The following is a 72,089-nucleotide window of genomic DNA, read 5'->3' as shown; positions in this document are numbered from 1 at the left end:
TAATGCTGCAGAGATAAGAAAAATCCACCCTACAACCCGTTTCCCACCACTTTTACCCTAGCAACGCTACATGCAGGGGATGCCGGTACATCTCTGGCATCCACTGTTGCTAGGGAGACTGATGGTGGACTTAAAATTTGAAAAGCAACCCGTTTGCTGGTTGGCGCGATGGCTGTTGATATATTTGATAGTTAGTCAGCACTCAACAAATTCAGTGATCTCATCAGTAAATTGGGGGGCGATTGGATTTCTGTGGGACTGCTCCCGATCACCCGTCTTCAGCAACATTTATCCCACTTTGCTTCAGTTTCCGTAGATAAGTCTTGTAGAAACCCAATGTGATGTTGTTCACATTCATCAATAAAGAAAGACCTTACATATCAATAGCGCCTTTAACAATCTCAGGATGTCTCAAAGCCCTTTACAGCCAATGAAGTAGCTTTGATGTATAGTCACTGTTGTAATGTAGGAAACACAGCAGATTATTTGCACACAGCAAGATCCCACAAACATCAATGTGATAATGGCCAGAAAATCTGCTTTTCTGATGTTGGTGGAAGGATGAATATTGGACAGGACACTGAGGAGAACTCCCCTGCTCTTATTTGAATTAGTGGCCATGGGATATTCAATGTCCACCTGAGAGGGCAGATTGTGCCTTGGTTGAACGTCTCATTTGAAAGGCAGTACCTCTGACAGTGCAGCACTCTCTCAGTAGCGCTCTGGAAGTGTCAGCCTGGATTATGTGCTCCAGCCTGGAGTGAGACTTGAACCCCCATGACCATCTGACTCCAAGGTGAGACCTCACACTGTGTTATGTTTGTGGGGCCAATGCGCTATCACCAGTAATAAAGCCCTTATTAATACACAAGCTGAATAAAGTGTCCACTCTATCTTTAAAGAACTAATTTTTCTCGTGTTATCCATTTTATTTACATTTTCTTACGATGCTCCATTCCAGTTTGGCAACTAGAGACTAGAGACTTTGGGTAGCACAGTGGTGCAGTGGTTAGCACCGCAGCCTCACAGCTCCAGCAACCCCAGTTCAATTCTGGGTACTGCCTGTGTGGAGTTTGTAAGTTCTCCCTGAGTCTGCGTGAATTTTCTCCGGGTGCTCTGGTTTCCTCCCACAGCCAAAAGACTTGCAGGTTGGTAGGTAAATTGGCCATTATAAATTGCCCCTAGTATAGGTAGGTGGTAGGGAAATATAGGGACAGGTGGGGATGTGGTAGAAATATGGGATTAGTGTAGGATTAGTATAAATGGGTGGTTGATGGTCGGCACAGACTCAGTGGGCCGAAGGGCCTGTTTCAGTGCTGTATCTCTAAACTAAACTAAACTTGACAGGCGTTCATACTGCGACTATAAAATTCTCTTCTACAGGGAAAAGGGAATAGAACATCGGGAGCTCACCGTTTAATGATTGATTTTCTTACCGTCCACAATGTTCTCCTCAGAGCCTGGGCAAATCTGTTGCTTCTCAACAAGCATTCCTGAACCATGCTGGGTCCTGGGTAAAATGGAGGGATGAGGTTCCGTTGTCTAGATCATAGTGAAGAGTCATTAGAATTTACAACATGTGCCCATCAAACCAACAGTGGATTTTATTTTCATTTGAGAAAGAATATAAACAATGATGGTAACAGCGGTATGGTAGTATAGTGATTATGTTACTGGACTAGTAATCCAGAGGCCGGAACTAATAATGTGGAGACATGAGCTCAAATCCCACCATGGCAACATAAATCTGAAATAAAAATGATGACGAGGAAACTACCAGATTGCCATAAAAACCCATCTGATTCACTAATGTCCTTTAGGGAAGGAAATCTGCCGTCCTTACCTGGTCTGGCCCACATGTGACTCCCAGACCCACAGCAATGTGGTTGACTCTTAACTACCCTCTGAAATGGCCTGGCAAGTCACTCAGTTGTATTCAAGAAGGGGGCTCACCACCACCTTCTCAAGGCTAATTAGGGATAATTAGGGCCTTGCCAGCAATACCTACATTTTATGAATGAATAAAAAAATTAACGCAGTCCTTATTAGTCCAAATAAATATCAAAAGTATTGCATCAAGTGTGCACTTCCTGATTTTCACTCCTATTTTGTGTTGTCACATTCTTTCCATCACTTTTGCTGTCCCACCTCTGTTGTCACACTCAAAGTAAAACATTCTTGACAAATCAGAAACAAAGAGGTAATTTCAATAACTGAAATTTCTCATGTTCAAGGTTTTGAGCAAAATTAAAAAGATCAAAAAATACATGGTTTGCAATCGTATGATTCAGCTCAATTATAAATTTGACTTTTGTATCTTTGAATACCTTCATTATTTGAATGCCTTATCCTCTTCCCAAAAGCCATGGCTCGGAGGTGATTTTCTGCGCAGACATGTGACTGTGTGAGCTGCAGGCCGATCGTACAATCTGAGCATCTATAGTGTGCTCAATTTGATGGGATGCATATGTAGCATTTTACCAGATCAAGTGAAAATGTTTCCCTCAGCCTCTGGCAGAATCTGTTCGGTTCCTTTTTCAACATTAGGGAACTTTTTAAAATACTGAAGGGTTTTGATAAGGAACACAGGAACAGGAGTAGGCCATTCAGCCCCTCGAGCCTGTTCCGCCGCCATTCAATGAGATCATGGCTGATCTGTGATCTAACTCCATATATCCACCATTGCCCCATATCCATTAATACCTGCTGTTAACAAAAATCTATCAATCTCATATTTAAAATTAACAATTGATCAAGCATCAACTGGCATTTGAAGAAGAGAATTCCAAACTTCCATCACCCTTTACTTGTAGAAATGTTTCCTAATTTCACTCTTGAAAGGCCTGGCTCTAACTTTTGGACTACATTCCCTAGTCCTAGATTCCCCAACCAGCAGAAATAATTTCTCTCTATCTACCCTATCCGTTACCCTTAATATCCTGAAAACTTTGATCAAATCACCCCTTAACCTTTCAAATTCTAGGGAATACAACCCTAGTTTGTGTAATCTCTCCTTGTAATTTAACCCTTGGCGTCCAGGTATCCTGAAGTGAATATAAGTGACACTAAAATCAGCATCTAAACAAGTTATCCTATTTTCTGAGCCATTGATGATGGTCAAGTATTAGTCCATTTTCCTCCTCCCATTCATTGCCTCTCAGATGATTCCGTCAGCCCTCTCAGGTAGACATAAAAGATATCATGGCACTATTTCAAACAACAGCAGAAGAGTTCGCCCCAGTGCCCAGGATAATATTTATCCCTCAACCAATATCGCTAAGACAGATTATCTGGTCACATCGCATTGCTGTTTGTGGGATCTTGCTGTATGCAAATTGGCTGCTGTTACATTTCAACAGTAACTACTCTTTAAAAGTCCTTCATTGGCTGTAAAGCACTTTGGTATGTCCTGAGGTTGTGAAAGGTGATATGGAAATGCAAATCTTTCTTTAAATACAGCAAACTTATAGTCCTGGTTCATTTTGCACCATTACAATAAGCAACATTCCAGGAATATTACCAGAATGGGCTCTCAGCCTCTCAGCACCAGCACCATCAATACAATTTATCAGCTATAATAGGTGCATCCTGCAGCAAACATATCCAATATTAAACTTCAGAGTTCAAGACAGGCAAGTTGAAAATGATTCCGGAAAAGAAAAAGGGGAATGGAGAATGAGCAAGAGGATTGGGAATAAACAGTGAGCATGGCCAACAAAATGACACCAGTCTCAATGCATCAAGCAGTCGACTCCTGCTCATATAGTTTATCAGAAATTGGAACCTAATGTTAGAACTACTTGCAGAAGAGTGAAGAAACCAATGTTGTTAAATGTCTCACATGGGCAGAAGCTAAGCTCAGATTCCAGTTCTCTTAGACTTTTCTAAGTTTATTTTTCCAGTCAATTCTTGGGGTGCGGGCATTGTTGGCAAGGCCGACATTTATTGCACATCACCAGTCGCCCTTGATAATGTGAGAATGAGCCAACTTCTTGAACCGCTGCAGTCCGTGTGGTGTAGGTACACCCACAGTGCTGTTAGGGAGGGAGTTCCAGGATTTTGAGCCAGCAACAGTAAAAGAACAGTGATATAGTTCCAAGCATGGACAGTGTGTAACTTGTAGGGGATCTTGGAGATGGTGGTGTTCCCATGCGTTTGCTGCCCTTGTCCTTCCGGGTAGTAGAGGTCGTCAGGTTTGGAAGGTGATGTTGAAGGAGCCTTGGTGAGTTGCTGCAGTGCATCTTGTAAGATGGTACACACAGCTGCCACTGTGCACCAGTGGAGAAGGGAGTAAATGTTTAAGGTGGTGGAGGGGGTGCCAATTAAGCGGGCTATTTTGTCCCGGATGGTGTCGAGCTTCTGTCATGTTGGAACTGCACTCATCCAGGCAAGTGGAGAGTATTCCATCACTTTCCTGACTTGTGCCTTGTAGATGGTGGACAGGCTTTGAAGAATTATGAAGTCAGTGACTCATTACAGAATACACAGCCCAAGCTCGACTCTTGGAGACATGCTCTTGAGATGTCTGGTCTAGTTCAGCTCCAGTGGAGCTAGCTCGTGAGTTACGAGATAATGGTGATCAGCCCCCTCCCCTCAAGATGTTCATATTAATGCCATTCAAGGTCAGAAGGCAATGGCTAGGTTTTCTCTTGTTGGGGATGGTCAGTGCCCCAGCACTCTTCTTTTGGGCCTCCTTATCTCGAGAGACAATGGATACGCGCCTGGAGGTGGTCAGTGGTTTGTGAAGCAGCGCCTGGAGTGGCTATAAAGGCCAATTCTGGAGTAACAGGCTCTTCCACAGGTGCTGCAGAGAAATTTGTTTGTTGGGGCTGTTGCACAGTTGGCTCTCCCCTTGCGCCTCTGTCTTTTTTCCTGCCAACTACTAAGTCTCTTCGACTCGCCACAATTTAGCCCTGTCTTTATGGCTGCCCGCCAGCTCTGGCGAATGCTGGCAACTGACTCCCACGACTTGTGATCAATGTCACACGATTTCATGTCGCGTTTGCAGACGTCTTTATAACGGAGACATGGACGGCCGGTGGGTCTGATACCAGTGGCGAGCTCGCTGTACAATGTGTCTTTGGGGATCCTGCCATCTTCCATGCGGCTCACATGGCCAAGCCATCTCAAGCGCCGCTGACTCAGTAGTGTGTATAAGCTGGGGATGTTGGCCGCTTCAAGGACTTCTGTGTTGGAGATATAGTCCTGCCACCTGATGCCAAGTATTCTCCGAAGGCAGCGAAGATGGAATGAATTGAGACGTCGCTCTTGGCTGGCATACGTTGTCCAGGCCTCGCTGCCGTAGAGCAAGGTACTGAGGACACAGGCCTGATACACTCGGACTTTTGTGTTCCGTGTCAGTGCACCATTTTCCCACACTCTCTTGGCCAGTCTGAACATAGCAGTGGAAGCCTTACCCATGCGCTTGTTGATTTCTGCATCTAGAGACAGGTTACTGGTGATAGTTGAGCCTAGGTAGGTGAACTCTTGAACCACTTCCAGAGCGTGGTCGCCAATATTGATGGATGGAGCATTTCTGACATCCTGCCCCATGATGTTCGTTTTCTTGAGGCTGATGGTTAGGCCAAATTCATTGCAGGCAGACGCAAACCTGTCGATGAGACTCTGCAGGCATTCTTCAGTGTGAGATGTTAAAGCAGCATCGTCAGCAAAGAGGAGTTCTCTGATGAGGACTTTCCGTACTTTGGACTTCGCTCTTAGACGGGCAAGGTTGAACAACCTGCCCCCTGATCTTGTGTGGAGGAAAATTCCTTCTTCAGAGGATTTGAACGCATGTGAAAGCAGCAGGGAGAAGAAAATCCCAAAAAGTGTGGGTGCGAGAACACAGCCCTGTTTCACACCACTCAGGATAGGAAAGGGCTCTGATGAGGAGCCACCATGTTGAATTGTGCCTTTCATATTGTCATGGAATGAGGTGATGATACTTAGTAGCTTTGGTGGACATCCGATCTAATGTAATGTAATGCCCCAGCACTAATGTAGTGTGAATGTTACCAGTCACTTGTCAGCCTAGGTCTGGATATTGCCCAGATCCTGTTGTTCGGCTGGCTTGGGCTGCTTCATTATCAGAGTAGTTCTGAATGGAACTAAACACCATGAAATCATCAATGAACAGCCACACTTCTGACCCCATGACAGAGGGAAGGTCATTGATGAAACAGTTGAGGATTGTTGGTCCAATGATTCCCCCTTGAGGAACTCCAACAACAATGTCCTGGGACTGTGATGATTGGCTCATGGAAATCGTCACAGTTGAAACCCCTGGAACAACAAGCTTCAAATCCAGGCTGCAACTGCTTATGCTGAAATGATACAAACTGTTTATCAGTAAAAATTAACCAAATCCTTGCAATAAAATATTCCAGAGTTACCATCTAAAATGCTTTATTCCCCCATTGAGTATAATTAAGTGTTGTTCCCATTAACACTAGTTCAGAGGGATTCCAGGGATCATGGCATCTTAAGAGGTCAGGGCAAATGTATCATTACCCCTTTGCTCATAAGTTGCAGTGAGTTGTTTGTACAAAGCTATCTCATGGAAAGACTTAATGGCAAAAGGTCACAGCTGCAAACAGACAACATCCGAAGTAGATTCTAATGTTACTGCCATTTCTTTTTTTCTCAGATCATCCACATTCTTTATTTTTGCCATAAGTCATCATAAAACAGCTTCCACCACATCCTTTAATGTAAATTTAGTATATCTATAATGTATAAAAAGTCTGCATGCAGTCTCAGTCAACTTTATCCCATTATAAATTCCTATTCCTGTATTTATAATGGAAACTGCCTGTGTGAATTGGCAGAGGCTGTAATTACAGCGTGACAAGTGACAAGGTTACATAGGGAGTTACCATTATAAATAAGAATTCATCACAGAAATAGTAAAATGAGGACTTGTACTTGTACTTCTTTCAATGTAGTATACCGTATTCACTGCTCACAATGTGGTCGCCTCTACACTGGGGAGATCAAATGCAGATTGGGTGACTGCGGAACACCTCCGCTCAGTCCCCGAGCTTCCGGTTGCTTGCCATTTCAACACACCCCGCGCTCTCATGCTCACATCTCTGTCCTGGGCTTGCTGCAGTGTTCCAGTGAACATCAACGCAAGCTCGAGGAACAGCATCTCATTTACCGATTAGGCACATTACAGCCTGCCGGACTAAACATTGAGTTCAATCATTTCAGAGCATGACGGACCCCCCATTTTACTTTTATTTTTAGTTCTTTTATTTTTAGTTATTTTTTTTTCTTTTTTGTTTATTTTATTTTAGTTTGTTTAGTTGGTTTCTACTGTGCCTACCCACTGGTTTTTTAAATGTTTGTACTTGGAGCCTTTGCTGTTCATTTTACAGTCAATTGACACCTTCTCTGTACTAATGCTTTGTCTTTCAACACACCGTTTGCCTTTGCTCCATGACCTTCTGGTCAGTTATTCTCTGTGACCTTGTCCTATCAACACCTTCTCTTTTGTTATCTTTTGCCCCACCCCTGCTTTACTTGCTTAAAACCTTTTTCATTTCTAATATTTGCCAGTTCTGATGAAGGGTCACTAACCTGAAACGTTAACTCTGCTTCTCTCTCCACAGATGCTGCCTGACCTGCTGAGTTTTTCCAGCATTTCTTGTTTTTATTTCAGATGTCCAGCATCTGCAGCATTTTGCTTTTATTTTAATTAAATGAGGACAGAGTGTTGGTGTCTAATAAGTTCTGTTAATGGATATTAAATAGCCAGTAGTTGAAGGTCATAGGGTGAACAGGTGATTTGTTAATTGTACTCAGATGTATATATAAAGAGCCAGCCAGCACTGGCTGGGTATTGTTAGGAATGGAGAAGTAAGCTCTGTTCCAAGCAATAAACAGTCTCCACCAAAGCATCCTAGTCTCAGTGTCTTCTTCACAAACAGGCTTGGAAGTTTCTCTAACACAGAGTACACAATTTTAAAATGGGAAGAGTTTCACCCCGCTCTGATAGAACCCCTGCTCTCTCAATCCACTTCAATAAAGGACCACACCTGGTCTTGACTCTCACACATGCTGGAAAAACTACCAGACTCCAAACAACTGTATTTTCTAATTATTTAACTCGTCTTCTGCAGTTCCTGCAAGTTGTTCTGTTCATTGCTTCTGGCCTCCATATGCTTGAAGGTGACTGGACAATAGTCATGTTACTGGACCAATAATCCAGAGAACATGAGTTCAAATACCACCATCGCAGTTTGTGGAGTTAAATTAACTTTTTTTTAAATTCTTTCATGGGATGTGGGCGTCACTGCCAAGGTCAGCATTTGTTGCTCAACCTTAATTGCCCTTGACTACTGAGTGGCTAGTTAGGCCATTTCAGAGGGCAATTAAGAGTCAACCACAACATTGCTGTGGGTCTGGAGTTGCATGTAGGCCAGACCAGGAAAATACAACAGATTTCCTTCCCCAAAGGACATGAGTGAACCAGATGAGTTTTTACGATGACAATTTCATGGCACCATTACTGAGATTAGCTTTCAATTCCAGATTTTTATGAATTAATCGAATTTAAATTCCACCAGTTGCCTTGCCATTAGCCTGGGCCTCTGGTTTACTAGTTCAGTGACATTGCCACTACCCCACAGTCTGCCCTGAAATAAAAAGCTGGGATCAGTAAAAGTGACAGTCAAGCTGTCAGATTGTTAGGAACCCGAACTGCTTACGAATGTCCCTCTAGGGGAGGAAATCTGCCATCTTTACCCGGTCTGACCTATATATAATTCTGGTCCCACACCAACGTAGTTGACTTTTAACTGCCCTCTGAAGTGGCCGAGTGAGACTCTCAGTTGTGCAACAACCACTACAAAGAATGACAAATGGCAGCGATTCAGGAAGGCGGCTGCCACTACCTTTTCAGGGGACAACTAGGGATGTGCAGCGAATTTCAGCCTTGCCAGAGACGCCCACAACTCCATGAATGAATAAAGAAACTGCCCCCAGTAGCTTTAAATGCGTAGCAAATAAACAGAACCGGCTCTCAGTCACCTGATTCCGAAATTTTACGCCGAGCCACATAAGGAGATACCAGGACAAATGGCCAAAAGTTTGGCCAAAGGGATAGGTATAAAGAAGCATTTTAAAGGAGGAGAGTGAGGCAGAGAGGTTTAGGGAGGGAATTCCAGAGCTTAGGGCCCAGTCAGCTGAAGGCACAGCCACCAATGGTGGAAGGATCAAATAAAAACAGAAAGTGCTGGGAATACCCAGCAGGTCTGGCAGCATCTGTGGAGAGAGAAACAGAGTTAACGTTTCAGGTCTGTGACCTTTTTTCAGAACTCAGATGCTGCCAGACCTGCTGAGTATTTCCAGCACTTTCTGTTTTTATTTCAGATTTCCAGCCTCTGCAGTATTTTGATTTTATTTTAGTGGAACGATTAAAATTGGAGATTCACAAGAGGCCAGAATTGGAGGAGTGCAGATAGGGCATCAGTATACTGCATTGGTATTTAATGTTTTAAAGTCATACAGAGTTGGGAGTAGGTTTAGGCCCTGTCTTTATAAATATCACCCCCATTCCTGGTATCACCCAGTGAAACAAAGGAACAGAGGAGCAGGAGTCGGCCATTTAGCCCATCGCGCCTGTCATAGAGTCATAGAGTCGTACAGCATAGAAACAGGCCCTTCGGCCCACTGCGTCCATGCCGACCATAATGCCGATCTATACTAATCCCACCTGCCTGCATTAATTCCATATCCCTCTCTGCCTTGCTCATTCAAGTACCTGTCCAGATGCCTCTTAAATGTTGATACTGTTCCTGCCTCCACCACCTCCTCAGGCAGCTCATTCCAGATACCCACTATTCTTTGTGTGAAAAATTTACCCCTTTGATCCCCTTTAAACCTCCTCCCTCTCACCTTAAACCGATGCCCTCTAGTTTTAGTCACCCCTACCATGGGAAACAGACTCTGGCTATCTACCCTATCTATGCCTCTCATAATTTTATATCCCTCTATCATGTCACCTCTCAGCCTCCTTCGCTCCAGGGAAAACAGACCCAGCCTATTCAATCTCTCTTTATAACTCAAGCCCTCCAAACCAGGCGACATCCTTGTGAATCTTTTCTGCACCCTCTCTAGCTTAATCACATCTTTCCTGTCGTGTGGCGACCAGAACTGCACACAGTACTTCAAATGCAGCCAAACCAACGTTATGTACAACTGTAACATGACGTCCCAACTCTTGTACTCAATGCCTCAGCCAATGAAGGCAAGCATGCCATACACCTTCTTCACCACCCTGTCTACCTGTGTTGCCACTTTCAGGGAACTATGTACTTGCACCCCAACGTCTCTCTGCTCAACAACACTCCCCAGGGCCCTGCCATTCACTGTATATGTCCTGCCCTGGTTTACCTTCCCAAAATGCATCACTTCACACTTGTCTGCATTAAATTCCATTTGCCAATCCCTTGCCTACTTTCCCAGTTGATCTATATCCTGTTGTAACCTTAGACAACCTTCTTCACTGTCCACTATACCACCAATTTTGGTGTCATCTGCAAACTTACTAACCATGCCCCTTACATTCACATCCAAGTCATTAATATATATGACAAACAACAGCACCGATCCCTGCAGCACACCACTGGTCACTGGCCTCCAATCTGAAAAACAACACTCCACTACCACCCTCTGCCTCCTGTCACTAAGCCAATTTTGTATCCAATTTGCTAGCTCACCCTGGATCCCATGTGTTCGAACCTTCTAGACCAGCCTACCATGCGGGACCTTGTCAAAGGCCTTGCTAAAGTCCATGTAGACAACGTCCATCGCCCTGCCCTCATCAATCCTCTTGGTCACCTCCTCGAAAAACTCAATCAAATTCGTGAGACATGATTTCCCACGCACAAAGCCATGCTGACTATCCCTAATCAGACCTTGCCTTTCCAGATGCATATAAATCCTGCCTCTCAGAATCCCTTCCAATAACTTTCCACCACTGATGTAAGGCTCACCGGCCTGTAGTTCCCTGGTTTATCCCTGCTGCCCTTCTTAAATAAAGGCACAACATTAGCTATCCTCCAGTCTTCCAGTACCTCACCTGTGGCTAACGATGATACAAAAGTCTCTGCCAGGGCCCCAGCAATCTCCTCCCTTGCTTCCCAGAGCATCCTAGGATACACCTGGTCAGGCCCTGGGGATTTATCTACCTTAATGCGCTTCAAAACCTCCAACACCTCCTCCTTTGTAATGTTGATATGCTCCAGGATATTGCTGTTCCCTCCCTTGAACTCACTAGCTTCCATGACCTTCTGCACGGTAAATACGGACGAGAAATATTCATTTAAGACCTTGCCCATTTCCCGTGGCTCCACACATAGATTACCACACTGATCCTTAAGGGGACCTACTCTCTCCCTAGCTACCATTTTACTCTTAATATACTAACAGAATCTTTTAGGATTCTCCTTTATCTTATCTGCCAGGGAAATCTCATGGCCCCTTTTCGCCCTCCTAATTTCCTTCTTAAGTGTACTCCTACATCCCCTATACTCCTCGAGGGACTCGCTTGATCCCAGCTGCCTATACCTGACATATGCCTCCTTCTTTGTCCTGACCAGACCCTCAATATTCCTCGTTAACCAAGGTTCCCTAAACTTGCCAGCCTTGCCCTTCCATCTAACAGGAACAAGCCGGCCCTGAACTCTTCCTATCTCACTTTTAAAAGCCTCCCATTGCCAGACGTCCCTTTACCTGTAAACAGCCTCTCTCATTCAACTTTTGAGAGTTCCTGTCTGATGCCATTGAAATTAGCCTTCCCCCAATTTAGGACTTCAACCTGAGGACCAGTCCTATCCTTTTCCATAACTATCTTGAAGCTAATAGAGTTATGGTCACTGGTCCCAAAGTGCTCCCCCACTGACACATCAACCACCTGCCCATCCTCATTTCCTAAGAGGAGATTGAGTGTAGCCCCTTCTCTAGTAGGGCCATCCACATACTGCTTCAGAAAACTATCCTGGACACACTTAACAAATTCTTCCCCATCTGATCCCTTAGCACTAAGGCAGTCCCAGTCAATATTAGGAAAGTTAAAATCACCTACTATTACAACCCTATAATTCCTACACCTATCTGTGATTTCCCTACATATATGCTCCTCCACTTCCCTCTGACTATTGATGGGCCTATAGTATAATCCCATCAAAGTGATCACCCCTTTCTTATTTCTAAGTTCTACCCATATGGCCTCACTGGACGTTCCCCCCGGGATATCCTCTCTAAGTACTGCCGTGATGTCCTCCCTAATCAATAGTGCAACTCCCCCTCCTCCCTTACCTCCACCTCTGTCACGCTGGAAGGATCGGTACCCTGGAACATTGAGCTGCCAGTCCTGCCCATCCCTCAACCACGTTTCCGTAATAGCTATAATATCACAATCTCATGTACCGATCCATGCTCTAAGTTCATCTGCCTTACCTGTAAGGCTTCTTGCATTAAAGTAAATGCAGTTTAGCCTACCAGACCTTCCACGCTCCCTGTCCTGCCCCTGCCCGGCCTGCCTACTGGACTTGCTTACTTTAACCTCTACATTTGCCTCAACTATCTCATTGGAGAGACTACTACTTTGGGTCCCACCCCCTGCAAGACTAGTTTAAACCCTCCCGAGTAGTACTAGCAAACTTCCCCGCAAGGATATTGGTCCCCCTCCAGTTTAGATGCAACCCGTCCTTCTTGTACAGGTTACCTCTGCACCAGAAGAGATCCCAATGATCCAAGTAGCTGAAGCCCTCCCGCCGACACCAGCTCTTCAGCCACACATTCATTTGCCTCATCCTCCTATTCCTACCCTCACTAGCACGTGGCACAGGAAGTAATCCTGAGATTACAACCCTAGAGGTCCTGCTTTTTAACCTTCTGCCTAACTCCCTATATTCACTTTGCAGGATCTCATCTCTCTTCCTGCCTATGTCGTTAGTACCAATATGGACCACGACCTGTGGCTGCTCACCCTCCGTTTTTAGAATGTCTTGCAGTCGCTCCGAGACATCCTTGACCCTAGCATCAGGGAGTCTCATTTGTAGCCACAGAAATGCCTATCTGCACCACTTATGATAGAATCCCCTACCACTATAGCTCTTCCAACCCTTTTCCTCCCCTGCTGTGCAGCAGAGCCCTCCGTGGTGCCACAAACTTGGATGTTGCTGCTTTCCCCTGGGAGGTCATCCCCCTCAACAGTATCCAAAGCAGTATATCTGTTTGAGAGGGGGATGGCCACAGGGCTTTACCTGCCTGCACCTACTACTCTGTCTGGTGGTCACCTGTGCAGCCATTACCTGCGGTGTGACCACCTCAATAAACATGCTATCCACAACGTCCTCAGCATTGCGGATGCTCCACAGTGAATCCACCCGCAGCTCCAGCTCCGTAATGCGGGTTGTCAGTAGCTGCAGATGGATACACTTCCTGCACACATGGTCGTCAGGGACACTGGAAGCATATCACGGGGCTGAGCTCTCCTGTCATGACTTACCCTTCGGTTAATTAGTTACTCCCTTAATTTAAAAATTACTAATTACACTAGGGGCCTTGTTCCACCCACTTCAATCTAAAGTCCTTAAAAAAAAACTTTAGTAGTACTCACCTTATCACCAGATATTTTTTTTCCAACAAAAAAAACAACTTTACCCTTTTTTTAAGATATTATAACAGCTGCTACTCACCAACCAATCAGCATGCAGCTCTCCTCTGACATCACTGTTTGCCCTTTTCAAAACTCTGGCGCGCTGCAAGAGCTCTGACTGCTCTCACACAGGTCCGCTCTGCTCTGCTCCACTCCACTCTGCTTCCGGAATGTCCCGCCATTCAATACGATCATGGCTGATCATCCACTTCAATGCTTTTTTCCCACACTATCCCCATATCCCCTTATATCATTGGTATTTAGAAATCTGTCAATCTCTGCTTTAAACATACTCAATGACTGAGCTTCCACAGCCCTCTGGGGTAGAGAATACAAAGATTCACAACCCTCTGAGTAAAGACATTTTTCCTCATCTCTGTCCTAAGTGGCTTCCCCCTTATTTGGAAATTGTGTCCCCGGGTTCTAGACTCCCCAACCAGGGGAAACATCGTAGCTGCATCTACCCTGTCTATCCCTTTAAGTATTTTGTAGGTTTCAATGAGATCACCTCTTATTCTTTGAAACGCTAGAGAATACAGGCCCAGTTTCCCCAATCTCTCTTCATAGGACAGTCCCACCATCCTGGGAACAAGTCTGGTGAACCTTCGTTGCACTCTCTCTATGACAATAATATCCTTCATAAGGTAAGGGGACCAAAACTGCACACAGTACTCCAGGTGCAGTCTAACCAAGGTTTCTATACAATTGAAGCAAGACTTCACTACTCCTGTACTCAAATCTTCTTGCGATAAAGGCCAACATACCATTAGCCTTCCTAATTGCTTGCTGCTCCTGCATGTTAGCTTTCAGTGACTTATTGACAAGGACACCCAGGTCCCTTTGTACATCTACACTTTCTAATCTCTTACCATTTAAGGAAATACTCTGCACATCTATTCCTCCTACCAAAATGGATAATGTCACATTTTTCCACATTATATTCCATTTGCCATGTTCTTGCCCACTCACCAAGTCTGTCCAAATCCCCTTGAAGCTGCTTTGCATCTTCCTCACAACACACATTCCCACCTAGTTTTGTGTCATCCGCGAACTTGGAAATATTACATTTGGTGTCCATATCCAAATCATTGATATACATTGTGAACAGCTGGGGCCCAAGTTCTGATCCTTGCGGTACCCCACTAGTCACAGCCTGTCAATGCAAGAATGACCCGTTTATTCGTACTCTCTGTTTTCTGCCTGTTAACCAATCCCTAATCCATGCCAGTATATTACCTCCTATCCCATGCGTTTTGATTTTGCAGACCAACCTCCTGTGGGGGACTTTATCAAAAGCCTTCTGAAAATCCAAGTATACTACGTCCACTGACTCCCCTTTATTATTTCTGTTAGTAACATCCTCAAAAAATTCCAACAGGTTCGTCAAACACGATTTCCCATTCATAAATCCATGTTGACTATGCCCAATCAGATCATTATTATCCAAGTGTCCATTTATCACATGCTTTAGAATCGATTTTTACATTTTCCCTACTATTGATGTCAGGCTAACAGGCCTGTAGTTCCCTGTTTTCTCTCTCCCTCCCTTCTTAAACAGTGGGGTGACATTTGCTACCTTCCAATCTGCAGGAACCGATCCAGAATCTATAGAATTTTGGAAGATGATCACCAATACATCCACTATCTCCATAGCTACCTCTTTCAACACTCTGGGATGTAGAATATCAGGTCCTGGGGACTTATCAACCTTCAACCCCATTAATTTCTCCAATACAACCTTCTTACTCATACTTATTTCCTTCAATTCCCCATTCTCCCTCGTCCCTTGGATGTCTGATTTTGAGAGATTTCTTGTATCTTCCTCAGTGAAGACAGACACAAAGTAATCATTTAGCTTCTCTGCCATTTCTCCATTCCCCGTTATAATTTCTCCTGACTCTGCCTGTAATGGACTCACTTTTGTCTTAGCCAAACATTTCCTTTTTACATACCTAAAGAAGCTTTTACAGTCTGTTTTTATATTTTTGCTAGTTTATATTCATATTCTATTCTCCCTTTATCAGTTTCTTGGTCCTCCTTTGCTGTATTCTAAAATCCTCTCAATCCTCAGGTTTACTATTATTTCTGGCACCTTTATAGGCCTTTTCTTTTAATCTTATACAATCCTTAACTTCCTTTGTTACCCATGGTTGACTGCCTTTACTTCTGGGGTTATTGTGCCTTGAATGAATGTATAATTGCTGTAAACTATGTAATATTTCTTTCAAGACTATCCATTGTCTACACACTGTCATACCTTTTAATGTATTTTCCCAATCCACCTCAGCCAATTTGCCCCTCATACCTTCATAATTTCCTTTGTCCAAATTTAACACCCTGGCCCCTTTCCATGGGTCCTAATACCCTTCCTACAATTGGATGCCCAGAACTGCACACATTACACTAACTGTGTAAAGAGCAGGAGAAAATGAACATATTAGATCAGGAGAAAGATCGAAAATGTCGCTTATTTTAAACCTTGAACCCAATCCAAGGAATACAAAAACAAGTTCCAGATAAAATACTTCACTACAGCAATGGCACAATACCATCTAAAGATAGGCTGCTGCGTGATATTCTCCACATTAAACAAATAATGCAATTGCTGAATTCCAACAGTAGCAATGATAAAGTGCGTGGGAAATATGGAGTCACGGGTGTATCCCCTCCCCCGCAGTGCAGTGCAACCCCTTAACAGACACAAGACTCACGAACATGTCTGATCTGCGCCAGTTGCTGCAACTGATTCTCGGGGCCTAGCAAGCTGCCTGAGGCCTAGACATGAGTGATCTATCCTTCCTCGGGATAGCAACTACACAGAACATGAAAGGTAATGACCCTCCTACATGGCCACTAGTTTGGAGGGGCTCCTCCAGCATCCCACCTTTTTGTACCCAGAATCGCGAACCAAATGCACGCTCTTGAGCCCCTGAACCAAACTCATTCTAATGCAAACACAGCCCTGCCGAAGAACTTGGAGGTTTCACAGAATTCTTTTTAAGAAGAAGCATAAAAATGCAGATATCATGGAAGGTTGTGAAATTGGAGGAGGTTACAGAGATAGGGAGGGGCGAGAACAAGGATGAGGGGCACCATAAAAAATATTGGGAATGTACACTTCTATGAATCTATATGAGAGTGGCTGCTTAAATGCACACTTTTGAGAACAGTTAAAAACATACAACTCCATGAAATGTTTACCTATTAGCAGAGCAGTTGTGATCCGTTAAGCACGTTGCTAAGGTCTGCACTGATGGCATAGTGGGTAAACGCATTCCCTACTGTGCAGTACCGAGACACGTAGCCCAGGGCGGTCCTAAGCTCAAATTCTGGTCTATGCTGAGTAAGCTAATCTCAACTGGCATCACCATTATACTCGGGCTGGCAAAGGAGCGAAACTGGAGGAAGTTCTTCGTGATCATTAGCCAGTGACAGAAACCCCCACCCTCGCCCCCTCCACCCCACACCTACACCCACTGGATGGAGTGTATGTGTGAGAGGACAGGACTGATTCAGCCACGATGCTTCACACAGTCGAATAGCTCACACCATAACCCACTGTCCAGCATCACGCACAAAGGACAGACACTTGGATGAGGTTGCACAGTGCTGTTAAGCCACTTGGAATGTCTATGGGGTGGGAGGGAGAGGTACTTCAGAGGGAATGATCAGCAGAACTTTGAGAGACACAGCAGAAACAGTCACTCATACCAGGGCTTTTCTTGGGAGGTGATGGTTCCACAGGTCTGGCAGAAGAACCCTGAGAAAATTTGGGTCAACATCCTGGAAAGAGGGGTGAATTGGTGAGGGGCTGAGGGTGGAACAAATGGTGTTCCAAAATAAGATTCTTCCCTTCACTCTTCCTGTATATGTATTCCTGTTTAATCCTCTCTATAATGTTTTGGATTGTATTTAAAATGTTAAAAACAAACAGGAAGCCTGGTGTTATTATTCACAAGGTGCTTTTTTTATCCCAGAACATCGAAATATTGTTTATGTAACGCAATCATTGGTTTAAAAGGTTAATGTGTATAGCTGGAACTACATGGACTTCACACCGTATTCTGGCTGAACTTAACTGGACGATGCAAATATTAACTTAGTCCACTTCACAAGCTTGCTTAGACCATAATGACCATCTATTACAGTATACGTTTTCCACTATTTATTAATTTTAAAAGAATTTGCATTTTCAGGAAGTCCCAAAGCACTTTACAGCCAATGAAGTACTTTTGAAGTGCAGTCACTGTTGTAATGGAGGAAACACAGCAAACAAATTGTGCACAGCAAGATCCCACAAACAGCAACGTGAAAATGACCAGGTAATGTATTTTTTTATGATGTTGGTTGACAGATACATATTGGCCTAGGACACCGGGGAGAATTCCCCTGCTCGTCTTCAAATAGTGGACATGGGATCTTTTCCGTCCACTTGAGAGGGCAAACGGGCCTTGGTTTAACATCTCATCCGAAAGACGGCACCTCAGACAGTGCAGTACTCCCTCAGTATTGCACTGGGAGTGTCAGCCTGGTACAGGGCAGATTGACCAGCATTATACTGGGGCTAAAAGGATTAAAAAATGAGGTTGCATAGGATGGATTATAATGCCTAGAGATTAGAAGATTGATTAGTGATCAAATTCTGCTGTATAAAAAGACTAAGGGATTCGATGGGGTTGATAGAAACTATTTTCTCTGACAGGAGGGGAGTCCAGAACAAGGGGGAGTAACCTTAAAATTAGAGCCAGGTTGTCCAGGGGTGATGTTATGAAGCACTGCTTCACACAAAGGGGAGTGGAAATCTGGAACTTTCTTTCCTCTAAAAGGTTATCGAGGCTGGAGCTTTCAAGACTGAGGTCACATGATTTTTGTTCCATAAGGAATTCGAGGGATATGGAGCAAATGCGGCTAACTGGAGTTGAAGCACAGATCTGTCATGCTCTATTAGATTGGTGGAATATTTCAAAGGGGCTGAATGGCCTCCTCTAATTCCTATTTTTTCCATGTTTCATTCATTTCAGGTGAGTGTTGGTGGGTGGAACAGTTTGCTGTGGTATGGCATGGCCTTGTTAGGGCTGGTATGGCATGGTAAGGATTTTGTATGGCTTGACATGGTGTGATTTAGGAGCAACTGACAGCCACAGGCTGCATTTTGAGTGAGGGATTGCAGAGAACATCTGGCCCTCTCCAGCACCCAACCTCTAATCTCCCTGCTCTCATTGCCTGTCCTAGCCCTTCTCATTGCCACCACCCACACATCGTCCTACCATCTTGGCATTCTCAACATTACACTACCCTTTGAACTACCCACTCAACCCCTCCCCCCCCCCCTTACTCTGCTGCCACTAAATCTCACAATCCATTCCCTGAATCCACTCGCTGAAAAGTTGCTGCTAAGAGGCCAGATATTTCATTATCCTCAATCAGTTTGACTGTTGCCTCCTTTACCCATTCTCCCTTTCCATCTGCCTCCTTTAAAGATGATTTGTTTGCTTTCAAAATGGAGCTTTTCTTAAAGGAGAGAAATCCAATTAGTGATGAAAGAAACTGTCCTTTTGCCCTTTCTTTACTTTTCTTTCCAAGCCCCACGAAGTTCCTCTATTCTATAATTATTATATTAGAGTTTCTCCTTCCAAGTGTAAGTGATAATTATCATTGACCATCTCCAACTGTCAACAAAATCCAGGTATTTAGCACTTCATCAAACGGAAAAATTAACTCTCTTTCTCTCTCCACAGGTGTTGGCTGACCTGCTGAGTGCTTACAGCATGACATATATTACATAGAATCTACAGCACAAAACAGGCCATTCGGCCCATCTGCTCTGTGCTGGTGTTTATGCTCCACATGAGCCTCCTCCCACCCCTCTTCATCTCACCCTATCGGCATATCCGTCTATTCCTTTCTCCCTCATGTGTTTATCCAGCTTCCCCTTAAATGTATCGATACTATTCACCTCAACCACTCCCTGTGGTAGTGAGTTTCACATTCTCACCACTCTCTGGGGAAAGAAGAGGTAAACAGCCCAAATAGAATTAGAAAATGCTGCGAATACATAGCAGGTCAGTCAGCATCTGTTAGTAGGTAGGACTGGTTAAAATCTCGTGTGTGTATAATCCATTGGCAAATAGCTCAGTTCTTGTTTACAGCAATGCTTTTGTACCCACTGGGATTTGGGTTCCAGTGACCAATCAGGCTCCACAGCTAAAACTCACATCTAATGGATTTTACTGGGCATAAGTTTTCTAATTGGCCAGGATTCACACTAATACATTGACAGATAGCATCCAACAACATCACAATAGAATGCAAATAACAACCCGAGGATCTGGTTTATGTGGAACCACACAGAGTCAAGGCTACCCCAGTAAGAAGATTAGGAACTGAAGTAGGCCATTCAGCCCATCGGACCTTCTCCGCTATTCAAGTAGATGATGGATGATCTGCAACTCAACTCCATTCTCTCACCTTTGCTCCATTTCCCTTGCTACCCACTAAAACTCTATTCATCTCAGTCTTGAATGTTCTACTGACCCCCAGCATCCACAGCCTAGTCGAGTTTTGACAGATTTTGTCAAACTCCACAAGAGTACTTTTTGATGGAATCATGGTGCCCACCTGCACACCTTCAGTCGAATTTCCTGCTGCAATATTCCTTTTGTTCTCAGTCCTGTTGGTTCTGGACAAGATAGCCAATAGCCTTTCTTCTGCCATCGCTGCTCTACACTGGGCTGAAGAAGCCTTCTGTTGTGCTGTAGTCATCAACTGTGTCACCTCGGCCACTCTGTCTTCCAGTACAGACACTTTCTTGAAGGACTCCAGCAGCGTCTCCTTGGCTTGTTTCTTCACCTTCTCAACCTCCTCCTTGACCCTTTCCAACTCTGCCAAGGTCCCCGTGGCTTTTTCTTCTTCTGCTGCAGCTTTTGCTTCAGCAGCAGCCATTGCTTGCTCACACTCCTCGATCCTCTGCTCTGCCTCTCGGATCTTAACCTCAAAAGCCTTCATTCTCTCCTTGGCCATCTCCAAGGCCACCATCATTTTCTCGTCGGTCTTGCTCGTCCTTTCATCAGCCTCACTGATTTTCTGCTGGGCCTGAAGTAATGCAAGATCTGACGCAGATAGTTTTTCTTCCAACTCAACCAGTTTTTTGTTGGACTCCAGTAACTTTCCTTCTGCTTCCATGGCAGCCTTTTTGGCCCTGGTCACCTCTTCTTCAGCTACAGCCATATCTTCCAAGGCCTTTTTAACCTTCCAGTCTTCGAGGGTTCTGGTTGGGATGGCCTCCTTTGCCTTATCTGTTGCTTCCTCTGCTCTTTGCCTTGCTTCAGCAGCTTTCTCTTCAGCCTCTTCCCTGAGAACCTTCTGAAGTTCCAGCTCTCTTAACCTGGGGAAAACAGCAATATTTTAAAAATTAGAATACATACAAAGAAAGACTAGCATTTCTGCAGCATGTTTCATGCCCTCAAGTCCTCAGAAAGCGCTTTCCAGTCAATGAAGTATTGTGATGTAGGAACTATTTTACTGCATGTGATTTCCAACTAGCCCTCCATCTATCTAGAATTTAATTAAAAAATTTACATCTTCAAGTCATTCTCCTTAGAGCAGACAAGGTAAAGTGGAGATTTAATCGAGGGGAGGCAGTGACGTAGTATTGTCACTGGACTAGTAACCCAGAGCCCCAGGGTATTGTTCTGGGGACATGGGCTTGAATCCCATCAAGGTAGAAGGTGGAATTTGAACTTAATTAATAAATCGGGAATTAAAAGCTAGTCTAATGGTTCCATGAAACTATCATTGATTGTCGTAAAAACCCATCTGGTTCACTAATGTCCTTTAGGGAAGGAAATCCGCTGTCCTTACCTGGTCTGGCCGACATGTGACTCCAGACCCACAGCAAAGTGGTTGACTCTTAACTGCCCTCTGAAATGGCCTAGCAAGTCACTCAGTTGTATATCACCACTACGAAGTCAATAAGGAATGAAGCCGTATGGACCCCCCGGCATCGACCTAAGCACTGGAAATGACAACAGCAAACCCAGCCCTGTTGACTCTGAAAAGTCCTCCTGACTGACATCTGGGGGCTTGTGCCAAAGTTGGGAAAGCTGTCCCACACACCAGTCAAGCAGCAGCCTAACATAGTCATACTCACCGAATCAGACCTCACAGACAATATCCCAGACACCGTCCTCAACATCGACTCCAGACCCCAAGAAGTCTCATGGCATCAGGTCAAACATGGGCAAGGAAACCTCCTGCTGATTACTACCTACCGCCCCCCCTCAACTGATGAATCAATACTCCTCTGTGTTAAGCACCACTTGGAGGAAGCACTGAGAGTGGCAAGGGCACAGAATGTACTCTGGGTGGGAGACTTCAATGTCTCAGTAGCACCATTACTGCCGAGCTGGCCGAGTCCTAAAGGACATAGCTCCTAGAGTGGGTCTGCGGCAGGTGGTGAGGGAACCAACAAAAGGGAAAAATATACTTGACCTCGTCCTCACCAAACTGCCCGCCGCAGATGCATCTGTCTGTGACAGCATTGGTAGGAGTGACCACTGCACAGCCCTTGTGGAGACAAAGACCCCCCTTCACACTGAGGACACCCTCTATCGTGTTGTGTGGCACTACCACCGTGCTAAACGGGATAGATTTCAAACAGATCTAGCAATGCAAAACTGGGCATCCATGAGGCGCTGTGGGCCATCAGCAGCAGCAGCAGAATTGTACTCAACCACAATCTGTAACCTCATGGCCCGGCAAATCCCCCACTCTACCATTACCATCAAGCCAGGAGACCAACCCTGGTTCAACAAAGAGTGCAGGAGGGCATGCCAGGAGCAGCACCGAGCAAACCTCAAAATGAAGTGTCAACCTGGTGAAGCAACAACACAGGACTACTTACATGCCAAACAGCATAAGCAGCATGCAATAGACAGAGCTAAGCAATCCCATAACCAACGGATCAGATCTAAGCTCTGTAGTCCTGCCACATCCGGTCGTGAATGGTGGTGGACAATTAAACAACTAACTGGAGGAGGTGGCTCCACAAATATCCCCATCCTCAATGATGGGGGAGCCCAGCACATCAGTGTAAAAGATAAGGCTGAAGCATCTGCAACAGTCTTCAGCCAGAAGTGCCGAGTGGATGATCCATCTCAGCCTCCTCCTGAAGTCCCCAGCATCAAAGATGCCAGTCTTCGGCCAATTTGATTCACTCTACGTGATATCAAGAAACGACTGAAGGCACTGGATACTGCAAAAGCTATGGGCCCTGACAATATTCCGGCAATAGTACTGAAGGCCTGTGCTCCAGAACATGCCGCGCCCCTAGCCAAGCTGTTTCAGTACAGCTACACCACTGGCATCTACCCGGCAATGTGGAAAATTGCCCAGGTATGTCCTGTACACAAAAAGCAGGACAAATCTAATCTGGCCAATTACTGCCCCATCAGTCTACTCTCAATCATCAGTAAAGTGATGGAAGGTGTTGTAGACGGTGCTATCAAGCAGCACTTGTTCAGCAATAACCTGCTCAGTGACGTTCAGTTTGGGTTCCGCCAGGGGCACTCAGCTCCTGACCTCATTACAGCCTTGGTTCAAACATGGACAAAAGAGCTGAACTCAAGATGTGAGGTGAGAGTAACATTAAGGCAGCATTTGACCGGGTATGGCATCAAGGAGCCCCAGCAAAACTGGAGTCAATGGGAATCAGGGGAAAACTCTCTGCTGGTTGGAGTCATACCGAGCACAAAGGAAGATGGTTGTGGTTGTTGGAGGTCAATCATCTGAGCTCCAGGACATCACTCCAGGAGTTCCTCAGGGTAGTGTCCTAGGCCCAACCATCTTCAGCTGCTTCATCAATGACCTTCCTTCAATCATAAGGTCAGAAGTGGGGATGTTCGCTGATGATTGCACAATGTTCAGCACCATTCACAACTCCTCAGATACTGAAGCAGTTCGTGTAGAAATGCAGCAAGACTTGGACAATATCCAGGCTTGGGCTGATAAGTGGCAAGTAACATTTGCGACACACAAGTACGAAGCAATGATCATCTTCAACAAGAGAGAATCTAACCTTCTCCCCTTAACATTCAATGGAATTACGATCGCTGAATCCCCCACTATCAAAGTCCCAGGGGTTGCCATTGACCAGAAACTGAACTGGAGTAGCCATATAAATACCATGGCTACAAGAGCAGGTCAGAGGCTAGGAATCATGTGGCAAGTAACCCACCTCCTGACTCCCCAAAGCCTGTCCACCATCTACAAGGCACAAGTCAGGAGTGTGATGGAATACTCTCCACTTTCCTGGATGGGTGCAGCTCCAACAACACTCAAGAAGCTCGACACCATCCAGGACAAAGCAGCCCGCTTGAATGGCACCCCATCCACAAATATTCACTCCCTCCACCACTGACACACAGTAGCAGCAGTGTGTACCATCTACAGGATGCACTGCAGCAATGCACCAACGCTCCTTAAACAGCACCTTCCAAAACCGTGACCTCTACCACCTAGAAGGACAAGGGTAGAAAATGCATGGGAACATCACCACCTGCAAGTTCCCCTCCAAGTCACACACCATCCTGACTTGGAACTATATTGCCGTTCCTTCACTGTCGCTGGGTCAAAATCCTGGAACTCCCTTCCTAACAGCACTGTGGGTGTACCTACCCTACATGGACTGCAGTGGTTCAAGAAGGCAGCTCACCACCACCTTCTCAAGGGCAATTAGGGATGGACAATAAATGCTGGCCTGGCCAGCGATGCCTAAAATCCCATGAATGAATAAAATAAATTACAGTGTGACTAGTTTACAAAGGCAATTTCCATTACAAATGTGGACCATAGGAATTTATAATGGAAAAAGTAACAGGATGTGCCTGCAGATCATTGTATTATAGAATGATACAGCACAGAATGAGACTATTTGGCCCATTGTGCCTGTGCCAGCTCTTTGAAAGAGCTATCCAATTAGTCCCACTCCCCTCTGCTCTTTTCCCATAGCAATTTTTTCCCTTTCAAGTATTTATCCAATTCCCTTTTGAAAGTTACTATTGAATCTGCTTCCACTGCCCTTTCAGACAACGCATTCCAGATCAGTAAGGAAAATGCTAGAATCTATTATAAAGCATGTGATAACTAGACATTTGAAAATAATGGTAAGATTGGGCAGAGTCAACATGGATTTAGGAAAGGGAAATCATGTTTGACAAACCCGTTGGAGTTTTTTGAGGATGTAGAACCTCAAAAGAATAGATAAGGGGGAACCAGCGGCTCTGGAGCACTCAGTGCTGAGCAGCACTCCCTGAGTACTGACCCTCTGAGAGTGCAGTGCTTCCTCAGTATTGACCCTCCGACAGTGCAGCACTCCCTTAGTATTGACCCCCTGACAGTGCAGCGCTTCCTCAGTACTGGCCCTCCGACAGTGCAGCGCTTCCTCAGTACTGGCCCTCCGACAGTGCAGTGCTCCCTCAGTACTGACCCCCTGACAGTGCAGCACTCCCTCAGTACTGACCCTCCGATAGTGCAGCATTCCCTCAGTACTCACCCTCCGACAGTGCAGTGCTCCCTCAGTACTGACCCTCCGGCAGTGCAATGCTCCCTCAGTACTGACCCTCTGACAATGCAGCACTCCCTCAGTACTGACCCTCCGACATTGCAGCACTCCCTCATACTGACCCTCTGACAGTGCAGCACTCCCTCTGGACTGACTTTCTGACAGTGCAGCACTCCCTCAGTACTAACCCCCTGACAGTGAAGCACACTCTCAGTACTGACCCTTTGGCAGTGCAGCGCTCCCTCAGTACTGACCCTCCGACAGTGCAGCACTCCCTCAGTACTGCACTGAAAGTGACAGCCTGGATTTGTTGCTGAAGTCTCTGGAGTGGGGCCAGTACCCATGACCTTCTGGCTCAGAGGCAAGTGTTCTACCCATTGAGTCACAGCTGACACCTTAAATGTAAGCAAGGGCAGGATTACATAGTATTTACACCACGGAAACAGGCCATTCAGCCCATCAGCTCCATGCTGGTGTTTATGCTGCACATGAGCCTCCTCCCACCTGACTTCATCTCACCCTATCAATGTATCCTTCTATTCCTTTCTCCCTCATGTGTTTATCCAGCTTCCCTGGATGACTAAAAAACTAATAAAGAGGGAGAAAATTGATTATGAGAGTAAATTGGGAAGAAATATAAAAACAAACAGTCAGAGTTTCTACAGTTATATAAAAAGGAAGAGTGTAGCTAAAGAAAATGTGGGACCCTTAGAGGATGAGAATGGGAAAACAAGGAACAGGGAAATGACTGACGGTACAAAAATAGGTGGGAAGGCATGTTGTGATGAGGACACAAAGAATCTGCAAAGGGATATAGATAGGTTAAGTGAGTGAGCAAAAACTTGGCAGATGGTGTTCAATGTGGGAAAGTGTGATGTCATCCACTTTGTCGGAAGAATAAAAAGGCAGATTATTGTTTAGATGGAGAAGGACTACAAAATACTGCAGTACAAAGGGATCTGGGTGTTCTTGTACATGAAACACAAAAGGTTAGCATGCAGGTGCAGCAAGTAATTAGGAAGGCAAATGGAATTTTGGCCTTTATTGCTGGGGGGTTAGTGTTTAGAAATAGGTAAGTCTTGTTACAACTGTACAGGGTGTTGGTGAGGCCGCACCTGGAGTACTGTGTACAGTTTTGGTCCCTGTATTTAAGGAAGGATAAACTAGCATTGGAGGCAGTTCAGAAAAGGTTCACTCGGCTGATTCATGGGATGAAGGGGTTGTCTTATCAAGAACAGCTAAACAGGTTTTATTCATTGGAGTTTAGAAGAATGAGAGGTGATCTTATTGAAACATATTCTAAGGGGTAGATGTTGAGAATATGTTTCCACTGGTGGGGGAATTTCGAACTAGGGGACATAGTTACAGAATAAGGGGGCACACATTTAAAACTGAGATGTGAAAGAATTTCTTCTCTCAGAGGGTGATGAATCTCTGGAATTCTCTACCTCAGAGAGTTGTAGAGGCTAGGTCACTAAATGTATTTAAGGAGGAGGTAGATAGATTTTTGAAACCTCGGGGAATCGAGGGGTATGCAGAGCAGGCCCGAAAGAGGAGTTGAGGCCTGGGACAGATCAGCCATGATCTTATTGAATGGTGGGGCAGGCTTGAGGGGCTGAATGGCCTAGTCCTGCTCCTATTTCTTATGTTCTTACGTTCCCCTTAAATGTATCTATGCTATTCACCTCAACCACTCCTGTGGTAGTGAGTTTCACATTCTCACCACTCTCCGGGTAAAGAAGTTTCTCCTGAATTCCCATTTGGATTTATTAGTGGCTATCTTCTATTTATGGCCCTTAGTTCTGGTCTGTCGCACAAGTGAAAACGTCTTCTCTATGTCTCCCCTGTCAAACCCCTTCATAATCTTAAAGATCTCTATTCAATCACCCTTTGGCCTTTCCTTTTCTGGAGAAAAGAGCCCCAGCCCCATTCAGCCTCCCTTGATAGTTAGAACCTCTTAAAATGGGGTCTGACTGACTTCAGCATACACTGGTCCAATGATCCTAATCTGATGACTATACTTGCTCTCGACTCCGTGTGTGTGCATTTCTGCAGGCAATCGAAAGTACCCCTTAAAAACACAACAAAAAGGAAAAAATAATAATAACTCATTCCCTTTCAACTGAGCAAGTCTGTCTCTTTGTCATAGATCAGGCCTCACCACAACCCTCAACCCTTTGACTCGTCAGGAACACATCAAATAGTCTCTTGATCAATATTGGGTCTGAAATAGCCTTTTGCAGGATTTGGATGAAAAAGTTCTGACCTCTCTCCTTATTTTGACCCTTGCTATTTGATCCCTTCGCCTAGATTAACTTTATTATCATCCTCTTCACAACAATTACTCTTTTAAAGAACAATGGTTATGCAGACAACATGGAGTTTAGAAGAATGAGAGATGATCTCATTGAAATAATATAAACTACTTGGAGGACTTGACAGGATAGATGTTGAGTTGTTGTTCACCCTGGCTGAAGAGTCTAGAACAGTCTTAGGATAAGAAGACAGTCATTTAGGACTGAGATGAGGAGAACTTTCTTCACTCAAAGGAATCTTTGGAATTCTCTACCACAGAGAGCGAGGATACTCAGTCTTTGAGTATATTCAAGGCAGAGGTGCATCGATTATTGGACTCTCAGGGAATCAAGGGATATAGGGATCAGGTGGGAAAGTAGAGCTGAGGTAGAAGATCAGCCATGATCTTACTGAACAGCAGAGCAGGCAGGGTTGTATGTCCGACACCTGCTTCTAGTTCTTATGTTTTTATGTTTTATGTAAGTAGGTGGTAGGGAAATATAGGGACAGGTGGGGATGTTTGGTAGGAATATGGGATTAGTGTAGGATTAGTATAAATGGGTGGTTGATGTTCGGCACAGACTCGGTGGGCCGAAGGGCCTGTTTCAGTGCTGTATCTCTAAAAAAAAATTCCTGTCAAGTTAGACCAACATCTGGGGGGCCTAGTCAGTTGGGCATTGATTCAAAACTGACAACAAATCCAGGGATAAAAACAAGAAATGCTGGAAATACTCAGCAGGTCTGGCAGCATCTATGGAGAGAGAAGCAGAATTAACATTTCAGATCAGTGACCTTTCATCAGAACTGGCAAAGGTTAGAAATTTAGTAGGTTTTAAGCAAATAAAGCGGGTTGGGGCAAGAGATAACAAAAGAGAAGGTGTTGATCGCACAGGGTCACAGAGAATAACGGACCAGAAGGTCATGGAGCAAAGACAAATGGTATGTTAATGGTGTTAGTACAGAGAGGGTGTTAATTGACAGAAAAATGAACAGCCCTGACCCAAAGCACAATCATGAAAAAAACAGTGGTAAATAAATGAATGATCAAACAAACTAAAATAAAATAAACAAATAAAAAAAAATTTTTAAGTAACAAAAAATAAAAGGGGGGCCCGTCATGCTCTGAAATTATTGAACTCAATGTTCAGTCCGGCAGCCTGTAGTTTGCCTATTCGGTAAATGAGATGCTGTTCTTTGAGCTTGTGTCGATGTTTGCTGGAACACTGCAGCAATCCCAGGACAGAGATGTGGGCATGAGACCGGGGGGGGGGGGGGGGGGTGTTGAAATGGCAAGCAACTGGAAGCTCAGGGTCATGCTTACGGACTGAGCGGGGGCATTCCACAAAACGGTCACTCAGTCTGTGTTTGGTCTTCCCAATGTAGAGGAGACCACATTGTGAGCAGCGAATACAGTATACTACATTGAAAGAAGTACAAGTAAATCGCTGCTTCACCTGAAAGGCGTGTTTGGGGCCTTGGATAGTGAGGAGAGAGGAGGTAAATGGGCAGGTATTACATCTCCTGCGATTGCATGGAAAGGTGCCGTGGGAAGGGGATGAGGTGGTGGGGGTAATGGATTAGTGAACCAGGGTGTCGCAGAGGGAACGATCCCTTCGGAATGCTGTCAGGGGAAGGGAGGGGAAGATGCATTTGGTAGTGGCATCACACTGGAGGTGGCGGAAATGGCGGAGGATGATCCTTTGGATATGGAGGCTGGTGGGGTGGAAAGTGAGGACAAGGGGAACCCTGTCGCGGTTCTGGGAGGGAGGGGAAGGGGTGAGGGTAGAGGTGCAGGAAATGGGCCGGAAACGGTTGAGGGCCCTGTCAACCACAGTGCGGGGGAATCCTCGGTTGAAGAAAAAGGAAAACATATCAGAAGCGCTGTCATGGAAGGTAACATCATCAGAGCAGATGCGTTGGAGACGGAGAAACTGGGAAAATGGAATGGAGTCCTTACAGGAGGCAGGGTGTGAAGAAGTGTAGTCAAGGTAGCTGTGAGAGTCGGTGGGCTTATAATGAATATTAGTAGACAGTCTATCCCCAGAGATGGAGACAAAGAAGTCAAGGAAGGGAAGGGAAGTGTCGGAGATGGACCATGTAAAGGTGAAAGAAGGGTGGAAAATGGAAGCAAAGTTGATGACGTTTTCCAGTTCGGGGCAGGAGCAGGAAACGACGCCGATACAGTCATCAATGTACCAGAAAAAGAGTTGGGGGAGGGGGCCTGAGTAGGACTGGAACAAAGAATACTCGACATAGCCCACAAAAAGACAGGCATAACTAGGGCCATGCGGGTACCCCTAGCAACACCTTTTACTTGAAGGAACTGAGTGGAGTTGAAGGAGAAGTTGTTCAATGTGAGAACAAGTTCAGCCAGGCAGAGGAGGGTGGTGGTGGATGGGGACTGGTTGGGCCTCTGTTCAAGGAAGAAGCGGAGAGCCCTCAAACTGTCCTGGTGGGGGATGGAGGTGTAGAGACATTGGACGTCCATAGTGAAGAGGAGGCGGTTTGGGGCCAGGAAACTAGAAATTGTCAAAATGACGTAGGGCGTCAGAAGAGTCACAGATGTAGGTGGGAAGAGACTGGACCAGGGGAGAAAAGATAGAGTCAAGATAGGGAGAAATAAGTTCAGTGGGGCAGGAACAGACTGAAACAATGGGTCTGCCGGGACAGTCCTGTTTGTGGATTTTGGGAAGGAGGTAGAAGCGGGCTGTGTGGGGTTATGGGACTATGAGGTTGGAAGCTGTAGAGGGAAGATCTCCAGAGGAGATGAGGTCAGTGACAGTCCTGTGGACAGTAGCTTGATGTTCGGTGGTGGGGTCATGGTCCATGGGGAAGTAGGAAGAAGTATCTGAGAGTTGGCACTGAGCCTCTGCAAGGTAGAGGACAGTGTGCCAGACAACAACAGCACCACAGTAATATAAAAGCAAAATACTGTGGATGCTGGAAATCTGAAATAAAAACAGAAAGTGCTGGAAAAACTCAGCAGGTTTGGCAGCATCTGTGGAGAGAGAAGCAGAGTTAACTTTTCAGGTCAGTGACCCTTCTTCAGAACAGTTCTGAAACGTTAACTCTATTTCTCTCTCCACAGATGCTGCCAGACTTGCTGAGTTTTTCCAGTACTTTCTGTTTTTCTAACAACAGCACCACCCTTGTCTGCAGATTTGATGACAATGTTGGGGCTAGACTTGAGAGAATGGAATGCAGCAAGTTCAGAGGGCGACAGGTTAGAGTGAGTGAGGGGCAGAGAAATTTAGACGGCCGATGTCTCGCCGACAGTTTTCAATGAAAAGATCAAGAGTGGGTAATTGGCCAGAGGGAGGGGTCCAGGTGGAGGGAGAATGCTGGAGGTGGGTGAATGGGTCTACTGGTTGGGGAGGAGGACTCTTGGTCAAAGAAGTGAACCCGGAGGCGAAGACGATGGAAGAAGAGCTCAACGTCGTGCTGAGCACGAAATTCATTGATGTGGGGGCATAAGGGGATTAAACTGAGTCCTTTGCTGAGTACAGAACATTCAGCATCAGAGAGGGGAAGGTCAGAGGGTATAGTGAATACACGGTAAGGGGTCAGATCAGAAGGGGTGGGGTCAGAGGGAAGTGAAGGGGAAGAAGGATCTGGAGGGGCATTAGTCCCCATTAGCTGCTGGAGCTTGCGTTCCATAACACCTGAAAGGAATAAAAAGAGTTTTTTGTTAATGCGCTGGATAAGATGAAGGATGAAATGAAATTGCAGAGTAGAACAGCTTTGAGATAAGGTGAGGTGGTGCTTCTGGAGAGAGAGGTCCAGTGTGTACATGTGGTGGCGCATGGCACTGAATAGACAAATCCAGGCATCTGCACTAAAAAGGGTTTTTTAGGATGCTCAAGTTCAGAAAGAAAGCCAGTGGTATCAGTGACTTCTTCACACAGTTTGATGATACCCATCTCCAGGGTAACTAAGGAAGAGGAACCTGACAAAATATCGGTAGAAGCAGAGAAAGTAGAGGCAATGGATAGTGTAAAAATTGGAAAGGCTGGTTATGCTTAGGGTAGATAAGTCACCTGGTCTGGATTGCTTGCATCTCAGTTTGCTAAAGGAAGTGGGAGCGGAGATAGCGGAAGGGTTTGTCGTAATCTTCCAATCTTCCCTAGATACGGGGGAGGTGCCAGAGAAATGGAGAGTGGCAAATGTCACATTCTTATTCAAGAAAGTGTGTAAGGACAGTCCTAGCAACTACAGGCCAATTAGTTTAACATCAGTGGTTGGTAAGGTTTTAAGAACAATAATCAGGGAAATGCTTGGAGAGGTTTGAGTTAATTAAGGAGAGCCAGCAGTACTGGACCTAATCCTAGGGAATGAAGCCAGACAAGTGGTAGAAGTGTCAATGGGGGAGCATTTTGGGGATAGTGACCATAACTCTGTAAGATTTAAGGTAGTTATGGAAAAGGACAAAGATGGACCAGAAATAAAGGTACCGAATATTTGGGGAAGGCCGATTTCAATATGATAAAACAGAATCTGGCCAAAGTGGACTGGGAGCAGCTACTTGTAGGAAAGTCTACATCAGACCAGTGGGAGTCATTCAAAGAGGAAATTGTGAGAGTTCAGAGCCAACATGTATCCATTAAGGTGAAGGGCAGGACCAACAAATCCAGGGAACCCTGGATGTCAAGGGATATAGAGGATTGGATCAGGAAAAAAAGGCTTACAGCAGATCCCAAGCACTGAAAACAGCGGAGGTACCAGAGGAGTATAGAAAGTGTAGGGGGGCACTTAAAAACGTAATTAGGAGAGCAAAGAGGGGACATGAGAAAACACTGGCGGGCAAGATAAAGGAAAATCCTAAGGCGTTTTATAAGTATATTAAGGGTAAGAGGATAACTAGGGAAAGAGTGGGGCCCATTAGGGACCAACGTGGCAATCTTTGTGTGGAGCCGGAGGACATAGGTGAGATTTTAAATGATTACTTTTCATCGGTGTTCACTATGGAGAAGGATGATGTAGGTATAGAGATCAGGGATGGGGATTGTGATATACTTGAACATATTAACATTGAAAGGAAGTATTAGCTGTTTTAGCAGGCTTAAAAGTGGATAAATCTTCAGGCCCAGATGAGATGTATCCAAGGCTGAAATATGAGGCAAGGGAGGAGATAGCAGGGGCTTCGACACAAATTTTCAAATCCTGTCTGGCCACAAGAGAGGTACCAGAGAACTGGAGGACAGCGAATGTTGAACCATTATTCAAGAAGGGTAGCAGGGATAAACCAGGTAATTACAGGCCGTAAGTCTAACATCAGTGGTTGGGAAAATATCGGAAAAAATTCTGAGGGACAGGATTAATCTCCACTTGGAGAGGCAGGGATTAATCAAGGATAGTCAGCATGGCTTTGTCAGGGGGAAAGCGTGTCGAACTAACTTGATTGAATTTTTCGAGGAGGTGACTAGATGTGTCGATGAGGGTAAAGCAGTAGATGTAGTATACATGGACTTCAGTAAGGCTTTTGATAAGGTCCCGCATGGGAGATTGGTTAAGAAGGTAAGAGCCCATGGGATCCAGGGCAATTTGGTAAATTAGATCCAAAATTGGCTTAGTGGCAGGAGGCAGAGGGTGATGGTCGAGGGTTGTTTTTGCAAGTGGAAGCCTGTGACCAGTGGTGTACTGCAGGGATTGGTGCTGGGACCCTTGCTGTTTGTAGATTACATTAATGATTTAGACGTGAATATAGGAGGTATGATCAGTAAGTTCGCAGATGACACAAAAATTGGTGATGTTGTAAATACTGAGGAGGAAATCCTTAGATTACAGGGAGATATAGATGGGCTGGTAAGATGGGCAGAGCAGTGGCAAATGGAATTTAATCCTGAAAAGTGTGAGGTGATGCATTTTGGGAGGACTAACAAGGCAAGGGAATATACAATGGATGGTAGGACCCTAGGAAGTACAGAGGGTCAGAGGGACCTTGGTGTACTTGTCCATAGATCACTGAAGGCAGCAGCACAGGTAGATAAGGTGATTAGGAAGGCATATGGGATACTTGCCTTTATTAGCCGAGGCATAGAATATAAGAGCAGGGAAGATATGATGGAGCTGTATAAAATGCTAGTTAGGCCACAGCTGGAGTACTGTGTACAGTTCTGGTCACCACACTATAGGAAGGATGTGATTGCACTGGAGAGGGTGCAGAGGAGATTCACCAGGATGTTGCCTGGGCTGGAGCATTTCAGTTTTGAAGAGAGACTCAAAAGGCTAGAGTTGTTTTCCTTGGAGCGGAGAAGGCTGAGGGGGGACCTGATTGAGGTATACAAAATTATGAGGGGCATTGATAGGTTAGATAGGAAGAAACTTTGTCCCTTAGCAGAATGGGCAGACAGATGGCAAATGGAATATAATATAGACAAGTGTGAGGTGATGCATTTAAGCTGAAATGATAGGATGAGACACTATAGACTTCATGGCACAGTTCCAAAGAGTCTGCAGGAACAGAGGGACCTGGGGATGCATGTGCCTCGATTTTTGAAGGTGGCAGGGCATATTGAGAGAGTGGTTAGTAAAGCATATGGGATCTTGGGCTTCATAAATAGAGGCATTGAGTACAAAAGCAGGGATGTTATACTGAACCTTTATAAAGTTCTGGTTAGGCCCCAACTAGAGTATTGCATCCAGTTCTGGTCACCACACTTTAGGAAGGATGTGAGGGTCCTTGAGAGGGTGCAGAGGAGATTTACCAGAATGGTTCCAGGGATGAGGGATTTTAGTTGCAAGGTTAAGCTGGAAAAGCTGGGGTTGTTCTCCCTGAAGCAAAGGAGATTGAGAGGAGATTTGATAGAGGTCTACAAGATTATGACAGACTTAGATAAACTAGACAAGGAAAAATTGTTCCCATTAAATGATGGCACAAGGACCAGGGGACATCATTTGTAGCTTTTGGACAAGAGATGTGAGAGAATGTGAGGAAGAATGTTTTACACAGCGAGTGGTACACAAGAACACAGGAGTAGACCACATGGCCCATCCATTCTGCTCTGCCATTCAACACGATCATGGCTGATCATCGGCTTCAACTCCACTTTCCCGCCCGCTCACCATATCCCATGATTCCCTGAGAGAGCAAAACTCTGTCTATCCCAACAATCCCAAGTGGTAATGACCTGGAACTCGCTGCTCATGAGGGTGGCAGAAGCAGAGACAAACAGCGATTTCATAACGAAACTGAATCAGCACTTGAAGGAAATAAACTCGCAGGGCTAAGGGGATCAAGCAGGAGAGTAGGGCTGACTGGATTGCTCCGTGGAGATCTGGCATGGACACGATGGGCCGAATGGCCTCCTTCTATGCCGTAAGTGACTCTATGACTCCATAATTACAGATGTGCAATAAATGTAGCCATGTCTGCACACTGAGGATGAATAAAAATGACAATAGATTTGGCATGAGTTTCTCCACTTTGTGTGGTGCTTCATCTAGGCTGTAAATTGCACTAAATTAATTGTATGTTGCCTATGGCTCAGTGGGTAGCACTCAAAGCTCTGAGTCAGAATGTGGTGGGTTCAAGTCCTATCCCAGTGACTTGAGTACATAGCATAGGTTGACACTCCAGTGTAGTTGTGAGGGGGTGCTGCAGTGTTGGAGTCTTTTGGATGTGATGTTAATTTGAGGCACCATCTGCCCTCTCAAGTGGACGTAAAAGATCACAAGTCACTGTTGGAAGAAGAGCAGCAGCGCTTTCCCCAGTGTCCTGGGCCAATATTTATCCAGCAAAACAACATCACTGAAAACAGATGATCCGGTCATTTATTGCATTGCTGTTTGTGGGAGCTTGCTGTGCTCAAATTGCTAGCTGCGTTTCCCACATTAAAACAGTGACAATTCATTTGCTGTAAAGAGTTTTGGGATGTCCTGAGGTTGTGAAAGGTGCTTTATTCAGCTTCACTGCGAGTTTAAAGATGCAGGAGTTCACCTACGTGTTGGCCAAATTGTGTTTGGTGTTGACGTACTGTCGCTGGCATTCTGCACAGGCCCATTCCAGCCTTTCTATGGTTTTATCCCAAGACTCTTTAATCGGGGCCAGGAGATGAAGCTTCTGCACAACGCCCAGCATTGTCTGTTTCAGCTCCTTCTTCAGTTCCTTGAATGGATCACAAAAAGTAAAGGTCACTGATGTTCCACCTGGTAAATCAAACGTGAGAACCAACATAATGAGTCAAAGGGAAACATCACAGTCAACATTCTTGTATCTGACAATCAAAGGGCAAAAGGTTTAATTAGTATAGAAGATTAAGGGGTGATCTAATTGAGGTGTTCAAGATGATTAAGGAATTTGATCAGGTAGATAAAGAGGGAAACTATTTCCTCTGGTGGGGAGGAATCCAGAACAAGGAGGTATAACTTTCAAATTCGAGCCAGGCCATTCAGGGGTGATGTCAGGAAGCACTTCTTCACAAAAAGGGGAGCGGAAATCTAGAACTCTCACCCAAAAAGCTGTTGAGGCTGGAGGTCAATCAAAAATTTCCAATTGCAATTGACAGATTTTTGTTGGGTAAGGGGATTTAGGGTTATTGAAGTGAAGCAGGAAGATGGAGTTAAGATACAGATCTGCCATGATCTAACTGAATGGCAGAACAGGCTTGATGGGCTGAATGGCCTCCTTTTCCTATGTTCCTTAGAAAGGTGATTGGAACTAAAAAGAGACAGCAGGTAAATTTGGACAGTCTGCATCGCACCAAGGTGTACATGGGGCTGTATTATATTTAAATAAAAGCAAAATACTGCGGATGCTGGAAATCTGAAACAAAAACAAGAAATGCTGGAATCACTCAGCAGGTCTGGCAGCATCTGTGGAAAGAGAAGCAGAGTTAACGTTTCAGGTCAGTGACCTTTCATCAGATGATCAGTTCTGATGAAAGGTCACTGACCTGAAACGTTAACTCTGCTTCTCTCTCTACAGATGCTGCCAGACCTGCTGAGTATATCCAGCATTTCTTGTTCGTATGCCATGAAAACGTATGCTGTCTGAGATTTAATAAAATTGATTTTTTTTTCTGTTTAAAGCAATCTGTGCCAGTTACTATAGCAATCAAACATGCTGTGGGAATGACACAGGCCTAGGACTATTGGATCCTGCCAGGTTATTCAAAATATCCCAGCATTCGGATCCAGTGATGCCAGCACATGTATCCAGCTGTATTCAGCTACAAGAGCTGCTTAGATCCATGAGAGAAAAATCCTAAATGGAGATCAAGCTGGAGGTGGGAGGAGGAAGAGGGAGAGCAGCAAGTACACACCTGCTGAAATAATATATATCTTCTCTTTCTGTGTGGATTGGCTCCCGGTCAAGCAACATCTTGATTTTAAAATTCTCATCCTTGGTTTCAAATCCCTCCATGGCCTCGCTCCTCCCTTTCTGTGTAACCTCCTCCAGCCCCACAACCCTCCGAGATCTCTGTGCTCCTCTAATTCTGGCCTTCTGCTCATCTCCAATTTCCTTTGCTCCACCATTGGCGGTCTTGCCTTCAGCTGCCTGGGCCCTAATCTCTGGAATTCCCTCCCTAAACCTCTCCGCCTCGCCACCTCTCTCTCTCTCTCCTCCTTTAAGACGCTTCTTAAAACCTACCTCGTTGACCAAGCTTTTGGTCTCCTGTCCTAATATCTCCTGATGTGGCTCAGTGTCAAATGTTGTTTGATAATGCTCCTGTGAGGCACTTTGGGGTGCTTTACTTTATTAAAGGTGCTATATAAATGCAGATGTTGCTGTCGTTATTAATTAAAATCAATCTGAGAAAAAGAACATTGGTTTGAATTTTGACATCACTTCCCACCATGCATAGCATCCCTTTCCTTGCAGAAGGAGGAGAAGGGTCAGGTTCCCATGACAGTAATCAGTTATTATGAATCAGTTGCTTTAGGGGTTGTAGTGTATAACTGAATTGGAATGTCCTGGTGTCAGTCAGGTCTAAAATGGTTAAAGACTGGGTGTAAGGAGGAAGTTGTGCCCCAAAGTGTGTTTGAAATTGCAATGGTTAGGTTACAGTTTAAATTTCTGCTAACATTCTTCTGCCTAATCGCAAACACAAACTCTCCATGAACCATCGTAATCAGGCTGTGTAATAGAACATAATCCTTACTCTTATTTCTCCTTCCATTAGAAGGTATTCCTTGATATGTTTAAGGGCGATAAACTGGTGATGTTTTATTAATATAGCTAAAAATGGTTTCATCACAAAAAATAATCTTTATTAATAAGGATGTTCAGTCCTCCACCTGTGAGTAACCCAATTTAAAATCACAGAAAATTGCTTAAAAAAACTATACTGAAACATTTAATAGTTGCATTGCTGCACAGTCATCAATTTCTCAGTAAATTAAATATTTTTTGATAAGGAAAGGCTTTTAAAAGGTGCCAACTGGTGCCTGGAAGAAAATGAATGCAATTTGAAGACCCTCCCGGAACCAGCACATGCAGCAGAATCTCGCAATGTCGACACGGGGTTGTCGACAGGATGAGCTGAGCACTGGACTGTGTAAAAGATCGCAGAAGAGATCATCGCAGGTAACTTCGGGTGTAACTCAGTTATGTTTAAAATTCCTCAATCTTTCACACAGGTTCAGCCTGGAATGTGCTGATATAATTAACAGAAACCCGACCCCCTAAACCACAAGGACAGAGAAGTGGTAAAGCGCTCAAATGACCCAAGTTAGAGTATTTGTGTATTTAGCGATGGATCCAGGTTTAGGTTTTGGACAGGTGTAGGGAGCGCACTAGTGGGAGCTGGAAAGTTAAAAAGAGGGGACATTTAAAGGGAAATGTTATGTAAGATGGGTGACAAAATTCTAATGGCTCAAAGCATTTTAACTCATTAGCAGCAACAAAAACAACTTGCATTTATACAGTGCCTTTAATATGGGAAAAAGTCCCAAAGGGGCTTAACAGAAGCATAATCAAACGAAACTTAATATCGAATGGAAAGAAAGAACTTGCATTTATGTAGTGCCTTTCATGATCTCAGAACATATTAAAACATTTTACAGCCAATGGAGTACTTCTGAAATGTAGTCACTGTTGCAGTATAAGAAATGCGGCAGCCAGTTTGTGCACAGCAAGATCCCACAAGCAGCAATGTGATAATAACTACATAATCTGTCTCAGTGCTGTAGGTTGAGGGATAAATATTGGGCAGGACACAGGAGAATTCCCCTGCTCTTTTTCAAAATAATGGCTTTGGGATCTTCTAGGTCCACCTGAGAGGGCAGACTTGTTCTCAGTTTAATGTCTCATCTGAAAGACAGCACATCCGGCAGTGCAGCACTCCCTCAGAACTGACCCTCTAACGGTGCAGTGCTCCCTCAGTACTGCCCCTCCGACAGTGCAGCACTCCCTCAGTACTGACCCTCTGACACTGCAGCACTCCCTCAGTACTGCACTGGGAGTGTTGGCCTGGATTACATGCTCAGGTCTTTGGAATTCGGGTTAAACCCATGACCTTCTGACTCAGAGGCCAGAGTGCTACCCAACTTTACATTCACAGAGCAGCACACAATCATACCTAAACATACACAGCCAGATATATATATTGACATAAAAGCAAAATACTGCAGATGCTGGAAATCTGAAATAAAAACAAGAAATGCTGGAAACACTCAGCAGGTCTGGCAGCATCTGTGGAGAGAGAAGCAGAGTAAACGTTTCAGGTCAGTGACCCTTCTTCAGATTGACATGTACACTACACAAAATATAAGACATTAAAAGCAATAAGTTATATATTGGCTAGAATTTGCTAGAGTGGGGTGTATCACGGTCTGCCCTTTTATTTGGACATTTTCCTTCCCCTTCTGCTCAAATATTATCTATCCTGTAACTTCGAGGAGTGTGAGCTGAAACCAGCGCAGTGAGGGCAGTGGGGCATCTGGCACCTCAATGAATGGCAGGACCCACAGTCTATCTCATTAACCAATGAGATTTAAGGATTGAGAAAGAAACAGAGGAATGACAGAGAAGGAAATCAGGTAAATTTGAGTTACGTCAAATACAGAAAGAGAAATAAAGAGAGGGAAAGAAAGACTGGATTGAGAGAGAGAAAAAAGTCAGAAAAGAAAAGTAAAAAAAAAAATGTAAGTCTCTAAGAACAATCTATTACCTGCAGGAATGAGATTCCAGTTTTAATTGTTCCCTTTCTGGGCCAGAGAGGTTGAGTGGCATTGCATATATTTCCTCATAATAAGGGTCCTTATGCTGTAAAGTACCAGTCCTAACCTTCAGTGGGGAGTTTAATGGGTTATTAATGTGGAAATGCAACAATTTCCTGATACTAATGGGGAGGTTGAGGATGAGCTGCTGATTTTGTGAGGCTAATGGTTGAACAGTGCAAATTGTCCAGAACTTGTGGCAATTCACAATTCACGGGACATCTCTCCCTCACCCCAGGTTGCCAATTGACACATTAATAATGGTGAGGGTGTTAAACCTGCCATTGATTATGCAGCAAAATCTGACTAATCTATTACTTTATCCGCATTAAGCAAAAATATATCAAATTACATCTAGAAATTTACTTTGATGACTAGTTGAGTTTAAAATCTGATGCCTGTACTGCTGATAGCACAACTGGTCATGAATTCCATAGCTAATATGCAGCCAGTGAACACAATGTGAGAGGGACAGAATGCTCCAAAAAGATTCTAACATTCTCAATCGTCTCTATACTTCAAACTGAATAAAAATGCAATCTATTAAAACCTTCTTGATTCTCTAACACCCATGATTGCGTCCAGCTCCCCTTTACCTTGAGGTTTAGTTGCTGCGCAGAGTCCATTCTTTGAAGTGATGCCATGAATGCCTCTGCCTGCTCATTTAGTTGATCGACCTTGAGGGAAAAGAGCACATTGGGACATCAGTCACCTGGGAATGTTACTGCACAACCTGCTCACAGAAAGTTGTTAGGATCTGGAACACTCGACATGAAAAGGTGGCTGAAGATGATTCCATAAATAACTTTAAAAGGGAGTTGGGCAGGTACTTGAGGAAGAGGAATTTACAGGGTCACAGACAAAAACAGGAGGTGAATGACTAAGGAAAACTGCGCTTTCAAAGAGCTGGCACGGGCACAGTGGGTTCTGTTACTGCATCAGTAATTCAGATAACGCAAGTTCAAATCCCAACATGGCAGTTTGAGAAATCAAATTATTTTGTTAAAAAAAAGTCTAGTACAACGGCACATCTGTCAGTGTGGTTCAGTAAGTAGCACTCTCGCCACTGGGGCAGAAGGTCATGGGTTCAAGTCTACTTTTTGAGATTTGAGCACGTGATCTAGGCTGACACTGCCATTGCAGCACTGTGGGAGTGCTACAGTGTTGGAGGGGCAGGATTGAAGGAGTGCAACAGAGTTGCAGGGGCAGAAGGAGGGAGTGCTGCACTGTCAGAGGGTCAGCACTGAGGGAAAGCTACACTGTCAGAGGGTCAGTACTGAGGGAGTGCTGCACTGTCAGAGGGTCAGTACTGAGGGAGTGCTGCACTGTCAGAGGGTCAGTACTGAGGGAATGCTACACTGTCGGAGGGTCAGTACTGAGGGAGTGCTGCACTGTCAGAAGGTCAATACTGAGGGAGTGCTGCACTGTCAGAGGGTCAGCACTAAGGGAATGCTGCACTGTCAGAGGGTCAGTACTGAGGGAATGCTGCACTCAGAGGGTCAGTACTGAGGGAATGCTGCACTGTCAGAGGGTCAGTACTGAGGGAGTGCTGCACTGTCAGAGGGTCAGTATTGAGGGAATGCAGCACTGTCGGAGGGTCAGTACTGAGGGAGTGCTGCACTGTCAGAGGGTCAGCACTGAGGGAGTGCTGCACTGTCAGAGGGTCAGTACTGAGGAAGTGCTGCACTGTCAAAGGGTCAGCACTGAGGGAATGCTGCACTGTCAGAGGGTCAGTACTGAGGGAGTGCTGCACTGTCAGAGGGTCAGCACTGAGGGAGTGCTGCACTGTCAGAGGGTCAGTATTGAGGGAATGCTGCACTGTCGGAGGGTCAGTACTGAGGGAGTGCTGCACTGTCAAAGGGTCAGCACTGAGGGAATGCTGCACTGTCAGAGGGTCAGTACTGAGGGAGTGCTGCACTGTCAGAGGGTCAGTACTGAGGGAGTGCTGCACTGTCAGAGGGTGAGCACTGAGGGAGTGCTGCACTGTCAGAGGGTCAGTCCTGAGGGAATGCTGCACTGTCAGAGGGTCAGTACTGAGGGAATGCTGCACTGTCGGTCATGGTAGTACATACGAACATACGAATTAGGAGCAGGAGTAGACCGCTTGGCCCCTCGAGCCTGCTCCGCCATTCAATAAGATTATGGCTGAACTGATTACTCTACATTTCCACTTATCCCGATAACCTTCTACCCCCTTGCTTATCAAGAATCTAGCTACCTCAGCCTTAAAAATATTCAAAGACTCTGCTTCCACTGCCTTTTGACGAGGTGAATTCCAAAGACTCACAATCCTCTTAGAGAAAGACATTCTCCTCATCTCTGTCTTAAATGGGTGACCTCTTATTTTTAAACAGTGACCCTTTGTTCTAGATTCTCCCACAAGGGGAAACATCCTTTCCACATCCACCCTGTCAAGACCCCTCAGGATTTTATATGTTTCAATCAAGTCGCCTCCTAGTCTTCTAAATTCCAGTGGATACAAGCCTAGCCTGTCCAATCTTTCGTCATATGACAACCCACCCATTCCAGGTATTAGTCTAGTAAACCTTCTCTGAACTGCTTCCAATGCATTTACATCCTTCCTTGAATAAGGAGACCAATACTGTACACAGTACTCCAGATGTGGTCTCACTAATACCCTGCATAACTGAAACATAACCTCCCTACTTTTGTATTCAATTCCCCTCGCGATAAACGATAACATTCTATTAGTTTTCCTAATTACTTGCTGTACAGTGGCCCAGTGGTTAGCACCACAGCCTCACAGCTCCAGCGACCCCAGTTCAATTCTGGGTACTGCCTGTGTGGAGTTTGCAAGTTCTCCCTGTGTCTGCGTGGATTTTCTCCGGGTGCTCCGGTTTCCTCCCACAAGCCAAAAGACTTGCAAGTTGGTAGGTAAATTGGCCATTATAAATTGCCCCGAGTGTAGGTAGGTGGTAGGGAAATATAGGGACAGGTGGGGATGTGGTAGGAATATGGGATTAGTGTAGGATTAGTATAAATGGGTGGTTGATGGTCGGCACAGACTCGGTGGGCCGAAGGGCCTGTTTCAGTGCTGTATCTCTAAACTAAACTAAACTAACCTTTTGTGATTCATGCACGAGGACACGCAGATCCCTCTGCATCTCAGAGCTCTGCAATCTCTCACCATTTAGGTAATATGCTTCTTTTTTATTCTTCCTGCCAAAGAGGACTATTTCACACTTTCCCACATTATACTCCATTTGCCAGGTCTTTGCCCACTCACTTAACCTATCCATATCCCTTTGTAGCCCCCTTATGTCCTCTTCACAAGTTACTTTCCTACCGACCTTTATGTCATCAGCAAATTTAGCAACCATGCCTTCGGCCCCTTCATCTAAGTCACAGTAGCGTGGGAGTGCTGCACTGTCTGAGGGTCAGTACCGAGGGAGTGCTGCACTGTCAGAGGTGGCATTACTGAGGGAGCACTGCACTGTCGGAGTGTCAGGTGTGTGGCACTGTTGGAAGGGCAGTACCAAGGGAGTGTTGCAATGTCGGAGGGGCAGTACAGAGGGAGCACTGCATTGTCGGAGGGTCAGGAACGTTGCACTGTTGGAGAAGCAATACCCAGTGAGTGCTGCACTATCGGAGCTGCCGTCTTTCAGATAAGACATTAAACGTCTTAGTGGAGGGAAAAGATTCAACTACACAATTCGAGAAAGGACAGAGTCATTCTCTCTGGTGTCCTGAGCCAATATTTATACCTCAATTAACATCACTAAAGAAACAGATTATCTGGTCATTACCACATTGCTGCTTGTTGGATCTTGCTGTGCTCACAGTGTTTCCTACATTACAACAGTGACTGCACCTCAATAGTAATTAGTTGGTTGTAAAGCACTTTGGAATGTGCTATCTTCTTTCTTTACACTCCCTAGCACTTACACCATCCCAAGTACCACAAGCAGTTGCCTCTATTGTGCAAACCATGCTAACCCTTTGCCATTTCCACTGAAGTAAATTAAAAGGTGCTGTTTATACCATATCAAATGCACCCAATATTCAATCAGCTTTTTGCTTCCTGTCTAACCTTTTTTCCTTGGGTCTCAGCAGGGTTGCCAACCCTCCAGTATTACCCTGGAGTCTTCAGGAATTGAAGATTAATCTCCAGAGCACTGGGGCAAGCAAAGCCCAGGGGGAAAATCAGAAGTCCATTAAATTAACAAAAAAAATGTTGTCAAACACTATTATTAGTTAAAAAATGATTGGTGCTGGTGTCACGCTCATGCAAGGAGAAATGATGAACTATAAAATTAACATAAGAACAACACTGGAAATCGGAGCAGGAGTAGGCCATCCGGCAACTCGAGCCTGCTCCGTGTTTTCAACTATATCATGGCTGATCTGCTGAATTGAACTCAAAACAGACAGCTTTTTCTGCAAAACAGTATGAAGTAAGAAGTCAGGTGACCTCTCCTTTGCTGCGAATACACATGGTAACTGCTGGAACCCTAAACCAATGGTCATGTCTAGCCAAGTGTTGAAGAAAGAATTGGAAATGTAAATGGCTCATTCAATGTTAATGGCTATCCCTCTTCAACAAGTTGGGCTAACAATAACTTTGCAGACATGGAGACTCCAGACTCAAACTCAGGATAATGGGCATGAAAAAAAACTACTTTATCAAGATGGCATAGAAATGAGCAACATCCAAACCCATCATCTAATAGTGGCTATGCCATCAAACACCATTTATGAAAACACAATGGAAAGGAAACTTGAGTCACCTAACAGAATCCAAGTCTTTGATAAGGAGTTTTTGATAAGATAAAGCCAGAAGGAAGAAAGATCCATCCCAGCAAGAAGGACCCTGCTAGAATACCATCTTAAAACTACCTATAGGCAGAGGTGAAAGTTGACCTCGAAACTCCCTACCTGAAAAATTGTGACAGGATTTCTTTTGCCATTGAACTGTGACTGGGATTTAACCAAAGAAGTTTGCAGCAAAGCATCCGTCCACCTGAAACTTTCCAAAGTCTGACTTTGGCGAACCAGGATAAAGGAAAAACAGGCCTGCACCGCTTTTTGAAACTTACTCCCGGGGAAACAAGCAAGGTTTCACAATGAAATCGTTTTAAAAACATCAAACCTATATGCATGTTATCTTTTAATCTCTATCTTTTCTTGTGTGTATACACGTGTGTGTGTGTGTGTGTGTGTGTGTGTGTGTGTGTGTGTGTGTGTGTGTGTGTGTGGGTGAAGTTGCAAATATTTTTGGGTATTGTTGAATAAACACTTATCTTTCTTTAAACCTACGAGAAAATCTGCCATGTGTCTATTTATTGACCATTAAAACTCTCAAGGGTTAAAACACAATTCTAATAAAACATACTCTCTTCAGTTGGTTGAAAGGTGAAAAGTGAAAACCATCCCTATCATTTCCTATCTGTTTGTAACATTGGAGAAAATAGGCTGTTTGACTGAGTAGGTCAGTTGGTGTTGGGAGGATCAGGTGACGGAACTTCCAGGAAACGTCCAAACAGAGTTGGTGACCCCAGGACTTGGTGGGTTTTATTAAGTTAGTTTTGTTGGTGTTCAAGGTCGGAGAGTTCACTCATCAGCTGGTAGGTTTTGGAGGGCAGGGGAGGGCAGGGGAGAGGATGCATTTCCCCTGATGTTGGAGATGGGCGGAGTGATCAGCTCTGGAGGAACATGTAGTCAACCACAGGGCAGTGCCCACTCAATGTGAAGAGACTCTCACTTTTTGTGGAGTGAAGGGCCTTCTGTGGTCAAACGGTCAATCGAATGCTGGCCTCGGACATTGTCTGCTCCCATTCACTCTCTGTAAATCATCTGAGTAGACGATAAACCATCGACACTAATAGCAGGCTAATCGCGGTAACCCCAATGCTTCTGCTACAGGTTGTGAGGGCTGTACCAGTAAAAGTGACCATGAAGATTTGGATTGCTAATGAGAAAGAAACCTGCCATCCTTACCCGGTCTGGGCCTATATATAATCCCAGTCCTACACCAACCTGGTTTGACATTTAACCTCCCTCTGAAATGCCCGAGTAATCCACTCAGTTGTATCAAACCAGCGACCAGTGGTTCAAGAAGGCAGCTCACCATCACCTCCTCAGGGCAACTAGGAATGGACAATAAATGTCGGCCTTGCCAACGACGCTCACAACCTCTGAAATATTGTATATATTTTTATAAAAGTCCCTTCTCCATTTAAATCCAAAGTGCCCTGATTTCCCCAATCTTTCCTTGTAACTCCATCCCGGGAATCCGGCTCGTGATTCTTCTCTGCTGCATCTCCCTTATGTTTTTGTGAATAAAACTGGGATGCAGTGCTGGAGTTGCAAACTGACCAGGAAACAGCACAGTGTCAGAATCAGAGGATCATACAGCCAGAAGGAGGCCATTCAGCCCATCATGCCTGTGCTGGTTCTTTGAAAGAGCTATCCAATTAGTCTCATTCCCCTGCTCTTTCCCCACAGCCCTGAAAAGTTTTCCCCTTCCAGTATTTATCCAGTTCTCTTTTGAAAGTTACTATTGAATCTGCTACCACCGCCCTTTCAGGCAGCGCATTGCAGATCACAACTCTAATCTTCTTCTTCTTCTTCTTTGGCCTCCTTGTCTTGAGAGACAATGGGTAAGCGCCTGGAGGTGGTCAGTGGTTTGTGACGCAGTGCCTGGAGTGGCTATAAAGGCCAAATCTAGAGTGACAGACTCTTCCACAGGCGCTGCAGATAAAATTGGTTGTCGGGGCTGTTACACAGTTGGCTCTCTCCTTGCACTTCTGTCTTTTTCCTGCCAACAGCTGAGTCTCTTCAACTTGCCACTCTTTAGCCCCACCTTTATGGCTGTCCGCCAGCTCTGGCAATCACTAGCAACTGACTCCCACGACTTGTGGTCAATGTCACAGGACTTCATGTCACGTTTGCAGACGCCTTTAAAGCGGAGACATGGACGGCCGATGGGTCTGATACCAGTGACGAACTCGCTGTACAATGTGTCCTTGGGGATCCTGCCATCTTCCATGTGGCTCACATGGCCAAGCCATCTCAAGCGCCGCTGGCTCAGTAGGGTGTTTATGCTGGGGATGTTGGCCACCTCGAGGACTTCTGTGTTGGAGATACGGTCCTGCCACCCGATGCCAAGGATTCTCCGGAGACAGCAAAGATGGAATGAATTGAGACGTCGCTCTTGGCTGACATACGTTGTCCAGGCCTCGCTGCCATAGAGCAAGGTACTGGGGACTCAGGCTTGATACACTCGGACTTTTGTGTTCTGTGTCAGTGCGCCATTTTCCCACACTCTCTTGGCCAGTCTGGACATAGCAGCGGACACCTTTCCCATGCGCTTGTTGATTTCTGCATCAAGAGACAGGTTACTGGTGATAGTTGAGCCTAGGTAGGTGAACTCTTGAACCACTTCCAGAGTGTGGTCGCCGATATTGATGGATGGAGCATTTCTGATGTTCTGTCCCATGATGTTCGTTTTCTTGAGGCTGATCAACTCTAATATAAAAGCAAAATACTGCAGGTGCTGGAAATCTGAAATAAAAACAAGAAATGCTGGAAATACACAGCAGGTCTGGCAGCATCTGTGGAGAGAGAAGCAGAGTTAACATTTCAGGTCCGTGACCTTTCATCAGAACTGAAGGGTCACTGATCTGAAACGTTAACTCTGTTTCTCTCTCCACAGATGATACCAGACCTGCTGAGTATTTCCAGCATTTCTTGTTTTTATTCCTGATCACAACGCACTGCGTAAAAAAAAAAATTCTCCTCATCCCTCACTCTGATTTTTTTTTGCCTATTATCTTAAATCTTTATCCCTGTAAATCTTTAACTTGCAAGTATAAGTTTCTGAGTTGTATCGATCCAGTTCAGGAAGAATAGCCACCACCAGCTTCTCGGGACAACTAGGGACGGACAATTAATACAACCTTGTAAAGAAAAGCATCGGGCCTCCAACAGAAGCATTTGCTCAGAATTAAATCTGTAACTACAATAATGAATGTAAACAAAGTGCATATCTGAGAATTTGCATTTTCCCTGTGGAGGGTGGGTATGCTGTCAAACATTCAAGTAGATTGTTGTTCATAAGGGCTAGTAATGAGCAAATAAGAACACCCGAGATGGGGTTGAGAAAATGTGGCTGAGAAAATGTGGCTGAGATCGAGATGGTTGTATTTTATGCCACGTGGGATTTATTTTTGGGAGTTAGCAGCCAAAGAAGCTCTCACGACAAATGTGCCCAGACTTCAGAAGTGAAAATGAGGAACTCGCAACCAGAGGGAGTGGTTGAGGTGAATAGTATCGATACATTTAAGGGGAAGCTGGATAAACACATGAGGGAGAAAGGAACAGAAGGATATGATGATAGGGTGAGATGAAGAGGGGTGAGAGGAGACTCGTGTGGAGCATAAACACCAGCACAGAGCAGATGGGCTGAATGGCCTGTTTCTGTGCTGTAAATGTACAATTCAATCTAAATTCTGCAGTGTGTTTCAGTGAAGTGTGGTGCCAATGTTTTTTTCTGTTATTTGGGTTTGAGTCAGATGTTCACTTAATAGTATCATAGAATCTTACAACACAGGAGTACATTTGCCCCATTGTACCTATGCCATTTCTTTGAAAGAGCTAACCAGTAAGTCCCATTCCCCTAATCTTTCCCCATAGCCATGTAAATATTTTCCTTTTCACATGTAGTCTGGGATCCGCAGCACAGTTTGTGATACTTAGTTGTTGGGATAGAGTTGTGCTTGACCTGGCCTCTTTAAGGCCATTTTTCCCAAAGAGGAAGTGGGCTAAAATGGGATTTCTATAGTGCCTTCCACAACCTCAGGATGTCATAAAGCACTTTACCGACAATCAAGTGTAGTCACTGTTGTAACATAGGAAATGTAGCAGCCAATTTACACACAGCAAAATCCCACAAGCAGCATTGAAATTGAGGGATAAATATTGGCCCAGGACACCTGGGAGAACTCTCCTGCTCTTCTTCAAAATAGTAGCATGGGATCCCTTACGTCCACCTGAGAGGGCAGACAGGGCATCTGTTTAATATCTCACCTGAAGACTCAACTTCTAAATCCTCAGCTTCTGCCTTCGAGAAGGGCATTTTCAAATTCAAAAAGAAATTATGTTTTCCACATATATTTTTAACGTATCTATATATTATTCCACATCTTACACTGAACATATATTTCCTTTCATGTACCATACTTCCTGTGGTCACAATTTTTGGTAATGGTTCTCTGTTCAATATATCCCATTGTGAATTGCCATGTCAACTGTCACAGTATAGTTGCAGGCTCTGGCCACCAGGTGGCTCTCTGGAGCAAGCTTCTCCAGGCTCTCTCCTAATTCTGCTCTCATATTGTGCGTGTATGTGTGTGTATCTATATATAAATATATTGGCATCAATTACAGCCTTTCCCATTTAACCCCTCTGCCTCGTCCCTTACCATTTCATCAACAGTGCTTTGGAACAATGTGCTGTGCTTCTTGGCCTTTATGTGACTGAAGATCTCCTGGAAAGGATCGCCCTGGTCTTTGTGGAGTATCAGTCCGCCAATTGGGTTGGGAACTCCATCAGTCTCCTCCGCCTGCTGGCAAATAATCAGGAGTTGTTAGTTGATAAACCCATGACAAACCTCACTGTGCACAGTCACAGGAACAGGAATACAAAAGCAAAATACTGCGAATGCCAGAAATCTGAAACAAAAACAGAAAATGCTGGAAATACTCAGCAGTTCAGGTAGCATCCGTGGAGAGAGAAACAGAGTTAATGTTTCAGGTTGATGAAACGATATGATAAACTGGACACTGAGCTGCGAAACCTTCCTGGAGTGTTTGAGTAGCACCCAGAGGGAGGATTGCCAACCCTCCTGGATTATCATCGAGTCGCCGAGATTCATTTTTAAAATTCTTTCCAAAGATGTGAGCATCTCTGCAAGGCCAGCATTTGTTGCCCATCTCTAATTAACAGTGAAACAATGGCGATATAGTTCAAAGTCAGGATGGTGTGTGACTTGGAGGGGAACTTGTAGGTGGTGGTGTTCCCATGTATTTGCTGCCCTTGTCCTTCTAGGTGGTAGAGGTCCCGGGTTTGGAAAGTGCTGTCTAAGGAGCCTTGGTGCGTTGCTGCAGTGCATCTTGTAGATGGTACACACTGCTGCCACTGTGCATCGGTGGTGAAGGGAGTGAATGTTTGTGGATGGGGTGCCAATCAAGCGGGCTGCTTTGTCCTGGCTGGTGTCGAGCTTCTTGAGTGTTGTTGGAGCTGCACCCATCCAGGCAAGTGGAGAGTATTCCATCACACTCCTGACTTGTTCCTTGTAGATGGTGGACAGGCTTTGGGGAGTCAGGTGGTGAGTTACTGCAGAATTTCCAGTCTCTGATGTGCTTTTGTGGGCACAGTATTTATATGGTTTGTCCAGTTAAGTTTTTGGTCAATGGTAACTCCCAGGATATTGATAGTGGGGGATTCAGCGATGGTAACGCCATATATGTCAAGGAAAGATGATTAGATTCTCTCTTGTTGCAGATGGTCATTGCCTGGCACTTGCGTGCCGCAAATACGAACATATGAATTAAGAGCAGGAGTAGGCCACTCAGCCCCTCGAGCCTGCTCCAACATGCAATAAGATAATGGCTGATCTGATTGTAACCTCAACTCCACGTTTCCACCTACCCCCAATCACCTTTCATCCCCTTGCTTATCAAGAATCTATCTACCACTGCCTTAAAAATATTCAAAGACTCTGCTTCCAACATCTTTTGAGGAAGAGAATTCCAAAGACTCACGACCCTCTCAGAGAAAGAATTTCTCCTCATCTCGGTCTTAAATGGGCGACCCCTTATTTTTAAACAGTGACCCCTAGTTCTAGATTCTCCCACAAGAGGAAACATCCTTTCCACATCCACCCTGTCAAAACCCCTCAGGATCTTATATGTTTCAATCAGGTCGCCTCTTACTCTTACTTGCCACTTATCAGCCCAAGCCTAGATATTGTTTCGCTCTTGCTGTATGTGGACACGGACTGCTTCAGTATCTGAGGAGTCACGAATGGTGCTGAACATTGTGCAATCATCCGTGCACATTCCTACGTCTGACCTAATGATGGAGGGGAGGTCATTGATAAAGTAGCTGAAGATGGTTGGGCCGAGGACACTACCCTGAGGAACTCCTGCAGTGATACTCTGGCGCTGAGATGATTGACCTCCTACAACCACAATCATCTTCCTTTGCGCTAGGTATGACTCCAACCAGCAGAGAGTTTTCCCCCGATTCCAATTGACTTCAGTTTTGCTAGGGCTCCTTGATGTCATACTCGGTCAAATGCTGCCTTGATGTCAAGGGCAGTCACTCTCACCTCACCTCTTGAGTTCAGCTCTTTTCCCATGTTTGAACCAAGGCTGTAATGAGGTCAGGAGCTGAGTGGCCCTGGCGGAACCCAAACTGAGCGTCACTGAGCAGGTTATTGTTAAGCAAACGCCGCTTGATAGCACTGTCGACGACACCTTCCATCGTTTTACTGATGATCAAGAGTAGACTGAGGGAGCGGTAATTGGCCAGATTGGATTTGTTCTGTTTTTTGTGGACAGGGCAAACCTGGGCAATTTTCCACATTGTCAGGTAAAGTCAGTTGTCGCTGTACTGGAACAGCTTGGCTAGGGCCTCGGCTAGTTCTGGTCACAAACCTTCAGTACTACAGCTAGGATGTTGTCAGGGCCCATAGCCTTTGCAGTATCCAGTGCCGTCAGTTGTTTCTTGATATCACGCGGAGTGAATTGAATTGGCTGAAGACTGGCATTTGTGATGCTGGGAACCTCATGAAGTGGCCGAGATGGATCATTGACTCGGCACTTCTGGCTGAAGATTGTTGCAAATGCTTCAGCCTTATCCTTTGCACTGATGTGCTGGGCTCCCCCATCATTGAGGATGGGGATATTTGTGGAGCCACCTCCTCCTGTCAGTTGTTTAATTGTCCACCACCATTCACGACTGGATGTGGCAGGACTGCAGAGCTTAGATCTGATCCGTTGGTTATGGGATCGCTTAGCTCTGTCTATCGCATGCTGCTTACGCAGTTTGGCATGTAAGTAGTCCTGGGTTGTAGCTTCACCAGGTTGACACCTCATTTTGAGGTATGTCTCAAATCAAAATCAGTATCAAATCAAAAACAAAGGCACACAACGTGGCGAAAGCTGCTGGGAGGCCAGAGGATTGGGAATTTTTTAGAAACCAGTAGTGGATGACTAAAAAAAAAGAGGGAGAAAATTGATTATGAGAATAAATTGGCAAGAAATATAAAAACAAACAGTAAGAGCTTCTACGGGTATATAAAAAGGAAGAGAGTAGCTAAAGTAAGTGTGGGACCCTTAAAAGATGAGAATGGGGAATTAATAACAGGAACAGGGAAATGACAGATAATTTAAACCAATATTTTGCATCGGTCTTCACGGTGGAAGACACTATAAACATCCCAACAATAATAGATAATCACGGTGTAAATGGGAGGGAGGAACTCGTAACAATCTCTATCACGAGGGAAAAGGTGCTGGACAAACTGATGGGATTAAAGGCAGACAAGTTGCCAGGACCTGATGGCCTGCATCCAAGGGTTTTAAAAGAAGTGGCTGCAGAGATAGTGGAGGCATTGGTCATAATATACCAAAACTCACTGGATTCCGGGAGGGTACCAGCGGATTGGAAAACCGCTAACGTGACACCCCTATTCAGGAAAGGAGGGAGACAGAAAGCAGGAAACTATAGACCAGTTAGCTTAACATCAGTCATTGGGAAAACGATAGAGTCCATTATTAAGGAAGAAATAGCAGGACATTTAGAAAAACATAATGCAATCAAACAGAGTCAACATGGTTTTATGAAAGGGAAATCATGTTTGACAAATTTGCTAGAGTTCTTTGAAGATATAACAAGCAGAGTGGATAAAGGGGAACCAGTAGGTGTAGTGTATGTGGATTTTCAGAAGGCGTTTGATCAGGTGCCAAATAAAAGGTTATTGCACAAAATAAGTGCTGAGGGTATTGGGGGTAATGTGTTGGCATGGATTGAAGATTGGCTAACACATAGAAAGCAGAGAGTCGGATCAATGGGTCTTTTTCAGGTTGGAAAGCTGTAACTAGTGGGGTGCCACAAGGATCGGTCCTAGGGCCTCAACTATTTACTATCTATATTAATGACTTAGAGGAAGGGACAGAGTGTAGTGTATCCAGATTTGCTGATGATACAAAAATAGGTGGGAAGGCATGTTGTGATGAGGACACAAAGAATCTGCAAAGGGATATAGATAGGTTAAATGAGTGGGCAAAAACTTGGCAGATGGAGTTCAATGTGGGAAAGTGTGATGTCATCCTCTTTGGTAGGAAAAATAAAAAGGCAGATTATTATTTAGATGGAGAAAGACTACAAAATACTGCAGTACAGAGGGATCTGGGTGTTCTTGTACATGAAACACAAAAAGTTAGCATGCAGGTGCAACAGGTAATTAGGAAGGCAAATGGAATTTTGGCCTTTATTGCTGGGGGGTTAGTGTTTAGAAATAGGTAAGTCTTGTTACAACTGTACAGGGTGTTGGTGAGGCCACACCTGGAGTACTGCGTATAATTTTGGTCCCTGTATTTAAAGAAGGATATACTAGCATTGGAGGCAGTTCAGAAAAGGTTCACTGGGCTGATTCCTGGGATGAAGGGGCTGTCTTATCAAGAACGGCTAAACAGGTTAGGCCTTTATTCATTGGAGTTTAGAAGAATGAGAGGTGATCTTATAGAAACATAAGATTTTAAGGGGGCTCAACAGGGTAGATGTTGAGAAGATGTTTCCACGAGTGGGGGAATCTCGAACTAGGGGACATAATTACAGAATAAGGGGGCACACATTTAAAACTGAGATGGGAAGGAATTTCTTCTCTCAGAGGGTGGTGAATCTCTGGAATTCTCTACGTCAGAGAGTTGTAGAGGCTAGGTCACTAAATGTATTTAAGGAGGAGGTAGATAGATTTTTGAAATCTCGGGGAGTCGAGGGTTATGCAGAGCAGGCTCGAAAGAGGTGTTGAGGCCTGGGAAAGATCAGCCATGAACTTATTGAATGGCAGGGCAGACTTGAGAGGCCAAATGGCCTACTCCTGCTCCTATTTCTTGTGTTCTTGTCTGATGGTGCTCCTGGCATGCACTCCTGCACTCTTCATTGAACCAGGGTTGGTCTCCCGGCTGGATGGTAATGGTAGAGTGAGGGATATACCGGGGCGCTGCTGTGATATGTCAGTGAGAATCTGCAACTGACTCCATCTCCTCGCTCCTAAGTCCGTGATTGGCTGCTGCATTCTCCCATCACATCCGTCTGCCTGTTGCGCTCTCAACAATGACCAATCGGATTGCGGAGCAGGTTTTGGATGCTGGGTGATTGAACAGGAGGGGCAGTTAGAGACAAACGCCTAACTATCGGGAATCATGAAGGCGGGATCACCTCAGACATTGGAGTTCGAAAGAAAAATGTTTAAAATTTTAATTCCTCAAAATGTCAACTTTTTTGAGGCACTGAGATAGACCGGCACCGGGCACTGAGATAGACCAGCACCGGGCACTGAAACAGACCGGCACTGGGCGCTGAAACAGACCGGCACCGGGCACTGAGATAGACCAGCACCGGGCACTGAAACAGACCGGCACCGGGCACTGAGATAGACCAGCACCGGGCACTGAAACAGACTGGCATCGGGCACTGAGATAGACCAGACCCGGCACTGAAACAGACCGGCACCGGGCACTGAGATAGACCGGCATCGGGCACTGAGATAGACCAGACCCGGCACTGAAACAGACCGGCACCGGGCACTGAGATAGACCGGCATCGGGCACTGAGATAGACCAGCACCGGGCACTGAAACAGACCGGCACTGGGCGCTGAAACAGACCGGCACCGGGCACTGAGATAGACCGGCACCAGGCACTGAGATAGACCGGCACTGGGCGCTGAAACAGACTGGCACTAGGCGCTGGGATAGACCAGCACCGGGTACTGAGATAGACCGGCACCAGCGCTGTGATAGACTGGCACTGAGTGCTGAGGCAGACCGGCACCGGGTGCTGAGTTAGACTGTCATCGGGTGCTGAGTTAGACCGGTACCGAGCACTGAGTTAGACTGGTACTGAGTGCTGAGTTAGACCAACACCAGCGCTGAGACAGACAGGCACCCGGTGCTAAATTAGACCAGTACTGGGCACTGAGTTAGACTGGTACCAACTGCTGAGTTAGACCAGAACCGAGCGCTAAGGTAGACTGGCACTGGGTGTTGAGTTAGACCGGCATCTGTCGAAGCGTCAGTACTGAGGGAGCGCTGCACTGTCGGAGGGTCAGTACTGAGGGAGCGCTGCACTGTCGGAGGGTCAGTACTGAGGGAGTGCTGCGCTGTCGGAGGGTCAGTACTGAGGGAGCGGTGCGCTGTCGGAGGGTCAGTACTGAGGGAGCGCTGCGCTGTCGGAGGGTCAGTACTGAGGGAGCGCTGCACTGTCGGAGGGTCAGTACTGAGGGAGCGCTGCACTGTCGAAAGGTCAGTACTGAGGGAGTGCTGCACTGTCGGAGGGTCAGTACTGAGGGAGCGCTGCACTGTCGGAGGGTCAGTACTGAGGGAGCGCTGCACTGTCGAAAGGTCAGTACTGAGGGAGTGCTGTACTGTCGGAGGGTCAGTACTTAGGGATCAGGTGATACATTTTACCCTCTTGGCCACCACAGGATGTCAATGACGTTTTTAAGTTAAATGGAATCATGAATATTTCCTCAAAGGTTTCACTGAGACATCAGTAACTCTAGCTTGATTTCCTATAAAAGCACATTAATGAGATCTAAGAATAAAACACACTCTGAAAGAGAATGTCAAGGCCAGATTACACAGCAGTGATAGATTTACCTTCTGACTGTCTTGTATTTCCGACTGAAGCGAGGTTTGAGACGGGACAGGGCAGACCAGAGGAATTCCAGGTGAGGATTTTACGAGACCAATTTTACAACTATTCCCAAAAGCAAAAAAAAACAAACATCATTATGTATGTGTTAGTGAGATCGAATGTGCCAGATGCAAATGAAAGTAATGTAGTCAGATTTTTCTTTTCATTCATTCTCTGGATGTCAATGTTGTGGCAACACTAGCATTTATTGCCCATCCTCAGTTGCACTTAGAAACTAAAGAGTTTACTGAGCCACCTCAGAGGGCAGGTAAGATTCAACCACGTTGGTGTGGGACTGGAGCCACATATAGCCCCAGACCAGAAAAGGACAGAATGTCTATTGAAGGCACAAAGTATTCATCTGTTACAAGAGTTATGAAAGAAAGTTGGAGATTAAATGCTGCTGAAGAGCTTTAGGACAACACCCCTGGGGGGGGGGCGGGGGGGGGAAGCATATGATTTAGGGTTGGGATTTGGTGCTGGGGCCTGGCACAGTGGGTTGGCATTGTAAAAAAATGTCAGCCAATTTCGCAGTAGTCCAGTTTCCTGTAAAAGAAAGACTTGCATTTCTATGGCACCTTTCACCTCACAATGTCCCAAAGCACTACAGCCAATGAAGTACTTTGAAGTGTTGTCACTGTTGTAATTAGGAAATACGGCAGCCAACATACACACAGCAAGATCCCACAAACAGCAATGTGATATTGAGCAGATAATCTGTTTTAGTGATGTTGGTTGAGGGATAAATATTGACCAGGAGACTGGGAGGAACTCCCCTGCTCTTCTTCACAATAGTGCTGAGGATTTTTTTACGTCCACCTGAGAGGGCTGATGCATCCTTGGTTTAACATCTCATCTGGAGACTCTCCAACAGTCCAGCACTCCCTCAGTACTGACCCACTGACAGTGCAGTGCCCCCTCAGTACTGCCCCTCCAACAGTGTCGTGCTCCCTAGTTCTGACCCACTGACAGTGCAGCACTCCTTCAGTACTGACCCTCCGACAATGCAGCACTCCCTCAGTACTGCCACTCTAATAGTGCAGCACTCCCTCACTACTGCCCCTCCGAAAGTGCAGTGCTCCCTCAGTACTGACCCTCTCAGTGCAGCGCTCCCTCAATACTGACCCTCCGACAGTGCAGTGCTCCCTCAGTACTGACCCTCTGACAGTGCAGCACTCCCTCAGTACTGATGCTTCGACAGTGCAGCACTCCCTCAGTACCCTCAATACTGACCCGCTGACAGTGCAACGCTCCCTCAATACTAACCCTCCAACAGTGCAGCGTTCCCTCAGTAATGCGCCAGGAGGGTCAGCCTGGATTATGGGCTCAAGTCTCTGGTATAGGACTTAACCCCACGTCCTCTGTCTCAGAGGCAAGAGTGCTATCCACTGAGCCATGGGTCGTTTCTGTTCCTCAGTCTGGTTTTTTTATTTGTTCATGGGATGTGGGCATTGCTCACAATGCCGGAATTTGTTGCCCATCCCTAATTGCCCTTGAGAAGATGGTGGTGACCTGCCTTCCTGAACTGTTGCAGTCTTTGCAGTGTAGGTACACCCACAGTGCTGTTAGGAAGGGAGTTCCAGGATTTTGACCCAGCAACAGTGAAGGAACGATGATATAGTTCCAAGTCAGGATGGTGTGTGGCTTGGAGGGGAACTTGCAGGTGGTGGTGTTCCCATGCATCTGCTGCCCTTGTCCTTCTAGTTGGTAGCGGTTGCGGGTTTGGAAGGTGCTGTCGATGGAGCCTTGGTGAGTTGCTGCAGTGCATCTTGTAGATGGTACACACTGCTGCCACTGTGTGTTGTTGGTGGAGGGAGTGAATGTTGAAGATGGTGCATGGAGTATCAAGGAGTTTGCTTTGTCCTGGATGGTGACGAGCTTCTTGAGTGTTTTTGGAGTCTATTAGCAACAGGTTGTGAATGCTATTCTTTTGGATTCTTCAGCCACTCAGAAGAGCAGGGAGTTCTCCCCAGTATCCTGGTCAATGTTTATCCCTCATTCACCAACACAAAACAGTTTATCTGGTCATTATCACAATGCTGTTTGTGGGAGCTTGCTGTGCGCAAATTGGTTGCCTGTGTTTCCTACATTGCCACAGTGACTACGCTTCACAAAGTACTCTGGCGCCTGAGGCTATGAAAGATGCTATATAAATGCAAGTCTTCCTTTTGCACAATCATGCTCAAACTCAGTGGCCATCACAATGCCCATCTCCTACCATCACACTCACCCAAAGAAATCTTGGCAAATCTTTCCTTGTGATGCTTTCAATTCAGCACGCAAACCCTGAGAAAGAAAATAGATTTTAAATGCACCTCTTTTTACCCACAGAGTTTTTGCAGGCTAGTAATGTCCAACAGTGTAGCGGCATCAGTAAAACACTGGACCTTGACTAGACTGAGAGCCTAGAACAAGTCTCAGTTGTGATGGGTGGTCACACTCCAGTCACACTCGCAAATCAAACCCTCCCTCCCTGATCGTATATTCTGGGAGAGAAGTGAAACAAACCTGTAAACCATCTCAAATTTTAAATTCTCACCCTTGTAGGAACATAGGAACAGGAGTAGGTCATTCAGCCCATCGGTCCTGCTCCACCATTCAATACGATCATGGCTGATCATCCACTTCAATGCCTTTTTCCCACACTATCCCCATATTCCTTTATGTCATTGGTATTTAGAAATCTGTCAATCTTTGTTTTAAACATACTCAATGACTGAGCTTCCACAGCCCTCTGGGGTAGAGAATTCCAAAGATTCACAACCCTCTGAGTAACGAAATTTCTCCTCATCTCTGTCCTAAGTGGCTTCCCCCTTATTTGGAAATTGTGTCCCCGGGTTCTAGACTCCCCAACCAGGGGAAACATCTTACCTGCATCTACCCTGTCTATGCCTTTAAGTATTTTGTAGATTTCAATGAGACCACCTCTCATTCTTCGAAACTCTAGCGAATACAGGCCCAGTTTCCCCAATCTCTCTTCAAACACCTCCTTGACCTTACCCCTCTCTATCTCTGCACTCCTCCAATTCTGGTCTCCTACACATCCCTATTAAAATCACTTCATCAATGGCAGCTATGCTTTCAGCTGCTTGGGCCCTAAGCTCTGAAATTCCCTCCCTAAACACCTCTCTTTCTTCCTTTAGACAATCCTTAAAACCTGCCTCTTTGACCAGACTTTTGGTCACTTGCCCTAATATGTATCTGCTCATGTGGCTCAGTGCATATTTTGTCTGATAACGCTCCTGTGAAGTGCCTTGCAATTTTTTGCTACTTTAAAGGTCCTATATAAATGCAAGTAACTGTTGCTGTAATGTGACCCAGGAACCATTAATTTCACAGCCATGCTCTGAGGCTGAGATGTCTAATCCAGTCAAACATTCCAGCTCTTTATTCTTTTATTTAGAGATACAGCACTGAAACAGGCCCTTCGGCCCACCGAGTATGTGCCGACCATCAACCACCCATTTATACTAATCCTACATTAATCCCATTACCCTCTTGCAGCCCCCTCAATTCCCCTACCACCTATCTATACTAGGGGCAATTTATAATGGCCAATTTACCTATCAACCTACAAGCCTTTGGCTGAGGGAGTAAGTCGGAGCACCCGGCGAAAACCCACACGGTCACAGGGAGAACTTGCAAACTCCGCACAGGCGGTACCCAGAATCGAACCCAGGTCGCTGGAGCTGTGAGGCTGCGGTGCTAACCACTGTGCCACTGTGCCGCCCTATATAGAGAGCACAGAGTATGACAAAAAACCTACGTCAAATATTTGGAGCAATTTTTCTGTCACATGTAGCCCGATTAATCATCAGTGAACACAACTAACTAATTACAGAGACAGGAACTGTAGAGTTATTGATATGTGAACTGCCTCTGGATAGCAGTTTGATCATCACTTTAAGTAAATGGTGGAAGAACCAGAGGTGGGGAGGATGAGAAACTTTCTTCGGCACCATGTTGTCATGATCTGGAATGCACTGCCTGAAAGGCTGCTGAACGCAGATTCAATAATCGCTTTCAAAGTGAATTGGATATTTTTTTTAATTCTTTCATGGGATGTGAGCATCGCTGGAAAGGCCAGCAGGTATTGCCCATCCCTAATTGCCCTTGTGGTGGCGGTGGTGAGCTGTCTTCTTCAATTACTGCAGTCTATCTGGTGCAGATGCAGCAACAGTGCTGTTAGGAAGGGAGTTCCAGGATTTTGACCCAGCAACAGTGAAGGAACGATGATATAGCTCTAAGTCAGGATGGGGGCTTGGAGGGGAACTTGCAGGTGGTGGTGTTCCCATGCATCTGCTGCTCTTGTCCTTCTAGCTGATAGAGGTTGCGGGTTTGGAAGGTGTTGTCGAAGAAGCCTTGGTGAGTTGCTGCAGTGCATCTTGTAGATGGTACACACTGCTGCCACTGTGTCGATGATGAAGGGAGTGAATGCTTAAGGTGGCGGATGAGGTGCCGATCAAGTGGGCTGCTTTGTCCTGGATGGTGTCGAGCTTCTTGAGTGTTGTTGGAGCTGCACCCATCCAGGCAAGTGGAGAGTATTCCATCACACTCCTGACTTGTGTCTTGTAGATGGTGGACAGGCTTTGGGGAGTCAGAAAGTGAGTTAGTCACCGCAGAATTCCTAGCCTCTGACTTGCTCTTGTAGCCACAGTACCTATCTGGCTGGTCTTGTTCAGTTTCTGGTCAATGGTAACTTCCAAGATGTTGTTAGTGGGGGATTCAGTGATGGTAATGCCATTGAAAGTAAGGGGAGATGGTTAGATTCTCTCTTGTTGGAGGTGGTCATTGCCTGGCACTTGTGTGATGCGAATGTTATTTGCCACTTATCAGCCCAAGCCTGAATGTTGTCCAGGACTTGCTGCATCTGGACATGGGCTGTTTCATTATCTGGGGAGTTGTGAATGGTGCTGAACAATGTGCAATCATCAGCAAACATGCCCACTTCTGACCTTGTGATGGAGGGATGATCATTGATGCAGCAACTGAAAATAGTTGGGCCTGGGAATTCAGCTGTTTGTCCATGCTTGGATTAAATTGAAATTGATAAAATGACAAGGTAAAAATTTGCAGGACTCTGGGGAAAGAATGGGTGAGTGGGACTAACTGGATAACACTTTCAAAGAGCCAGCACAGGCATGATGGGCCGAATGGCCTCATTCTGTGTTATATCACAATTTGATCACTCATTACAATGTTTTGCTACTTTTGTTCATCTATTTAACTATGCACATAAATAAGCAAAGGAAAATCAGCATAGGAATAACATCACTATGCGATACATAATATAAACTCACAGGTAGCAGAAATATTGGACTTATTTCTCTGCCAGGGAGATTATCATGGCAGATATAACATTAGAAGAAGAGATCAAACAAGATATAAAGACATTTAAGATAGAATGAGGGGAGATAATTGAGAAACTAATCAAACCTAGACAGGATTAGATCCCTGGTTCAGATAGATTGCATCTACGCATTCTCAAAGAAGTTAGGGAGGATGAAGTTAGATAAAGAGGGGTGGTAGGAAGTTCCTGCAGAGTATCAGAATATCCGAATAGCCTCTTTCTGTGCTGTACAATCTCTTCCTGGTGCAGTCACTCATTTACTTAAATCATGTGTTTTTCTGCACAGTTTCAGAATGTTCCAGTACATAAAAAGTCTGTTCAAGCTATCAAATGCTAATGTTTTTCATCACATGATCCACCCAGTCTAATCCCATTCTCCCCTTTACTCCCCACACCCTTTAATATCCCACCCAGTCTAATCTTAGTCCCCCCCTCACTCCCCACACCCTTTAAAATCCCACCCAGTCTAATCCCACTCTCCCCCTCACTCCCCATACCCTTTAATATCCCACCCAGTCTAATCCCACTCTTCCCCTCAGTCCTCATACCCTTTAATATCCCACCCAGTCTAATCCCACTCTCCCCCTCACTCCCCGTACCCTTTAATATCCCACCCAGTCTAATCCCACTCTCCCCCTCACTCCCCATACCTTTTAATATCCCACCCAGTCTAATCGCCATTCTCCCCTTTACTCCCCGTACCCTTTAATATCCCACCCAGTCTAATCCCACTCTCCCCCTCACTCCTCATACCCTTTAATATCCCACCCAGTCTAATCCCACTCTCCCCCTCACTCCCCATACCCTTTAATATCCCACCCAGTCTAATCCCATTCTCCCCTTTACTCCCCGTACCCTTTAATATCCCACCCAGTCTAATCCCACTCTCCCCCTCACTCCCCATACCCTTTAATATCCCACCCAGTCTAATCCCATTCTCCCCTTTACTCCCCATACCCTTTAATATCCCACCCAGTCTAATCCCACTCTCCCCCTCACTCCCCATACCCTTTAATATCCCACCCAGTCTAATCCCATTCTCCCCTTTACTCCCCATACCCTTTAATATCCCACCCAGTCTAATCCCACTCTCCCCCTCACTCCCCACACCCTTTAATATCCCACCCAGTCTAATCCCATTCTCCCCCTCACTCCTCATACCCTTTAATATCCCACCCAGTCTAATCCCACTCTCCCCCTCACTCCCCACACCCTTTAATATCCCACCCAGTCTAATCCCACTCTCCCCCTCACTCCTCATACCCTTTAATATCCCACCCAGTCTAATCCCACTCTCCCCCTCACTCCCCACACCCTTTAATATCTCACCCAGTCTAATCCCACTCTCCCCCTCACTCCCCACACCCTTTAATATCCCACCCAGTCTAATCCCACTCTCCCCCTCACTCCCCACACCCTTTAATATCTCACCCAGTCTAATCCCACTCTCCCCCTCACTCCCCACACCCTTTAATATCCCACCCAGTCTAATCCCATTCTCCCCTTTACTCCCCACACCCTTTAATATCCCACCCAGTCTAATCCCACTCCCTCCTCCCCTTATCTCGCTTCTCTATTTGACTGTGTCTCTCTCTGTTCCCTCACTGGGTGTCTCTCTTCTCTCTTTTTCTCTGTCTGTGTTTAAACAGAGAAAAAACATTGTAATATTCAAAAGAAATTTGAAAGGCACAGTATTATTGCTGGTTATTTTCATGTGTTCAATTCCATGAGGTTTGTTTGATGAAATCCATTGATTTCCCAAAAAAGCAGCTGAATTCTTTCTTCTTTTGTTTACAAGCTCTTAGTCTGATGACATACATCACATTAAAACACTGCAGCACATCACTTGCATGCGGGGTGGTGCCAGTGAAAATGACCTACAGCTGCCTGACTCATCACACCCCTCCCCCCACATCCCCCCAAACTCCCACAGAAACAAAGCACCTAGACAAACCGCAGAACCTACCTCAATCATTTTACTACTTTCTTCATTGGATATCTTCAGCTCTTCAATCAAAACCGTTTCCTGGAATATTGTTAAGAGAGTAAACAGATCCATAAGGACTTGAATGATAAGGGCATTTTGTCTTTCAATATACGTCAAGAAAATGGCTACAAAGGGACATCACCGAATCATAGAACTTAAAGCACATAAGGATATTCAGCCCATCACTGTGTCAGTGCTAGCTCTTCAACTGGCTAATCGAATCCCATTTCCATGCCCTTTCCCCATGTCCTTTTATATTCTTCTTTTTCAAATCCTTATCCAACTCCTTTTAATTATTGTTATAGTCTCTGCCAAAATAGCGTGAGTTTGCACTAATTATCTCAGTGCAACCTGGGCAGAATCAAACAAAACAGTGTGAAAAATCAGGGAATTTTAAACTGAAGTGAGTTCTGCCCAAAACCACTTACGTTGATGTTTTCCATGATCTTTCATGCTGGATCCAGATTCACTTTGCTCAAATCAGGCTACACCCATAGAACAGGCCCCCACATTGGCATTGTGGGATTTCACTAATTACGCTGGTTCAAGAGGGCTCTACAAATTGCACTCCTTTTCGTACAGGTACTATTAGGCACGTTTTCAAAGCCTTTTTGCATCAAAAAGTATTCAATTTACTAAGGAACTGACCACTTTTGTTTTACTCGTTCATGGAATGTGAACATCTCTGGCAAGGGCAGCATTTATTGCCCATCTCTAATTGCCCTTGAGAAGGTGGTGGTGAGCTGCCTTCTTGAACCACTACAGTCCTTCTAGTGTAGGTGCACCCACAGTGCTGTTAGGAAGGGAGTTCCAGATTTTTGACCCAGCGACAGTGAAGGAATGGCGATATAGTTCCAAGTCTAAATGATGTGTGGCTTGGAAGGGAACTTGCAGATGGTGGTGTTCCCATGTGTCTGCTGCCCTTGATGTTCTAGGTGGTAGAGGTCGCGGGTTTGGAAGGTGCTGTCGAAGGAGGCTTGATGAGTTGCTGCAGCGCATCTTGTAGATGGTACACACTGCTGCCAATGTGCTGCTGAAGGTTGTGGATGGGGTGCCTATCAAGCGGGCTGCTTTGTCTTATATTGTGTATTGTGTCGAGCATCTTGAGGGTTGCTGGAGCTTCACTCATCCAGGCAAGTGGAGAGTATTCCATCACACTCCTGGCTTGTGCCTTGTAGATGGTGGACAGGCTTTTGGAAGTCAAGAGGTGAGTTACTCACCGCAGAATTCCCAGTCTCTGACCTGCTCTTGTAGGCACAGTATTTATGTAGCTAGTCCAGTTAAGTTTCTGGTCAATGGTAATCCCCAGGATATTGATGGTGGGGGATTCAGTGATGGTAATGTCATTGAATGTCAAGGGGAGATGGTTAGATTCTTTCTTGTTTGAGGTGGTCATTGCCTGGCACTTGTGTGGCGCGAATGCTATTTGCCACTTATCAGCCCAAGTCTGAATGTTGTCCAGGTCTTGCTGCATGCGAGCACAGGCTGCTTAACTAACCAATGAAATTATTAAATGGTTCAGTATCGTTTTTTGAAAGTCATTATCAGTGATCAGCCCATTTTCAGCTGCATTAATAAAACTGCACCAGGTTACAAATCTCAAACACATCAAGGGATATTTTTTAGTGGAAGAAAAAAATTATATTCTATGAAGCTGTCCAATTGCATTGATTCATTTTACATTTGTGATTATGTAATCAATTTTAGCAGAAACTGAACTGCAACCTAACAAGTACATTTCGGGTGCAGTTACCTGATTGCATCCAAAATGGAAACTCTAGCCCTCTCCATGTGAAAACATTGTTTCTAACTTCATTCTCCCAGTGATGATCCTCTGTCTGTTACCCATTCACAAACCAGTCCAAAGAATCTCATCATTTACGCTCTCAAAACTTTCTATCATTTTGCAAGCCTACATGAGATCACACTTAACCTTCGCCGCACCTGTGTAAAAAGCCCCAACTATTCAAGTCTTTCATCATTAACTACAACCTCCCATTTCTGGCATCACTCACGTCAATCTTTGTTGACCCCTTTTCCAAGGTTTTAATACACAGAGGGTTGTGGATGCTCCATTGTTGAGTATGTTAAAGGATGAGATAGACATATTTTCGGTCTCCCAGGGAATCAAGGGATATGGGGAACAGGCAGGATTTGAGGGGGCGGGGGGGGGAGATCAGCCATGATCGTGTTGAATGACGGAGCAGGCTTGAGGGGCTGTATGGTTCACCCCTGCTCCTATTTCTTACGTTGTTAGGTTCTTCCGATGGTTGGGTGCCCAAGACTCCACACAATACTCCAACTGTGGCCCCAACCAATGCCTTGTATAAATCCATACTTGGACTGATATTCAGTATTCAACCCAGAATCCCATTTGTCTTCTTGATGCCATTTTCTAACTGCTTTCCCGTATTTGAAGATCTGCACCTCTGGATCTCTCGCAACCTCCTCCCTTATTGGTTGGTATCTACTATCCCCCATTGTTCCTTTGCTCAGAATGTCCGACTTCACATTGAACTAGATCTTACCCATCTGATCCCTGTCTGACCCCAACCTCCCCCTGTTTGCCCACTGTCTGCCCCCTTCACTAACCTGTCCTTGCCTTCTTCTGCGGTTCTTCACATGTTGCCGCACTTCCTTATTTAGCATCACCTACATGCATATCAAGGCCATATATTGCCAGCCACAAAGGAATACAGCTCACGTCCATTCTCTTGGAATTATCGATTGTGAAACAGAGAATTTATTCCATCTCTGCTTCACTGGTCTGCGATGAACTGTATAAAAATCAAACCACTGTGTTCGTACCTCAAAAATTAAAGCATCTTTAGAAATCAGCATGTTTTGAGCCTCATGAATCTGTTTCTGAAAAATAACAACATAAACCCAAAGGGTGCGTTAATTACATAAAATGCTTTGGCTACACATAGTGGTATCACTATTCTGGGCAGAATGGAGATAATTGGGTCATTCTACCGTTAATTACGCCAGGAGACCACAATGCTCCAAGGAATTGGGGTTGATTTTACGCAGAGAATTTGTGCTTCATAACTATCCTCCACTCACTGTATTTTGAAATAATCCTGCTTTTATTGGGAGACTTTGCTGTAGTTTTGGACATGAGTTCCATTTGCTGCAGCGCGTAGAGATTCTTTTAAATAGACTCTGTAGACTGTTTGCTGCAAGACCCACCCTGCCTCCAACTCATTGGATAACACAGTGGTGTGAGTCCTCACTGCAAAATATTTATGTTCTCTTAATGTATAACAGCGCAGAAACCGGTCTTAGGACTTATGTCTTCATAAGGTTGGAGGGTGTTTCTCTTTCTTTGTATAAATAATAAATCACATTGGAAAAAAACCCCAGCTAAAAGTTGAGTTAGACAGATATTTGATCTACAAGGGAGTCAAGGATGATGGGGGACAGAGAGGAAAGTGGAGTTGAGGCCACAATTAGATCAGCCATGATCTTACTGAATGACGGAGCAGGCTTGAGAGGCCAAATAGCCTACACCTGCTCCTATTTCTTATGTTCTTATGTCTTAAATGTGACCCAATCTTCCTCGGTTGGATATTGCACATTTCCAGCAGTTTTCTTGTCCTGGATATCATGCAGCAAGAGACCAGTACAAGACCAGCTAATACACTCGAATGAAATTCCTCCCTCTGCTATTTTAAGGGAGTCACTGAATGATTCTTTTAAACCAATTCATGCCTTCGCTGAAATAGCTGCTTGAGGAATTGAAGGTGAAAGCGTTAAGCGTTGGTTAGGTGGTATTGCACTCAGTAATTTCTAGCTTTATGTTTTATTTCCGACTTCCAGTTTTTCTTTCATATTTCAGAGCATGAAGGACACACAAAGCAGATGTCTCCTTCAACATAAATATCTGTAAAGCTCCAAGCCAATAATTGTCAGACTCCAGATGCTGCCGTAGATCTTCCTGTGCTGAGAGAGCTCTGGAAATATGAAGTGTGAGTGAAATTGTCCTCCTCTTACTTTTGGTTTATGACACTTCATTTAAACAAGGTAGAGATAAAAGGAAGAATTGTGAACACTGAGAAGCTGAAATAAAAACTGACATAATAGAAATTCGCAGACAGATCAACAGTTGAAACAGAAGGTTAGTCAGCCATAGCTCAACGACTATCTCTCTCTCTCTCTCATACACCTCTGAGTCTTGAGTCTGAGCCCGACTTTGGAAACGTGAATATATAATCCAGACCGATACTCCCACTGCAGTACTGAGGGAGTGTTGCATTATCTGAAGGGCAGTACTGAGGGAGCGGTGCGCTGTCAGAGGGGCAGTACCTAGGGAGTGCTGCACTGTCAAAGGGGCAGTACTGATGGAGCGCTGCATTGTCTGAAGGGCAGTAGTGAGGCAGCAGTGCGCAGTCAGAGGAGCAGTACTGTGTAAGTGCTGCACTATTGGAGGGACAGTACGGAGGGAGCGCTGCACTGTTGGGGGGACAATACTGAGGCAGCATAGTACTGTCAGGGGGGCAGTACTGAGGTAGCGTTGCGCTGTTGGAAGTGTAATCTTTTGGATGAGACATTAAACTGTCTGCCCTGTCATGTGGATGTAAAAGATCCCATGACACTATTTGCATAAGAGTAAGGGAGTACTCCCAAGTGTCCAGGGCCAATATATATCCCAACAAGCCTTATTAATAACAAATTATGTGGTGATTAATCACATTTGTTATGTTTTTGTGAGCTTACTGTATGCATGTTGGATGCTGGGTTTCTGCATTGGTAGTGTCAGCCTGGATTTTGTGCTCAAGTGTTTTGTGGCTAACAAAAGAAGTTAAAAATTGCATTAGGTCATTTCGCCAGAAAAAATGGCAAGCCCGAGGATTGGGAGCAATTTAGAGTCCTACAAAGGAGGACTAAGAAACTGATAAAGAAAGGGAAAGGAAACTATGAATGTAAGAACAAAGAGAACAAAGAAAATTACAGCACAGGAACAGGCCCTTCGGCCCTCCAAGCCTGCGCCGATCCAGATCCTCTATCTAAACATGTCGCCTATTTTCTAAGGGTCTGTATCTCTTTGCTTCCTGCCCATTCATGTATCTGTCTAGATACATCTTAAAAGACGCTATCGTGCCCGCGTCTACCACTTCCGCTGGCAACGCGTTCCAGGCACCCACCACCCTTTGCGTAAAGAACTTTCCACGCATATCCCCCCCTAAACTTTTCCCCTCTCACTTTGAACTCGTGACCCCTAGTAATTGAATCCCCCACTCTGGGAAAAAGCTTCTTGCTATCCATCCTGTCTATACCTCTCATGATTTTGTACACCTCAATCAGGTCCCCCCTCAACCTCCGTCTTTCTAATGAAAATAATCCTAATCTGCTCAACCTCTCTTCATAGCTAGCGCCCTCCATACCAGGCAACATCCTGGTGAACCTCCTCTACACCCTCTCCAAAGCATCCACATCCTTTTGGTAATGTGGCGACCAGAACTGCACGCAGTATTCCAAATGTGGCCGAACCAAAGTCCTATACAACTGTAACATGACCTGCCAACTCTTGTACTCAATACCCCGTCCGATGAAGGGAAGCATGCCGTATGCCTTCTTGACCACTCTATTGACCTGCATTGCCATCTTCAGGGAAAAATGGACCTGAACACCCAAATCTCTCTGTACATCAATTTTCCCCAGGACTTTTCCATTTACTGTATAATTCACTCTTGAATTAGCTAGTAAGCTAGCTAGAAACATAAAGGTGGACTGTAAAAGCTTCTTTAGGTATGTGAAAAAGAAATGATTAGCAAGGACAAATGTGGGTCCAGTGCAGGCGGAGACAGGAGAGTTTGTGGTGGTGAAGGAGGAAATGACAGAGAGACGAAACTATTACTTTGTGTCTGGCTTCACGGAGGAAGACACAGAAAATCTCCCAGAATTACTAGGGAACAGAGGGACTTATAAAAATGAGGAATTGAAAGTAATTCGTATCAATAAAATGGTTGTACTTGAAAAATTAATTGGATTGAAAGTTGATAAATCCCCCGGACCAGATGCGCGACATCCCAGAGTGTTGAAGGACGTGGCTGTAGAGATAGTGGATGCATTGGTGGTTATCTTACTAGTGGGTACTGCAAGGATCAGTCTGAGGCCACAGCTGTTTACAATCTATATAAATGATTTGGATATGGGGACCAATTGTAATATTTCCAAATTTGTGGATAACACAAAACTAGGAGAGAATTTAAGTTGTGAGGAGGATGCAAGGAGGTTTCAAGGGGATTTGGACAGGCTAAGTGAATGGGCAAGAACATGGCAGATGGAATATAATGTGAATAAGTGTGAAGTGATCCACTTTGGTAGAAAAAACAGAAAAGCAGAGTATTTCTTAAATGATGAGAGGTTGGGAAGTGTTGTTGTCCAAAGAGACCTAGGTGTCCTTGTTCATGAGTCACTAAGAGCTAGTATGCAGGTGCAGCAAGTAATTAGGAAGGCAAATGGTATGTTCGCCTTCATTGCAAGGGGATTTGAGTACAGGAGTAAAGATATTTTGCTTCAATTGTATAAAGCCTTGGTGAGACCGCACCCGGAGTATTGTGTACAGTTTTGGTCTCCTTATCTAAGGAAGGATATACTTGCAAAAGAGAGAGTGCAACGGAGGTTCACCAGACTAATCCCTGGGATGGCGGGATTGTCTTATGAGGAGAGACTGCAGAAACTGGGCCTGTATTCTCTAGGCTTTTGAAGAATGAGAAGTGATTTCATTGAAACTTATAAAATTCTTACAGGCCATGACAGGGTGGATGTGTGTAGGATATTTCTTCTGGCTGGTGAGTCTAGAACCAGGGGACACAGTCTCAGAATAAGTAGCAGGCCACTTAAAACTGAGATGAGGAGGAATTTCTTTACTCAGAGGGTGGTGAATCTGTGGAATTCTCTACCCCAGAGGGCTGTGGAAGCTCAATCATTGAGTATGTTCAAGACAGAAATCGATAGATATCTGGATGCTAATGGCATCAAGGGATATGGGGATAGTGGGAAAAATAGCATAGAGGTGGATGATCAGCCATGATCTGTTTGAATGGCAGAACAGGCTCGAAGGGCTGAATGGCCTGCTCCTGCTCCTATTTCCTATGATCCATTAAGACTCAAGAGTGGAGCTTGACCCCATGATCTTCGAGTCAGAGACGAGAGTGTTACCCACTGAGGTATGGCTGACATTGTAAACATTGTCTGTACATCCACTTTGATTTCGTTAAGTTGGCCTGCTCTTTGCAGCAGCCAAACCCAGAAAAATGAGAATAAATTGCCAAAAAGGTGCCGATTCCAAATGTTGCAAATCCACCTTTCTTAACGGGTAGTGTTTGACGCCAGTTTATTTACTTACTGTCAGGTCAGCGTTTTCTGTTAATAGTTCATCTATCCTATATTTCAGCTGCCGTTTGTCCCCCTTGATCTTTTCGTTCTGCGGAGCAAACACAATGCTGTTTAAAGCATTCAACATTCTATATATTAGTATAAGATTTAGACAGTGGGGAGTCTCCTATTTGGACAAGATAAAATTAGTAACCTCAGAAAGCAAGAGACAAATGAATATTTGTTCACCCACAGGTGTAGCCTCAGTGTAAAGTACAATGACACTAAAGTTGGGCTCAGGATCCGAGGACTTGGGAGTGATGCAGATTGACACTCCCTCTTCCATGTATTCTCATTCCGCTTTACTCTGGAACCAGGTCAGGCCATTACTCTGCACTAAGGTGTCCTGGAGTCAATATTTATCCCTCAATCAATATCACAAAACAGATTATCTGGTCATTATCACATTGCTGCTTGTGAGAGCTTGCTGTGCACAAACTGGCTGCCGTGTTTCCTACATTACAACACTTCAAAAGTACTTCATTGACTGCAAAGCTCTTTGGGGTGCCCAAAGCGCCATATAAATGAAAGTCTTTGTTTTAACTGTATTTAACTATAAATGTGCTACTGTGAAAAGTGCAAAGTGAAATCAAGACAATAAGTAGAGTCTAAATTCTTTATGACTCTTATATTTATGACACGTCCTTTTGGACTCCCTCACAAGTGGAAACATCGTCTCTACATCTACCTATCAAACCTTTCCATAATTTTAAAGACCTCTATCAGGTCCCCCCTCAGTCTTCTCTTTTCTGGAGAAAAAAGCCCCAGTATGTCCAATGTACCCTGATAGTTATAACCTCTCCATTCTGGTATCATCCTTGTAAATCTTTTTTGCACCTTCTCCAGTGCTTCTACTGGAACAGTTCACAGTACTCCAAGTGAGGTCCAGCCAAGGTTCCACATAAATCTAGCATAACTTCCCTGCTTTTCAATTCAATCCCTCTGATAATGAATCAAGGAGAATGTCCCAGTGAGACTGAAATAAAAGCAGCCTTTACATCACCACACTGACTCGAGTGTTTACTGGGTAGAACAGTACTCAACGTTTCGAACTGTTAAAGGTATGCCTTCTGCCACAACAACAACAAGTCAGTACTAGAGCTTCTCTGACTATGAGTGGATTGGTATGAGGGAACCAGGTGAAGGTAGTCCCAACCAGCTGGACACCGGAGGAGAGATGTTGGAGGAAGATGGTGTGGTCAACCACATCAAAGGCTGCAGACAGGTTGAGAAGGATGGTGGGGGGGTGGTGGGGGGGGGAGCGTGTACTAGATCATTACACAGTGACTTCGGATGTAATTTGTGATTTTGGTTGGGGCTGATTCGGTACTGTGGAAAGATGGATGGTTCTACCATGAATGATTCCAACTCATGGGTGACTGTTGCAGTGTTCAGTTTCATCTGTAACCTCCTCCAGCGCAACAACCCTCTAATATCTCAGCACTCCTCCAATTCTGGCCTCTTGTCCATCCCCGATTTTAATCACTCCCCCACTGGTTGCCATGCTTTCAGCTGCCTGTCCCTAAGCTCTGGAATTCCCTCCCTAAACCTCTCCGCCTCTCAACCTCTCTCTCCTCCTTGAAGGTACTCCTTGAAAGCTACCTCTTTGAAAAAGCTTTTGGGAACCTGTCCTAATATCTCCTTTTGCGGCACAGTGTTAAATTTGGCTTGATAATGTTCATGTGAAGTGCCTTGGGATTTTTTACTATACTAAAGCTATTGTTGTTGTAACCTGGAG

Source organism: Heterodontus francisci, chromosome 14 (genome assembly GCF_036365525.1).
Source record: "Heterodontus francisci isolate sHetFra1 chromosome 14, sHetFra1.hap1, whole genome shotgun sequence".
NCBI classification, from domain to species: domain Eukaryota; kingdom Metazoa; phylum Chordata; class Chondrichthyes; order Heterodontiformes; family Heterodontidae; genus Heterodontus; species Heterodontus francisci.
This window is presented reverse-complemented; position numbering follows the sequence as displayed.